The sequence below is a fragment of the Benincasa hispida genome, chromosome 7 (genome assembly GCF_027475165.1).
Source record: "Benincasa hispida cultivar pf3 chromosome 7, pf3_genome.v1.1, whole genome shotgun sequence".
NCBI classification, from domain to species: domain Eukaryota; kingdom Viridiplantae; phylum Streptophyta; class Magnoliopsida; order Cucurbitales; family Cucurbitaceae; genus Benincasa; species Benincasa hispida.
In genome coordinates, this window is record NC_143484.1 from 50,724,801 (window position 1) to 50,796,889 (window position 72,089).

General features: G+C 33.5%; 5 protein-coding genes across 7 annotated transcripts in view; 2 read left to right on the top strand and 3 right to left on the bottom strand.

Annotated features, from left to right (window-relative positions):
• LOC120080917 (ATP-dependent Clp protease adapter protein CLPS1, chloroplastic-like) overlaps positions 1-1,377 on the bottom strand; it is a 2,743-nt gene extending 1,366 nt beyond the window's left edge. Inside the window, exons 1-2 of one of the 2 annotated variants that reach the window (XM_039035597.2) lie at positions 1,064-1,377; positions 1-122 (exon numbers count right to left, since the gene is read on the bottom strand). The exon at positions 1-122 is cut by the window's left edge and continues 29 nt beyond it. In XM_039035597.2, coding sequence (XP_038891525.1) covers positions 1-122; positions 1,064-1,127 — 186 coding nt within the window. In that variant the 5' untranslated portion in view covers positions 1,128-1,377. Of the gene's footprint in view, positions 123-333; positions 625-1,063 lie in introns of those variants that run through there. The other variant, XM_039035596.2, reaches the window with a different exon arrangement.
• A 6,780-nt stretch (positions 1,378-8,157) lies between these two features.
• LOC120081784 (Transmembrane amino acid transporter family protein) lies at positions 8,158-15,113 on the bottom strand. Its single transcript, XM_039036945.2, has 9 exons — positions 14,962-15,113; positions 14,690-14,832; positions 14,261-14,475; positions 14,003-14,171; positions 10,771-11,164; positions 9,844-9,949; positions 8,924-9,015; positions 8,546-8,614; positions 8,158-8,432 (listed from the first exon to the last, which is right to left on the bottom strand). Exons 1-9 carry the CDS (start codon positions 14,986-14,988, stop codon positions 8,334-8,336), a joined length of 1,314 nt encoding a protein of 437 aa, XP_038892873.1. The 5' UTR covers positions 14,989-15,113; the 3' UTR covers positions 8,158-8,333.
• Positions 15,114-16,972: 1,859 nt separating this feature from the next.
• On the bottom strand, positions 16,973-36,966 carry PFT1 (phytochrome and flowering time regulatory protein (PFT1)). 2 transcript variants are annotated; one of them, XM_039036215.2, is made up of 15 exons: positions 36,604-36,966; positions 35,001-35,031; positions 33,723-33,786; positions 33,070-33,200; positions 31,806-32,009; positions 31,639-31,704; positions 31,132-31,342; positions 30,388-30,455; positions 29,462-30,289; positions 28,732-28,785; positions 28,436-28,464; positions 28,078-28,146; positions 27,902-27,986; positions 19,246-19,332; positions 16,973-17,692 (listed from the first exon to the last, which is right to left on the bottom strand). In XM_039036215.2, exons 1-15 carry the CDS (start codon positions 36,699-36,701, stop codon positions 17,240-17,242), a joined length of 2,478 nt encoding a protein of 825 aa, XP_038892143.1. In that variant the 5' UTR covers positions 36,702-36,966; the 3' UTR covers positions 16,973-17,239. The 2 variants fall into 2 exon arrangements, with proteins under 2 accessions (XP_038892143.1, XP_038892144.1); XM_039036216.2 differs by having other exon boundaries at positions 31,806-31,994; positions 36,604-36,964.
• Positions 36,967-58,262: 21,296 nt separating this feature from the next.
• On the top strand, positions 58,263-61,566 carry LOC120080925 (Endosomal targeting BRO1-like domain-containing protein). Its single transcript, XM_039035606.2, has 6 exons — positions 58,263-58,656; positions 59,370-59,537; positions 59,987-60,248; positions 60,329-60,495; positions 60,703-60,852; positions 60,954-61,566. Exons 1-6 carry the CDS (start codon positions 58,612-58,614, stop codon positions 61,299-61,301), a joined length of 1,140 nt encoding a protein of 379 aa, XP_038891534.1. The 5' UTR covers positions 58,263-58,611; the 3' UTR covers positions 61,302-61,566.
• A 1,871-nt stretch (positions 61,567-63,437) lies between these two features.
• Positions 63,438-66,602, top strand: LOC120082155 (Metallo-hydrolase/oxidoreductase superfamily protein). The gene is made up of 8 exons (XM_039037403.2): positions 63,438-63,719; positions 63,796-63,889; positions 63,992-64,117; positions 64,213-64,371; positions 64,992-65,110; positions 65,235-65,426; positions 65,738-65,828; positions 66,380-66,602. The coding sequence occupies exons 1-8, from the start codon at positions 63,574-63,576 to the stop codon at positions 66,470-66,472; spliced, it is 1,020 nt and encodes a 339-aa protein (XP_038893331.1). The 5' UTR covers positions 63,438-63,573; the 3' UTR covers positions 66,473-66,602.
• The last annotated feature ends 5,487 nt before the right edge of the window (positions 66,603-72,089 follow it).

Sequence of the window (72,089 nt, forward strand, 5' to 3'; positions counted from 1 at the left end):
AGTTGCTTTCTCAATAACAGGTCTCTCCAACAACCCTCCTCCTCTTCCTGCCGTTGGTGCTGATTTAACAACCGATGCGCCAAAGTTAGAGCATAGCCCTTTACATACAGAGCTTCTGTCCCCTGAAATTAAACTTTTATAAGAAGTTAATATTATAAATTGCTAATCCAATCATAGTGTTGCACTTAAACAATAAGATAAAGTTGCAAAACGGGAAGGAAGAATCTAATGATATAAATATAACAAAGCAAATAAAGCAAAGGAATCAATAAAGTAAAAAAAAAAAAAAAAAAAGGTAATCTCAATCTTCAAAAGAATAGAAAGTAGATTAACCCATTGATAGCCAGAAACAATGGAGCTTCCAACGTGATTGACAACTAAGCCATATGCAAAAGAGAATATGGAACCCCCACAAAACAAAGCATATAAAGCAAAGTACAAACGCGGGGGGGGAAGGGGAAGTGGAGTGGAAGGAAATTAAAGAAAAATGGCTACAAGATGATAAATTGAAGTGGGATAACATATGCTAGGAAGCTTATAGTCCACACTAGGACCAAAAAAGGAGATAGATTCTTCTATAAATCTAGCATAAGGAAAATGCCACACAATAGAAGATTCTGGAACAATGGGATATGATCCATTCAAGATATCTGCAACAAAGAGAAAATCCTTTTTCCACCAAAAATATTGCACGTTTTGGTCTCAAGGTACATGCTATACAAATGCTGGCCCCTCGCTATCAAATTATTCCAATTAGCCCAATGGACAGATAAGCATGACAGAAGGGCACAAGCATAACAACTTCAGAGATCATTTGGGATCATGGATCATCAAATATCTTAGTAAAAGCTATTAAACTTATTCAGACGTCAATTTTAGTCCAGAATAAAAGATTCCAACACAGAATTAAAGTCAAACCGAATCGAAAAATGAAAGAGATGAGAAAGATGATGTATATGGGCTTTCTCAAGGAATCGGCAATGGCGGATCAAAATCAGCAAAACCCCAGATGATTTAACGATTATTAATGAAGAAAAATAATGAATAAAAGTAGTAGTATTACCTGGTTTGGGGTTGAAGACATGATTGGGTGAGAGAGCTAATTTCCCACAAATCGCAATCTCCATGACTGCTCTTCCTTTCTATCTGGAAGGGAAAATCAATTCCGATGGAAAATAATTTGTCTGATTCTTCTAAAGATTTAAAATTTCAATTGGAAAAGCGAAGTGGAGTGATTGGTTTTTACTGGGAATAGCGGAGGACTTAGGGACAGAGGAGGAAGACGAAATGGAGATTTTAAGAAAGATGTCGTTTTGATAATCAAAAGAACTGGGCCTCGAAACTTCTTCGGTATTACAGCCCATAAAACATGGGCCTTTGTGCCACTGACAATTTTCGAGGATTTATAGAGTTTGAGAAGAGAGAGCAAAATATTTTGAAATATGGCAAAAACTTATTAAATTGAAATGTGCTAACAAGAGAAATACCAAATTTTAAAGTTTTAATAGAAAAATGAAAGAAAATATTTCAAAATTATAAAAATAGCAAAACGGATTTAGATAATAGAAAATACTACTGAGTAAATGACAAAACTACCCTAAAACAACAAAATTAAGTACAAACGAGAATGCAAACATCACTGCTTCAAAAACAACACGAATACACAAATACACCCTACCTAAATATTCTAGAATCACAAATAAACAATAGCTAAATATTTAAGAAGCAAAAATAAAAAAATTACTTAATATGGTTCTTAATGCTTCCAGCTACCTATAGAATGTGTGTATGCGAGGGAAGATGACGGCCAGACCATGGGGTAATTAGAAACTTATAGATGTTTACAACGATGGACTTCCACAAAGGTGAGAAAGAGCAAAGTTGATTGTGTTGTTGGTAGGGGAGTATTTGGAGGAATTGCAACTTCAATGCGACTTTTGGAAATATGATTACGTTTGGCATCAAACTAGTTGTATGGAGTTTCATTGTCTTAATTCCATGTGACCATTTTGCTTATAGGATCTTGAAAGCCAACTACACTGACTTTATAACTCCATCAACCACCAAATCTACGAAAGAATCCCTAACTCGTTGAAGAGACATAGCAAAAATAGCAAGATTGCAAAAGTGAATACTTATTTATTTGTTAAAAAGACAAATTAATGGTATAATAATATAATAAAATGATAATGAAGAAAAGGTGATTATAAACTACAAAAATTATAAAATTTAATTTTTGTCAAAAATACAAATTAATGATATAATAATATAATAAGATGATAATTAACAAAATGTGATTAAAAAATACAAAAAAATGATAAAATAAATAAAATATACAGTTTGTTAGATGATAATACGTATAAAATATTAAGTAACATCCTAATTATGATAAAAAAAATTAATCCAAATTTAAAATAATAAAAAACGAATAAAATAATGTAAAATCTAAAAATGTATTTCAAATTAAAATCAATGATGACAAACAAATTAAAGATTGATTAATTATGAATAGTTTCAAAAAGTAGTTAAATCAAATTAAAATAGATAGCTAATTTGAATTGGAGAAAAATAAGAAAGAAATTAGTTTATTTTAAATCAATTTGTGAAGTAGTTATCAAAATCTAATTTGAATATTTAAAATAAATTTAAATTCCAAAAGATGACAAAAATTACGGAATGACGTTCATTTTCAGTTTTGAAATCGGACATGTTAGATTATAATATGATTAATTTGGTTATTAATTAAGCTCCCAATTATATTATATATATATCCAGGTTATTAATCAAGCTCTCATTACACTGCATTTGTATCTTGATTTTTAATGAAGCTCTACACTTAATATTTTGAACATATGAACCAACTAAGGAAAAGTAAGATACTATCAAATTGTCCGCTAAAATAGTAAATTTGAAATATGTACAATTGAATCTAATAACACATACAAAAAAATTTAAACCTTAAAAAATATAGAAAAGTATCCGATTAATTTATTAAAAATATGTATAAAATAATAAAAAATAATTCAAACATTTGAAACAATTTAAAATTTGATTAGATAAATGAAATTTGATAATATATGGATATTTAAAATATGAAAAATGTATATATTTAATTCATGTGAGATTAAATCGAAAAGTGGTCAACAAAATCTAAATTAATTATAAGATCTCATTGAAACATTAACTACTTGAGGAAAATTGGAAAGGGGGATTATTTTGAGTAAGGTAGTTATTTTTAGTTTTTCAAATGAATAGATTAGATGGAAAGTAGAGAATTAAGACATCGACAATTACTTGTATACAAAACTCATTATTGTTTATGATTCTATATTTACCATGTATTTGTAGTTTCATCAATAATAAAAGCTGCAAACTAGACAAGGGTAAAATTTGGGATTTGAAAATTCATGGTCATGTGCATGCCATGTGAGTTGCCATAAATCTTATTATTTGTCGGTTTTGCCATTTTTCAAAACCAAACTCTAAAATCCATCATACACTTTAATTCCCCAATAAAAAATTTGGCAAAATATATTTTTTTAAGATTATTGCATGTAGGAGTGTATCTAGGTTGGGTTGGATTGAATTTAGCATTTTTTTTGGATCAATCCAAAAATTCGGATGGCCAACTTTGACCCAAATATGATCTTCAACCCAACCCAACCCAATGGGATTGTCGGGTTATTATTATTACTTTTTCTTCTTAATTTAAAATAATTAAATTTATTTACAAGACATATCTAATAATTAAAATCTCATAAAACTAAATTTTTACATATCAAATAACTATAAAATCTATTACATTGAATTCACAAATTCATCCATTCTAAAAGAATTATACATATATATAATTCGGATTGGGCTGGGTCGACTCAAATTTTTTTATTCAATCCTAGATCTAACCCAATTCAAGAAAAATAGAAAAATTCAACCCAACCCAACTTAATTCTTATAGTTTGAGTTGAATAATTTGAATTTGTCGAATTGTCTAATTATTTGAACACTTCTGATTGCATATTCTTTTTGATGAATTCATTAAGTGGTTTAATTTATTCGTCTCTCAGGCTCTTATTCTCTTTTCAGTTTTTGAATACTTAAATCCCTTCAAGCCATTATTTGGATAAAATATACTGGTATTGCACTTTCGTCCCACTTGATCTCCCAACTACTTGGAGTTTCTCTTGTTCAAGTGAACATAAGATTTTGTGACCTTTGGAGAGTCATTTGAGTGGAAGATTTTCTGGATGTGAATTGACACAAATATGTTAAATCCATGTTCAATACACAATTTTTAATACTATGTCTAAGAATAAGTTATTCAATACACAATTTTCAATATTATGCTTAAGAATAAGTTATTTGTAAATGTCTTTTTCTTGACAAGAGTTTTTTTATCCATCTAAAATTATGGGTTTTATTTTTTTTTCCTGTTTTTAATATTATATACAATTTTATTTTGAATATTGTTAGTCAATTAAATTGATGTTAATTTAACAAAATTAATATAATTATTTGTTTTAATAAATCAATAATAATCTATTAAAAATTAGGTGTATCTAATACAGAACGTTACAGGTCACACACTGTGTTATAACAAGATGCATAACAAACTTACAAAATAAACAATAAACAAAAGTAAAGAGACATAGAAATTGACAATCCAGTTTGATGCAATATCACCTACGTTTGAGGAACTATATGCTCGAAGAAAAGATACTTCACCAATATAAATTTAAGCAATTACAAAGTAGTATTTATTTGATAAGCAACTTCTATAGAGACTCACACACAGCCAATCTTTTACTTAATAATAACTTAGACTCCAAGTATGAGACTCTCTCTTAATTATAATTACTATTTTTTTTGTATATTTCAAATAGATGTCTTGAACTTTTTCTATATGTGAGAATCCTCGTCAGTTCCACGTCAAGATAGTTTTTTTTTTTTTTTTAAAAAAATCTCAATACAAACATAAACGAAGTTTGCTAAACTCACACAACACTTTCTTTTAGTAAATTATTACTAAAGAAAAGGTATAATATATGTAGAAGTGGGGAATGGGATTGAAATCCAAAATGTAATGAGTACTTTAGTTTAAACTAATTCTTAGTTTCATCAGCACAATCGAGTATTAATAATTAAAGTAAAATGTGCATTATCTCTTTATCATGAGCTATTTTAGCACTAAGTAATCCACTAATGAAATATTCTAATTAATTGATTACATGCCCACTTATTAGGACCAATTGTTATAATCATAAAATAAATAGTGACATGATGACATAATCTTAGCCAATTTTAAAGTCTTATGACATAATGACATAATCTTACCCACTTACAAAACTTTCTAGTACTACTGAAAATTTTTTAGTACCATAGAAATATCACATTATTTTTTATTAATGTTATGGTTTCATCTTTATAAATATATATTTTAAAAATATTAGTGAATTATACATCACGAGACAATTAAAAGTCCATTTATATTAACTTGAGAAAAAAAATTTCAAAAAATTCATTTTTATTTAAATACTTTTGACAAAAATTATTAAAAATAGACTTAAAAAATTATTGATTTTTTTTTTAAAAAAAAATTAAACACTTGAAAATGCATTCTAAACACACTCTAAATAGATTAGTAAATGTAGTACTCGAAAGTTTTCCTAAAATGATATTTTCTTGATGAGATTTTAATTAATTGGTCGGTGTTTTGCAATTCAATTATTAAGAAATATCTCATAGTTATCAGATTAATTGGATATTAGAACTTGTTGGCTTCCCTTTTAAATTTTTAAAATTGTTTAAAAAAAAGTCTTTAGAGGAAAAAACATAACATGCTTTGTGAATAATCTTTTGGTGGGACAACATATATCACAAATATTAATATTATTTACAAGTTATTTAGTTGAATGAACTAAATGATCTTTAATAGTGGAAACAACAAACTTCAGTTGAATAATATGAATGACTTAGTGGAATAGGTACACAAATTCTTACCATTTATAGTCAAAATCTTATCGAATTTATTAACCTTTTTATAATATTATATTATAAATGAAAGAATTTGTTAAAAACTTTATCTAAAGAACTTTTGACTAATGTACCATTTTCAATATATGAAATTAATTAAATACATAGAAATAGCATTTTCTTTTCTTTTTCCTCAATATATATATATATATATATATATTCTTTTCTTTTTCTTTTAATCTCTATAAAAGTTTTCTTCGGAATCTCATCTTTTAGTTGAAGACATTTCATAAAATACCAATCAAGTTCATACGTGGAGTTTGTCAAAAAGTTTAATAGATTTATACTTTTAGTAAGAAGTCTCTTTTTTCTATAAGATAAAATTAGAAATATTTATATATTTTAAATTTATACACGTTTAGATAATTTTATAACAAAATATACTCACGATCATATGTAGAGTGTGTCGAAGTTTTTAATAGATTTCTACTTTTAGTAAGAATTCTCCTTTTTCTATAAGATAAATTTAGGAATATTTATATATTTTAAATTTGTACGCATTTTGATAATTTTATAATAAAATATACTCATGATCATACACGAAGCGTGTCAAAGTTTTTAACAGATTTCTACTTTCAGTAAGAACTCTCTTTTTTCGATAAGATAAAATTAGGAATATTATATATTTTTAATTTGTACGCATTTTGATAATTTTATAACAAAATATACTCATGATTAAATGTGGAACAGATTTCTACTTTTAGTAAGAACTCTATTTTTTCGATAAGATAAAATTAGGAACATTTATATATTTTAAATTTATTCATATTTTGATAATTTTATCACAAAATATACTCATGATCATAGGCGGAGTGTGTCAAAGTTTTTAACACATTTCTACTTTTAGTAAGAACTCTCTTTTTTCGATAAGATAAAATTAGGAATATTTATATATCTTAAATTTGTACACATTTTGATAAATTTATAACAAAATATACTCATTATCATATGTGGAGTGTGTCAAAATTTCTATCAGTATCTATCATATATGTGTCTATCGCAACCTATCAAAGATAAACTATGATATTTGTAAATATTTTGGTTTATTTTCCAATATTTGAAAACAACTCTTATTTATATTTATTAAAAGATCGGAAAAATTAAATCTTCATATATATGGAATTCCCTACGATTAATTATTTTTATGGAAGATTTTTTTAGTGACATTGAAACCATATATATTTTAGGATAAATATCAATTTATACCCCTGAATTTTGGATGTTGTATCAATTTAAACTCTAAACAAATCATTGTATCAATTTAAATCCTAAACTTTGGAGACTATATCAATTTATACCTTAAACTAATAATTGTATCAATTTAAATCCTGAATTTTTATAAATGTATCAATTTAAACTTTGCACTTTCATAATTGTATCAACTTAAACCCTATATTATGTTTTATTTGGATACACTTAAGAATGTTTAGGATTTAAATTGATACAATTATAAAAATTCAGGATTTAAATCGATACACTTATGAAAGTTTGAGTTTAAATTGATATAATTATTAATTTGGGGATTAAATTGATACAAATCTCAAAGTTCAGTTTATATTGATACAATCTCGAAAGTTTAAAATTTAAATTAATTTAATCTTAAATTTAAAATTTAAATAGATAGAACCTAAAAATTTAGGGATCTAAATCGATATTTATCCTATATGGTAAATTTTAAAAATCTCGGTCGAATGTTTTGTTTTTAAAACAAAACAAAATTTCTCAAACATAAATAAGCTTATTTAAGGAAAACAAAATAAAAACAAGTACAAGTACAGTTTATGTAATAAAAAACATTCCACTCACTGACAAATAAAAGTAAAGTGGTAAAATGCAACACATAAACACAATAAAATTACAATAAGTTGGAAACAAAAGAAAAAGTATGAGGGAAATTTATTTTTTAATTCCTATCAACATATGTGTTGGCCCCTGATATTTTAAAATATATTCTTTTAATCTTTGAATTTTTAGGAATAGATTTAAAAAATTTATGAATACTTTCATCTATTTAAATATAGATATAATATTTAAAATTAAAATATAGTAATTAAATAAGATGGAAGAAAGAAGGTGGAGGGAGGAGAGCGAAAAATAAAATTTTTAATTTAAAATATCACACCAATATTTAAAATAACAATAGAAAATTACTTATTGATCTTTTAAATCAATCCTTCAAAATTTTGGAATTAAAGTATTACATTTTGAAATTTAAGAGACTAAACACACATACTAAAAAAAAAAAAAAAAGAAAAGAAAAGAAAAGAAAAGAAGAATGTAATTTTCCTACATTTTACTATATTTTATGTATAGAAAGTGTAAGTGGAAGCATCGGTTATTATATTGCGGAGGCCTCCCACAGTGGAAGCCAACATTATGAAGACTCCGATAAATATGCTGACCTGTGTAACAAATAACAATAGCCACATATATTAATTACTACATCATTAATCAATAATGATACTCTAATTAGGATGGAGAATTTTGACAAAGAAATATATATATATATATATACCCAATTGATGAACCAATTGCAACTGTATCGCTGTGGCTTCTTGATGACTAGCCACATTATACTTGGAAGCTGCAATTAATTAACTTATCAATTATAAGTTTTAAATTAAAAAATATATATGAAAAATTTAGAGAGTGATTTATAATTGTAAAATGACATGTTTGATTTTAAAATTAATTGAGAGTGAGATGAGGAAGTCATATAACTTTTGTCTTCGAATTCACAATTCTTGGGTTAGTTTTTTTTTCTTTTCTAATCGAATATTTATTTAAATTTTATAGATTTTAATACTAAACATAAAATTTCATTTCAAAATTAAATGAGAATCTACGGTAAAATGTCGGATAATAATTAAAGAGAGAGAGTGAGAAATGTTACAAAGTATGAAGTGGGAGCAAAACCAAAACCACCAAAGAATCCAAGCAAATCACCGAAAAATGGGAAGGTCACACCAACAAATATAGTAAATGCTGAAAAAAAAAACAGACTTGTTAATTAATACAGTGAATTAAAGATTTCAACTTTGGTCAATTTAATAATTTGGTCATCAATATCATATTGATGAATTAGAAAAATCCACCATTTATTTCGGGTATTTTTTTTAGTATAGCTAGAGAGATAGAGGTGTTCAAAAAATTCGATGAGTCGAAAAAACCGATCAATCCAATTTATTCCATGCAGTTTGGATTAAGTTATTAATTCATTTTGGTTGGGTCATGTTCAAATACATAAAAAAAAAATTATGGGTTAAATTAGTTCATGGTTCACCTAATATAACCCAAATCAATCCGAAATTATTATTAATTTTAAAATAGATAATACAATTATTTATACATTTATTGATTTTAATATTATTTAATTTCATTATTTTTTAATAATTTATTCTTCAGTTTCTTAATACTTTAAAAAGAAAATTCCAATATATAAAATGAAATTGAGGTATTAATCTTAATTCAATTTATGAAAATAATTCAATCATATTTTTATGAACCAACTCAACCCAAATATTTTATGATTGAGTTAGGTTGGGTTCATTTTTTAATAAAGGTTATTTAGATGGAAGAAATTTAATAATTGGGTTGGGACTAAAAAGTCATTCAACCCAAAGAAATTTAACCCATGAATAGTCTTAGAGAAAGATCCAAATCACAAATCTTATGGTTAATAATACTTATATGATAATCGAAGCTATGGTCGATTTGAAAGCTAAGATGTTGTTTGATAAATATTTAATTTTTTAAAATCTAAGTCAACAAACATTTTGTAAGGGGTCTTTGTTTTATTTAGGAGTAACTCACCAACGTAAGCCGATCGAGTGATAAATCTGAGGCAAAATCCATCTTGAAAGTTGAATCTCTTCCTTATCAACCTCTCCAACATATCAAATACAGGCATGGCATACACCTAAATTCATACACAATTAAAATTAAAATTAATATACCTGATTACGTCCATCTCGTTTGATAATTATTTTATTTTTTGTTATTTATTTTTTAAAATTACGTTTATAAACACTGCTTGTACTTCTAATTTCTTTTTTCGTTATCTATTTTTATTAATAGTTTAAAAAATCAATTCAAATTTTGAAAACTAAAAAAATAACTTTTAAAAATTTGTTTTTTTATCTAAATTTGACTAAAAATTCAATCATTATACTTAAAAAAAGATAAGAAATTATGAAGAAATAGACTTAATTTCAAGAATCAAAAACAAAAAAAATGAAATGGTTAACAAACGGATCATAATTATTTTCACCTACACAATTAAATATTTTAAAAACAAATATTATAACCAATTTCTATAAATAAATAAATAATTAATTAAACAGTACACATGCATCTTTGGTAATGCATTCATTTTTAGTTTTCTATTTTTAAAATTTATGTTTGTTTTTTTAAAATTTCATTATATCTTTAGTAAGTAAAGATGTTTAAATTTGACTAAAAAATATAAACAGGTTTTTTAGAGTTTACTTTTCTTTTAGTTTTCTAAACTTACCTTTAATTTTTTAAAATGTTGATAAAAAGTTGAATAACTAAAATAGTATTTACAAACTTAAATTAAAAAAATTTAAAGGCATGTTTTTTTAGTTTACCGAACTTAACGGGACATCAATTTTGAAAACATCTTAACAAAAGAAAGATAGAATTACAGATACATACGTTTATAAATTTAATTTTCAAAAATCAAATTATCGAGTGTGAGTTTAGTAATTGTTTTCGAACCTGATAGCTGCCAATTACATGAACCACAACCATAAGATTAGCAGAGGCTATGAGCCATGCAGGTCTCTTGAGATTCAAAAGAACATTGTCTTCAACGTCTTGGCCAAAAGCCCAATATCCGATCAAAGCCACCGGAAAATAACAGATCGCATTGATGATATAAGCTCCGATCGCCCCTTTCCACATCGGAACTTTCGACGGCTTCTCCGGCGTTGACGGTATGGTGGCTTGAATCTCCAGAACAACAGCATGCCCGGCAAATGCAAAGGAGATCTGGCCTAAGGCGTTGAAGACTCTAAACATTGAATCTTGGATACTGGTTTCCTTGTAGGCATAGCTTACATTTTCTATTCGACCTCGGCTCAGGCACCCGACCCATGCAATGGTCGAGTAGCTGAAACCAATTAATCGATATCGTGAGAAAAAAATTATTCAATATGACTGTCACTAGCAAATTAAACTTGAACTAAACTTTAACTTTTTGTAATAATAGTTTTTATGACGAGGTTGATAGTTATTTTATTAATTTTTTTAAAAAATTTAAATCCTATTTTAATCCTTGAGCCTTATTCTATTTTGGTCCCTAAACTTTCAAAAACATATGTTTTAGTGCCCGAACTTTTAAAAAACGTTTATTTCGTTCTCTACTATTAAGATTATGTTAATTTTTTAAAGATTAAATCTAACTAGTGAGAAGTAGAATATCAACAACTAATGTGCTAAAATAGTGAACGATTAAAATATTGGACACAAAATGACTTTTAAGATCTCTTATATAAAATGCTAGATTTTTAGTATGCTTACTTATTTGGCAGCCTAATCATCCAAAAATACAAATCATTTTACCATTATATTTAAGACTTAATATGAATCTTAATAGCAGAGACTTAAAAGTAAACATTTTTTTAAAGTCCAAAAACTAAAATTGACGTTTTTCAAAATTTAAGGACCAAAATAGAATAAGATTCAAAGTTTAGGGACCAAACTAGGACTAAAACCTAATTTTTTTTTTTATTAAACTATCTAGTTGCATATATTTTGAAAATTATTTGGGTTCAATGATAAAACATATATATGGTAAAAAAATGATAAGATTTCAGAAGAAAAAAAAATGAGGGCTATACTTTTTTTTGTTAAAATTATTAAGTATACAAATATTTACATTAAGATTGATTTAAATAAGTCTAACGGTATAGATATGATGAGAAAATTGATTTTTTCAGAAAAGAAAAAAAAAATCGTATTCGAGCTTTGAGAAATCTACCAAAGAAGTCATTTAAAAAAAAGGACAATGATTAGAGGCTGAACCTAACTCTTATACTCCCACATCTCTAGTAAAAAAAAATAAATTAGAAAAAAAAATATTTTTAAAAGATGTAGTATATTTTTTTAAAAAAATAAAAAATATTATAATGGGGTATATTTTCTCATTATAATAAATATTCTAAGAAAAAGAAATTTCCCCTAATTGATTAACCTAATCCTTTGGGCAAAGTTACTTTAATCTAATCTACTAGTGGGGTTTATTGCAATCTATATCAAAATTAAATGAGCTAATTAACTAAAGTTTGCATTTTTACTTGTCTTTATTGCTTTGGTTGCTTTTAATATGGGAAAAGGACCTTCCATCCTTCACTTTATTTGTTCTATTCAAAAGAAAGGACATGTCTTCTTTTATGAGCCATTGAATGAAAAAGGGGAGCAATATTTAGCTCCTCATTCTATCTTAAAGTCAACAGCTTTTCCTCTAATTTTTCTTTGCTAAAATTTTAGTTCAAAACTTATATATATAAATAGTTATGTTATAAAATTTATCCTTTTCAGTGAATTAAAAATTTCTCTTATCATAGCTTATATGAAAAACAAAATATTTACTTCTATATTGATATTGATGTCCACATTGTATAGCTGACAATTTTATGTCATTGAATGTATAGGAGAGATATGTCAAAAATATATAGAATTTGTATTGTGATTGTTAAGAGTATGCAAGTTTTCTAATCTACGTCTAATAGTTATATATTAAGAGGCACCTACACTGTATTGTAGTGGTCTCGCTAAATATATTTCTTTTTTCACAAATAAACTTTTTACTAATAAAAAGAGAAACAAACCGAGATCATATACGAGATTTTTTTTAAAACAACAATTAAAAACTCAGTGGTTGGTAGCGTAAAATTCATGTAGCAATTCTTTAAAAAAATAAAAATAAAAATAAAAATAAAAATCATTTTTAGTTTCTCAACTTTCACAAACGTAACGGTTTCGTCTATATGAACTTTGATATATGAAGATTTAGTTCTAGTACTTTTAAATTTGTAATAATTTAGTCCTCAAACTTTAGCATGTAATAATTTAGGTCTTATACTTTCAAATTTGTAACAATTTAGTCATTACCATAAAAAATCTCATCAAACTTAATCAATGAATTTTGATTATATAACGACGTAGTCTTTATAGTTTATAAATGAACTTAATTATCAAAAGATAGATGATTAATTTCTTTTTAATATCTTTATTGATTTGCATTATTGTAGAGCAAAGTTTTTGTTCTTTTTTTTTTTTTTTTCCTTCCCTCATGATCTTTACTTTAATGTTGTTCTATCAAAAGATACTCCTTGTCTTTTCTCTTCTCTCTCCTTCAACCTTTTTACTTCAAAGGGTATCAGAAATTTTTTTGCTTTTAATGTATGAGGAATTCTTATACCACAACTCATGCTTAAAAGAAATAAGAATAAAGTAGCAGATATCAAACAGAGATTTAAGAACATTTTGAAACAATCTTCCTTCTAATAAAAAACTAGATTTTATAGATCTATAAATGTAGAATTAATGGAACATATTCTTTCAAATAAAGTGAGCTCTTTTCTCTGGTTAAGTTTCTTGCTTTTGGTCTTAAAACAAACCTACTTAATTAGATTAATTGGAATGTCTTGAATCTATTATCTGACGGTCCGAATGACCAAACATAGGATCTCGAAACCGAACTTTTATTTATTTTTATGTTTAGACTCTAGGTTTAGAGTGCGCTATATAAACTCTCTGTAACTCTGCTAACGTCTCTAAATTTGTAATATAATATTTTTTCTATAATAAAAACGTAGCTAGCACATTGTTAGTGAATCACATAAGTCCCTGTATCGATTTTCTATTGTTTATGGTTTTTATTTATCTTTATCTATCGATTTCATAACAAGATTTTTTTTAAAAAAAAAAAAAAAAAAAAAGTTACCTTAGAGACATGATGGCAGCTGCAAGAGAAACACCAGCAACAGAATTGAAATTGGGAAGTTGAGAAAGAAAGAAATGAATTGAACCAAATATCAAAATCCAATAGGATTGTTTCACTTCAAAGCAGTTCACACAAGCCATCTCCATGAACTTCTTCATGCACTTCCCTCCTATTATTTCGAACAAGTCAGATATTTTCATCAATATTTTCTTTTTCTAACTAAAATATTTTTGTTGACATTGGCATTTAAAAACTTGCCTGTAACCATATAAACTATGTCGCAGCCGATTTGGACGATGAGTTGCTGCGGCAGCACAATCCAAGGGCCAAGTTTTTCACCGAAAGCGTATCGGCCAAGGTCTATATATCGATCGAAACGAGTCCCCGAGACACATTCATGGAGCTGAATCATCTGCCACATGGTGTTTAGAGTCATGCACCATGATATAAACAAGATCATTGTTCCTGGACCCCTGATCAATCCACAAAGAAACCGAAAAAAAAAAAAGGTGAGGAAGGATAATTTATTAACTTAAACTTTGAAGTTTTTTATACGTCATTTTCAAGCCCACAAGCTAGGAAAGATCATATATGTATATATTAATTTAAGCTTTCAAGACTATTAAGATTCATATGAAAGACTAACATTAACAAAAGGTTTCGAGTTTAGTAGTGATTTAACGTTACCAGCCCAAATAAGCCATAGCATAGGGCAGACTGAGAACGCCTGCACCTATCATGGCAGTGACGGAATGGAAGGTGGCATACCACCACTTGGCGCGCCGGGTCGGGTCCTCCCCGTTCCATTTTTGGTCACCATCAAGAATTTCCTATGAAAATGAGAGAGTTAAAATGAAAACAGAATGTATAATAACAATAACAAAAAAAGAAGAAAAAAACAGAGAAATTAAGGCCAAATAGCCATAACCATTAGACATGGTAATTGTTGAAGGCCTTACCTTGGGAGGTTGAGAAGTAGAAACCATGTTTGAAATAAATATTAAGAGATGGAACCCAAAAGACAAAGACAAAGTTGAAAGGGCTTTGAATTTGTTGTGTGTGTCTCAAAACAATGGAAACCCAAATATAAATAGAGGGTGAGGAGTCAATTGTTGGGTGGAATAGACAATAAAATAATTAATTAAAGTTAACCCAACACTTTAACCTTACTTTATACTTGATTCCTTGTTTTAAGGCCATTTTAAGAGGAGGAAGAAAACAAAGGAAATCAGTAGTACATAGAATGTGGAAAGAGGGGAAGTAAATTGGAGTTGACTTTATATTAGATTTAATGAATGTATTTCTGTTTTATTAGTTAGTTTTCATTCTTCTTACACTTGTACTACATGTGGCTAGTTATATGCATTTGTTGTCAAGCTAATAGAAATAAGCAAGTTTATTTACTCTCTGAAGTCTTAAGATTAATAGCGATAACATATTCTTTTACATGTCTTTATATTAGTATGATATTGTTTATTTCGAGAATAAATTCTCGTGGAGGAATAATAGTTTTTAAGAATATGTTTTTATTTTTGGTATCTTCGTTTTGTTATCTACTTTATGGATGTTATATGATACGGTTTAGAATAATTGGAGTGATGTAAAGTGGTGAAAGCTACATGTGGCTCCTCTTTAATTATGCAATTATTAATCATATTATATGAAGAATTCCCTCTACCTCTCTTTTTGAGTTTTTTCAAAGAACAAAGTGAGAGGGTCCTAGAAAATGAGAACAAAGAATCTAAATGCAGTTAATGAATCGAGTGATGAGGAATTTCATTCTCATCCTCCTTGGTCTTTCTCAAACACTTAGAAACACCCAACTTAATAGATAGGGTTGGCAAAATTCTCCGATTGGGGCGGAGAATCCCCAATTTGACTGGGGATGGGATCAAATCAAAGACTTTTTTAGGGTTCTCGAATCGGGAATGGGGAGGATATCCCTGTCCCTATTAGATTTTTAAATATTTTTCTATATATATATATATTAGGTATTTAATTTTTTGAAGTGTAGTTTTTAATTTAGCCCAATCTAAACACAACTAAAGTGGCCAAGTCCAAACCAAAGAGAATTTTAGGAAAAGAAAATTAAAAAAAAAAATCCCCATGAGAAACAAAAGAAAAAACGGAGAATGAGTCCCTGTTGCCGCCCCCATTTCAGATTCTACTATTAAGCTCTCTTTTTTCTCTTTCTCGATAATCCGTGAGAGTATTGATTCTATCAGTCAATATTTGAAAGAAAAATTTAATTTCATATTGATTGTCAGATATCAAATTGTTATTAAAAAGCAATCACATTGAATAATTTTTCTTCTACGTGGGATGAAGTACAAATGATGAAAAAACAAGGGTGGTTTATGATTGTTGAAAATTGTTAATCCTCGTGACAATAATTGCATTTTTTTTTTTAAAAAAAAAAAAAAAAAAAAAGGGTGGGAAGCCATTAGTGAAAGAGAGTATGATTAAAGTTGGAACATGGTGGCTGGTTTGAAGTTTTAAGTGGGGTATCAAATTTCCCATTTTAATGTATTCTCAAAAGGCTTGAGGCAGAAACATGACTGCTTGAAGACTTCTCACCACAAAAATATAAACCTATTTCTTCATGTTGTCAGTAATTTTTGTGATTATGAGCATGTAATTACGTACACATTACAGAAATGGTAACTAAAAAGGAAAATTATAATGGTTAAAGTTAAAAACAAAATGTAAATATTTCAATTATAATTAACCAATGACATATAGAAGATCTGACGTCAATGTCCATAGTTACTATTCAATATCAATTGTTAACTTAAAACTAATAATTGATTAACAGCATCATATTATAATTTTAATTTTTGAACTGTTTGTTAATCATGAACCTTCTAATTTAGTCACAATCAACAATAGAATAAATCTCGTGTGTTTATCGCTGTTATAACTTATGAATTGAAATCAATGGCCCAAACAAGATTTTGAATATGTCCAAAATAGGGATCAAAAAACATCAATTTTATACCTTATTAACATTCTTACACGGGGTCCTAAGAGTTCAGACTTCATAACTCTACAAAGTTTATAACTCCCCCCTTGCCCCAAACATCCCCAAATTTAAGTTTCACTGGAACCAACGTGGCATATATACATAAATTCACTATTACAAAACAGGATTAAACTAAATCGGTTAAAAAATCGTCTATTATTCCCACGATCCCAACAAAATAAATAGAGACTTGGAAGTACATTAGAATGCTCCAATCAACCCATAAAGCTTCCACCAGGCATGTTAGATTGACCCTGAGAAGAGACTTGTCCCTGTGAAACTAATTGTGATCGCCCTCCTTGGACATAAGATTGACCGATTCCACCCGTGACCATTTGTTGTTGCTGTTGCTGTTGCTGCATCTGCTGGCTTTGAAGCTGTGATAATTGTGGTTGCTGCTGCTGCTGCTGCTGTATTTGAGGAAGTTGCTGCTGCTGTTGCTGTTGTTGCAGCTGAGGAAGTGGTTGCTGCTGCTGCTGCTGCTGCTGTTGTTGCAGCTGAGAAAGCTGCGGCTGTTGTTGTTGCATCTGTGGAAGTTGATGTTGCAACTGAGAAAGCTGGTGTTGTTGCAGCTGAGGATGTTGTTGAAGCTGTTGTTGCATTTGTTGTTGCATTTGATGCTGTTGTTGCTGTTGACTGGGTATTTGAGGCTTAAACACAACCATATCCTGATTGATTCAGAAAGTTCCAAAAATATCAAATATCAATAATCCATAATTAATAGCATTTGATGAATTTGGAAACCCAAAAAGATGGCAACCTCATCGAGAACAAAAGGTTAAATCTACAATTCTTGATTTTTTTGGTCAAACGGACATATTCGAACATATTCAAGCAACTTAATGGATAACAAACAAATTAAATAAGAGAGAGAGAAGAAAAGAAAAAGAAAGGAAAGAGTATCAAAAGAAAAACTACAATTACAGGCTATTGGACAAAAAGAAAGGGCCTGGAGTGTCAGAAAACGATAGAAATTTAAGAAGTTACCTAATGGGGAAAATAAATAATTAATTTAAAGAGAAAGAACTAGAGATGTTTTTTGTTTACAGTTCCAAGAAATTTCAACATACTGAATCGAAATTATGAACATGGACCTAAATGCGGATTGAATTATAAACAAAAAGGTTTTTTTGCATATGGCCAAATACACAAGGGGTGAGCATGATAGACTGAAAAACCAAGCCGACCGGCCGAACCAAAGTTGGTCCGTCGGAGAAAGAGAGAGGTCAGTCTGTGTCAGTTTGAGAAAATTCCAAAAATAAAAGAAAGAAGAAAACCAACCAAAACCGACCGACCGACCAATTTTGACTCGTGAACGGCCGAGGTCGGTTTGAACACTTGCTAAACCGACAATAGTCGGTTCGGTGGCAGTGACAGTTTGGTCGGATGCTGTTGTTGCTCCAACCTACCGATGCTCACCCGTAACGCTTGGCTATATCGTTCGTTGTTCTAACATGTTACGTGCCACTGTGTATTCCCATGTCATTTGAGTTTTAGGGAGAAAAAAAAAAAGGACATCAAGTATAAAAGTTGTAACTCAATATTGTTTTCACTTTCAAAAGCGACAAAATGAACGCTAGAATAAACAAATAAAGTACGAGATTCCAAGCCTTCTGTTAGAATCCTTTTTGGCCTAGGGATTTCTCCCCCCTATCACCCCTTTCGTTTATTTTGTTCATTCTTTCGTTCGGGATGGTTTTAGAACATTCGGTTTTCTCTTATCCCAAAAAAGAGAATAAATAAATAAATGAGCCTCTCAATAATTAGAAATATATAATAATAAGATTTCTAAATTTGTGAGTCCTTCCCGTCTTTCATGTCCTTCATATGTGTGACTATGTTTGCATCTACCATTTCCTCAAGGTCAACAACTATCGTTAAAAATGATTAACTGAACTTTTAGATTCCATGTAACTGGCATTTAATACATATCATGATATGCTGCACCCTACAATTGCAACACAAGAACTCTAGTAATCAACTGCTGCGGTTTAATATATGATTGCAGAACACAGAAATGAGCATCAAACTTTCAGTTTAATATAGATGATTGCAAAAAGTAGCAGTCAAATATTGAATTATACTTCTCAAAGGACATCTGAGATTTGTTGGTAATGTATTTACATTGAAATGAAGAATTCTCACCGTTTATTTAAAGCAAACAAAAGAAAGAATACTAATACTAATACTAAGTAATCTTTGTAGCTCAAAAATATCTTACCCCAGGAAAAAGCATCCCTATCAAGCGGCAAGCTTTATCAGAAACAGATAGCAGTAAAGTCTGGGATGGCAACTGGATGACTGCACACTGGAACAGAACAAGAAGTGACTCAACATAAGAAAAGAAACCACTCAAGGAAATGAATTATGATGTGGGTTCACTTGAAATACAGATTACTAATCCAAGGAACAGAAAATGCTGCAAGCACAAAGTAAAGTTTGCATGTAGTACTAGAACCATCTATCATCATGCTTGGTAGTACAAATTCAATATATATGCAAAAAATGCTTAAAGAAACAGTTTCCCATTGCATGCTTAATTGGCATAACTTAAATGTAGGGAACTGGTATCCGTTATTACTAGTTTCAGAAACTGAGGAAGTTAATTCTCTTGAAAGCAGGTACTTGATAATTCAGTAAGGTAAACTCCAATTTTTTATATGATCTTTGGAGTGGTGAAGCTCCTCTGTATATCCTTTCCAACGATCTATGCTTTGGTTATGCACAATACCTATTCATTTTGAACTCATGGAAGTCCAGTTCCCTAGCATAGTACCTTAGCCTTGCAAGGAACCTTTTGGATGATGAGATTTGAGAATGGATCTGATGTAAGGCTGAAAGGCCATTTTTTGTAATTACATAAAAAGTTGTTAGTTGTTATAGTTAGTTAATCATTTTGATAAACTTCTAGAGTTTGATTTGGCACCAAAGTGGTATAGAGCAGTCCAAGACTCCTCAAACCGATGGCCGGAAAAAGAAACCAGCCAGTGGGTGGAAACACTCACCAAGAACAACAGGTGGAGGAGTTCCCCACCCTCTCACCAAGATCCTCCTCGAGACACTTGCTGTTCGTTGAGGCCTCTGTGGGAGATTTACAAAATATGATGAGCACGGTGCAAGAAACATTGGAAGCTTTGTCGAGGAAGATCGAGATGATGACAGCACCACAAAACCAAGAAAATGCCCAACCATTCATTCAAGAATGGGGAAGGAGAGGAAGAAGGGGTCTTGGGCATCCATGGGGGCTGCGAGCTTGCCAAGAAAATCATAAAAAAAGGGAGCAAGATAATCTTTTCCGATAGAGATACCCTCCGGATCATCAAGAACCTCGGCCACATTATCAAGAACCTCGACCACACTATCAAGAATGCAACCAAGAGTTCCAAGATTGGAGTTCTTCTAGTGGGGAGGAGCAAAACGTTGAGTTTGATGAGTTTAGGAGCGGAGCAAATGGCTATTATGCAGGAAGAAGGAACCTCAAGACTTCAAGATGAAAATTGACTTAACAAGCTATGATGGGAAGCATAATATTGAGTTGTTCTTGGATTACATCAAGAATACTGAGAATTTCCTTCAATTACATGAACACCCCTGAGCATAAGAAAGTCCACTGAGTAGCGTTGAAGTTAAAAGATGGTGCCTCAGCATGGTGGGATCAACTTGAAGGAAATTGACAAAGAAGGGGCAAGGGACCAATTTGGTCACAGGAGAAGATGAAGAAGTTGATGAAGGAACGTTTCCTACCTCTTAATTATGAGCAAACCTTGTACAGCCACTACCAAAATTGTAGACAAGGGGCTCGGTCTTTGGCCGATTATATCAAAGAGTTTCACCATCTGGGTGCAAGAACAATCTAATGGGACAATGAACAACATCTAATTGCTCGGTTTGTTGGAGGTCTACGGTTGGAAATCAAAGAAAAGGTGAAGCTCCAACCTTTTCACTCTCTTGCTGAAGCAATTTCTTTTGCTGAAAGAGTAGAAGAATTAAATGAGTCACACTCCAAGAGAATTACAAGAAAAGGGCCATGGGAGACTGCCTTAAGCAAGACAAGTGGCCTATCGAATACATCCCACAATCAGCCATCATCCTCGAAGGAGAAGGAGCAAGATAAACCCGATGATAAGAATGAAAAGAAAGAAGATCTTGAACTCAAGAAGAAAGCCCGGAATCCATACAATCTTCCCTCACTTGGCAAATGCTTTCCACATGGCCAAAGTGGGCACCTTTCCGATGCTTGCCCTCGATGAAAAACAGTTGCACTTGTAGAAGAAGAAGATGATTCTTGTGGAGATGATGAGGGATTAGAGGAAGAGGAGGCAGAATTTCTGAGGGGGGTCGACTATCATGCGCTCTTCAAAGAATTTGATTGCACCAAAGGGAAAATCTCACCCACAAAGGCATTGCCTTTTCAAAACCCATTGTACAATCCATGCCAAGGTATGTAATGTCATCATTGACAGTGGCAACAGTGAAAACTGTGTTGAAGAAGCTCATGACAACACTAAATCTCAAAGTGGAACCTCATCCTAGTCCATACAAAATCAAGTGGATTAAGAAGGGAGGTGAAACACAGGTTAGTGAGATTTGTTCAATCCCACTTTCAATTGGTAGCTACAAAGATCAAGTAGTGTGCGACGTGCTAGAAATGGATGTATGCCATGTCTTGTTGGGGCGTCCGTGGCAATGTGACACTTGGGCTACACACAAAGGGAGGGAAAATACTTACAAGTTTCAATGGATAGACAAGAAAGTAGTATTGTTCCCTTTAAACAAGAAGAATGAAGATGGAATCAACTCCGAGAAGAGTGAGAGCAACCATCTCTTCATCACGATCCGTGGGAAGAAATTTGCTAGAGAAAAGGAAGCTAACATCTTGGGGTTGGTAGTAGGGGTGGTCATTCAAACCGCAAAAACCGAACCGTTTTTAAAAACTAAACAAAAAACTCAGTGAAACCGAAAAATGTGGTTCGATCCGGTTTGAAGAAATTTTGAAACCAAATTAATTCGGTTCGATTCAGTTTCAATTTCGAAAACCGAACCGAACCGTTTTTAACTAATATATATATATATATATATATATTAAAAAAAAAAAGAGTAAAACCAAATCTAAAACCGAACTGTTTTTAATTTAAAGTACAAAACCGAATTTTAAACTGAACCGAACCGAACCGTTTTTAATTAAAAAAATATAACATAGATTTTTTAAAAATGTCAAAATCGAATTTGAAACCGAACCGAACCGCATATATGTGGTTTGGTTCGGTTCGGTTTGACCACCAAACAACCGAACCAAACCGTTTCCATGCCTAGTTGGTAGTTTCTGACAGTAAAATGGAAGAAACAATCTACAAAATTTCTCCACAAGTACAAGCCTCATTTGAAAAAATTTAGAAAATTAAAGAAGATCCTATAAATTCACCTCCTATACGTGAGATTCAACACAACATCGACCTAATTCCTGGAGCTTCACTTCCTCATTTACCACATTATCGAATGAGCCCAAAGGAGCGTGAGATTCTACACCAACACATTGAAGAACTCCTCAAGAAAGGTCACATCCAACCAAGCTTGAGTCCATGTGCAGTGCTCGCCCTTCTTACTCCAAAGAATGATGGAAGTTGGAAGATGTGTGTGGATAGCCGAGTAATCAACCGAATAACCGTGAAATACCACTTCCCAATCCCAAGAATCAGTGACTTACTCGATCAACTTGGAGGGGCATTGATCTTCTCAAAGGTTGATTTGAAGAGTGGCTACCATCAAATCAGAACAAGGTTGGGCGATGAGGGGAGGCTTTCAAGACTAATGAGGGACTCTCTTTGAATGGCTTGTCATGCCAATGCCCCTAGCACATTTATGAGGCTCATGAACCAAGTACTATTTCCTTTCCTTAATAAATTCATTGGTGTTTATTTTGATGACATTTTGGTGTATAGCAGGAATGAAGAACATTTGCAGCACCTACATGATCTTTTACAAGCCTTGTCTGAGAATGAATTGTATGTCAACCTCAAGAAATACATTTTCCTTGTTCAAGAAATTTCATTTCTTGGCTTCCTCATTGGCAGAGATCAAATAAGGATGGATGAGAAGAAAATTGAAGCAATGAAATGCTGGCCGGTTCCTACATCAATCAAGAATATCCAAGCCTTCCTTGACTTGGCATCCTTCTATAGAAAGTTCATTAAGAACTTCAGCTCAATCACAACCCCTATAATGGGTCGTTTGGTTTGAGGGAACAGAGGGTAGGAATAGACATGGATATATAAAATCCTTGTTTGGTTAGGAGAAATTTGAGGTATTTATCTAGAAAAACATTTTTCCCAAGCATCAATGATGCCTCTCTTTCCATGTTTTTTATTCCCACCATAATTGGTAAGTTTTTAATAAACCCCCACTTTTGCTTTTCTTTTTTTTTCCCCTCCATTTTTTCCCCTTTTTCCTTCATCTGTTTTTTTCTCTTTTTTTATTCATTACTTTTCTCTTCTTTTTATATTTATTATTTCAAATTATTTAATATTTTTTCTGCTTTATGTGATATTTTTACATATTTTCTTTTCTATTTTTTCTTTAATATATTTATTTTCTTTATTTTTCCCTTCTTCATTCTATTTATTATTCATCTTTTTCTATTTTTATTTTTTCTTTTAATTTTATTATTTTATTTCCTTTCATTCTTATTATTTTATTCTCATGCTTTTCCGTTCTATGAATGAAGATTAAATTAAATTTTTTTTTTGTTTCGAATTATTATGGTATAAATTAATTAATGAAAGGTAAATTTGGTTTAATTTAATACTTCATAATTGCTCATTATTCTAGTAACTTTAATTATAAATTACTCATTTTACAAATACTTGTAATTAATAATTTTATTATTATTATTATTTAATTGTTAAATAATTGTTTTTCTCAAAATTTTGAATTGAATTTATTGTTTATCAATAAATCTATAAAATTTTTAGAATTATCACAACTAATTTTATAAATTAAATACAAAGATAATTCGTTCCCATAAAATTCATTTCCATGCACAAGCAAACACAGTCATCCTTGATTCTCATTAATCTTATTCCCAGGCTTATAATTCCTGGTCATCCTTAATTCTTAGGCATCTAGAAACCTTAAAATAAACGGTCCTTAAGAGATTGCTTGAAGAAAGGAAACTTCTTTTGGGGCCAAAAACAGCAAAACAACTTTGAAAATATCAAAGAAAGACTTAGTACCAGTTCGGTCTTAAAGCTTCCAGACTTCTTAAACCCTTTTGAAGTAGTAGTGGACGCCTGTGGTGTGGGAATTGGGGCTGTCTTATCTCAACAAGGGCATCCAGTTGAATATTTTAGTGAAAAGCTTAGTCCTTCAAGGCAAGCTTGGAGCACTTATGAACAAGAGTTATATGCTCTTGTCCGAGCATTAAAGTAGTGGGAGCACTACCTAATATCGAAGGAATTCCTTTTATTAACCGATCACTTCTCATTGAAATACTTACAAGCTCAAAAGAACATAAGCAGGATGCATGCAAGATGGATTTCATACATCCAACGATTTGATTTTATTATTAAACATCAAGCCGGCAAAGAGAACAAGATGGTCAATGCCTTGAGTCGTAAGAATTCATTGCTAACCATTCTCTCTACCGAAGTGATTGCATTCAACCATCTCCCAAAATTATATGAAGAAGATATAGACTTTGGAAAAGCATGGTACAATTGCACTAATCACATAGTTTCAACAGATTTTCATATTGTAGATGGCTTCCTATTCAAAGGTGAATAATGATGTATCCCACATACCTCTCTTCGAGAGGCTTTAATAAAGGAAGCTCACTCAGGGGGGTTGGCAAGACATTTTGATCCAGACAAGACTTTTGAATTAGTCTCTATAAAATTCTATTGGCCACAAATTCGAAGAGACACTAATAACTTTGTTAAAAGATGTGTCATTTGCCAAAGAGCCAAAGGAACTTCCACAAATGCCAGCTTTATACACACCTTTACCGATTCCCACAACCATTTGGGAAGACTTATCAGTTGATTTTGTACTTGGTCTTCCTGAAACACGACGGGGATATGATGCAATTATGGTAGTTGTTGATCGATTCAACAAGATGCCTCATTTTTTTAGCTTGTGCAAGAAAACAAATGATATGGTTTACATTGCTAACCTCTTCTTTAGGGAAGTTGTTAGACTCCATGGAGTGCTTAAATCCATTGTGTCAAACAGAGATGTCAAGTTTCTTAGCCATTTTTTGTGTTATATGGAAGAAATTTGACACTACATTGAAATTTAGTACCACATCTCATCTTGAAACTAAGGTCAAGCGGAGATAACCAACCAAACTTTGGGGGATCTCATACGTTGTTTAAATGGTTCGAAACCTAAACAATGGGACTTAACACTTGCACAACCCGAGTTTGCTTTCAATAACATGAGAAACAAATCAACCGGAAGATGCCCATTTGAAATAGTCTACACTCGAGTTCCAAGACTCACATTTGACCTTGCCAACTTACCATCCTTCATGGATGTAAGTATGGAAGCTGAAAATATGGTGGAGAGAATTCAATATTACACAAGGAAGTCCATGATCATTTAGAAAAAAACAACTTTATCCTACAAAGAAGCTAAGGATAAGTCAAAAAGAAAAGTAACATTTGAAGAAGGAGATCTTGTAATTGTTTATTTACGCAAAAATAGATTTCCTACTAGAACTTATAATAAATTGAAAGATAGACAACTTGGACCATGTAAAGTGTCAGCAAAATATGGTACCAATGCTTATCGAATTGAACTTCCAGAAGATCTACATATCAACCCTGTCTTCAATGTTGCTGATTTGAAGCCATACCATGCACCGGAAGATTTTCATTTAGCTTCCTAGTTCACTCGAGGGCGAGTTTAATTTGGGGTTGGGTGGATTTGATGTAAGGCCGAAAGGCCCTTGTTTGTAATTACGTAAGAAGTTGTTAGTTGTTATAGTTAGTTAATCATTTTGTAACTAACCTCTTCTGAAAAAGCGTTAGGATGACTCATCACTCAATATGTGATTGTTAAGTTGAAAGCACCAACAATAGTTGTAACAACAAAAATTCCAACAATAATAAAACAAGCAAAGACACACAGCAGTTGGTAACCCACTTCGGTGACAAACACCTATATCTGGGGGGCTGAACGCCCAGGAAAGATAGTCTATTAATATTAAAGAGTTAAGCAGTTTACAACGTAGTACTTATCTATAATACCCCAACTACTACAGTGGCTCACGTAGAGCTTAACTCACACGTCATCTACTCTCTCTAGATGTGAGACTCCCGTTAAACTAAACTTAGGTTCTCCCTAAGTGTGTTAATATAAGCAACGAACACTTCGACACCCGACAGTTTATGAGACTCCCTCTCACGACAATATCTTTTCCAATGTCAGTGAACTCCCTTAATTGATGATTCTTAGGAGCTCCTTAAGATGAAGAACTCCCTTATTCTAAGTTGAGTCTTAGGCTCCCCCTAAGATTGAGAATCCCTTCTCTAACAACTAAGGCTTAGGCTCCCCCTAAGCTGTAATAACCTTCAAAGTCTGTATTCGACGGAAGAAGAACTTGCTTAGTGGAATAAAGTGAGCAATGAGCAAGATCACAATGTAGGACAGTTCGGTCGAAAGCTGCAAATGTCTTGCTCTCAAAAACCCAAATCGGCGTAATCAAAATTGCTCATCGAAAGCATACCAGAACACTCCTTTTATAGACAAATCCAGAAAATGAAATATCTCCCAAATAGGAGAAAATAAATTGTGCTGCAATAAAGGAAAAAATATCATACTATATCAATCGGCCAGATATTTCCAGATTAGGAAAGTATTTCGCAGGAAAATATTTTGATGACAAAACCTGACATTAGTACTTTATTTGAGATATCTATAGAGCCAGTGCCTTAGAGAAAATTATAACGCCAAAAAACCAAATCTCCAACGTCTTCTACAAATAAGACTCTCCTCTCTCATTTTGAAGAGAGATTCATTTTGATAAAATTCTAGAGTTTTGTTTGACACCAGGATCTCCCTAAGTTTACTACTCTCTTCATTCTTCAGATAGATGGCTTTGGTTGGTAGATAAATGCGGGAGTTTCACTTACTACTCTCTCCCTTTATGGACATGTTCAACAAAAGCATCCATATTCGTTTAGGCCAGTCTTACACTTGCTAATTGACCGTGCTACCGGTGGAGCCCATAATCAAATAATTTAAACTAAAGAGGGAGTAACTCAGAGACAGTACTAAATAAACAACAAACAATGTTCAACTTATTAATCCAGTTTTCCAATTTCTGGATGTGCAGTAGAGGAATACTTTTAATAAATTTGTATTTGTAAGTTTCGGCCAACAAGGATACCTTTATGGTTTTTTCAACGTTGGATGCTATTGGGACTTGAAATGAGCCTATTGGGAACTGCTTTTGACTCAGTGTCCGCAAAGAGAAACAGAAAAGAGTGGGGGGGGGGGGGGGGGGGGGGGGGGGGGGGGTGTGTGTGTGGAGGAGAACCCATAGCATCTTGTTGATCCCACAACACCACCTTACCATTGTTCCCCTTATAATCCACAAGACAAAGCAAAGAAAATTCTCCACTCAGCCCTTTCCACATCATTTAACTACTGACATATAAAGAATGAAAAAATAATCAGATTAAGATTGTATTTCGATGTATGCTGTAGATCTGAATATTTTGAGATGAAAAGGTTCCTTCTCAATTTGAACAATGATTATATTGGAGGTGGAAACAAGAATCACAACGTTCTAAAAGAAAGCACATAAACTTATTCGGGTTTTTCTATTTAGAAGAAGAAAAAAAAAAAAAAAGTCAGCACAAACGTAGACAACTTACAAGTTTCTTTTCTTGAAGCTGACCAAGAAATCCATGCTGATTCATAGCTCGGAAAACAAGGAAATCAGCTTTTCCAATATATTGCCTAAATTCAAATACAACAAACTTGAGCTACTTCTAATTAAGCTAACAGATGACGAGAGAAATTAGTATTATCCTACTGAGCAAAAAATTACTTGTTATTCATGTGATCTTGTGAGATAAGCCGAACTATTTGCATTGTCTGCGGCCAGTTTGCTGCAAGCCTATAAACATAGAAGATAGATAAATGATTCCACTGCAACGAAAAAATTTGAACTGATCACACATTTAAATGTGAAGTAGAGAAAGTCTACAAAATCCCAAGAGGGTGGGAGGTAAAAAGTATGCAGAAATGGCTCATAAATTTCTAAAAAATGTACAATTTTAAAGTGCCTTAATCAGTTAAATATAAATGGATCATAATTTTTTCTAAAAAGAATCTCATATATATTACTAAAAAATGCCAAATATATGAAAGAAGAAGTATAAAACTCAGAACCATAGTCCACTTACTTATCAGAAGCTGAAGCACTCCTGTAACCCTGACAGAAACAACTTAATCGGTTAAATATAAATGTAAAACTTCATATGGTGGTAAGAGAAAACGTAATTTTTTAATCACTACAAAAGCTTCCAATGTATAATCCACTGATATAACCGGACTGATAAAAAAAAGATATAGCTATAACATTAGCTCACGCTTTTTTCAACCATGGGAAAAATAAATAGAAAAGACGTGTAAAAATATGGTACTAAAAAAATAAATATCGATTTTTACTAGAATTACTAGTGGATGATCAGAAACATACTTCCATTCTGGTAATAAAAACAGGCTGGCCTTGTCTCTGACCAGATAGATTTCCCTGCATTGCCATGCACAAACAATGTTTGAGATAATTATCATTCCACTTAATTAAACTTCTAATTTCTACTTACAAGAATAGTTCTATCTAATTATTCAAAGTAATCAATTTCTTTTAAAACAAATTGATGCAAGGAAGATGGTGGAACATCATCATCAGAAGAAAACATACAACTCTAGAAGTAATCCTATCTAGTATGAAAATTAGGAATAAACAAAAATTCTATGTAACTTACATTTTTACTCTGACCTTATTTCTAACAAGTAACACAAAACATCAACGTGCCTTCAAAAAAATATTACCAAGTAATGAAGAAACTAGAAGAAGCACATTGGGGAAACCAAGTGATCATAGACTCAAAATAAAATTTGAATTGTTTGACAAAATTTATGTTTCATATGTTCAATTAAATGGTAAGTGGTAACTCATATTTAACCTTCAAATCTTAATAGCACACTTCCATATCCAATAACATAATAAAACAAAACACACCCACCCACAATATGATTTTTCGCATTGACTTTTTATACAAGGGTGATACAATATCTTGATTACACAATTGAAAGAGGAGAGATTTTTTACACGCATAGAACTTAGAAGACGGAACATTGAAGTTTTTAATGGATACACTATCATGGCTATCACGTAAACACACACGGGCACATTCGCAACATACCTCCCAAAATTTCACGTATTTGGATTGTGCTTGTTGCAAAGCACCTGCGGAATGCTGTGGTAATGGCATGTTAGCTGCTGCATTGTTCACACCAATTGAATGCATCCCATTTTGAACTTGTTGAGGCATTCCTGGAGTAGGAATCATCGTACCATTTCCAGAAGAAACACCAGGTTGGGTTAGGTTGCTCATAACATTTTGGCTCACGCCAATTCCACTTTGCACCACTTGTGTCCCTGCAAGATTTCCTTGGCTAATCCCAGGTACTGATTGACTCACACTAACACCACCTTGGAGATTTCCTACTGCTTGTGAAGTGACAATATTTGAATTCCCAGAAATATTGTTATTTCCTGAAGTAAGTGAGCTTATACCAGAGTTTGGTGCAACCTGTGTAAGAGTTGAAGACCCATTTATTGATGTCATACCAGACTGACCAGATGAAAACACATTTTGTGCAGCAGGAACAGATGATCCCATTCCACTGGATATCATATTGGATACATGCATGGCCATTGGGGTTTGACCCATAGACGGGAGTCCTATGGAAGTTCCTCCATTTAAAGCAGCAGTGCTCATCACTCGTGCTTGAGAAATATTATTCAGAATGCTAACATTAGCAGGACCCACGGGTCGTACAGGCTGTGGAACACCATTCACTAGAGGTTTAAGATCTTGTGTGTTCTCATTATTTGTGATCATCTCCTGAGAAGAAAGTGGTGAAGAAGTCTGCATGCTCGGGACTCCCTGTGATGCCGCACGAACAACTGATGGCATATGTGGTGGATATCCAGATCCATTTGTCATAGATGTAACGGTATTTGGTTCCTGAACAAAAACATAGTATAGCATGATTCAAGTTGGAAGGATATCCTAAAAGCTGAGTTTCTTCATAGAAATTAAGAAGAAAAGGAGATAACTCTTACAACTTTCACAGTAGCGGGAGGGACATTAGCAACAGAAACTGGCTGCCGGTTAATAATAGGTCCATTTACTGGGGTAGACAAAAGAAAAACGCAAGTGTCAAATATTCTTGCAAACGTACATATGAATTTTTTATATAGCCAGAGATCTCCCAACTCAACAAGAGTTGGAGTGGATAACTTTTTCAAACCTTTCTATTAAGAAGAATGAAAGAACTAAAGAATCAGCAAAAAAATTCAGTCACACCAAATACTGGGCAACCACAGACAACAAACATTTACACAAAAGAACTCTGATTTTAACTATCCACTTTAATCTACTTTGATTGCCTATATGGATAAAACCAAACTATAATCCTATATCTTTCACTCCTTCTCAGAGTTGGTATCTTTAAGCGTTAGTCTCTTTTCATTTATTCAATGATAAATTTTGTTACTAGTTCAAAAAAAAAATCTCACATCTTTCATAAGAATATAAATCCACCTGGTTCAAATTATACTTCAAATACCATATCTATATGCCAATTAGTATAATTCAGTGTTGCAAGTCGCATGGCATGACCATATCACTATCATGAAGATCCGTTGGAGACTGGCAAGACATCTCAAATTAACTGTTCAGGAATATGATATTTGTTTCCAAAGCTTAGGCATCTAATGATCGGGATCAAGCAAGGATAAATACATTCCATAAGCAAGTGCATGCAATGAACAGGATCAGACAAAGATAAGCTAACGAGTGGGGACCTGATGGAGTAGTGGTTGTAGGTGGTCCAGTAACAGGCACAACAGGAGATATGTCCATTTTCACAGGACTCTGGTTTGCAGGTAAACTAGTAATTCCAGGACGACTTAAAGCTGCACGGGCTTCCACAAAATTTTCAGAGATCAAAACAAGGTATGAGGGGGTTTTAACATTATCAATAGGTGGATCTGCTGCCCGGGGGTTGCGCTTTCCCTGCATTAAACAGAGAAGCAGTCATACACATATTTACAAATGAGACCATTAATGCTGTTAATAATCCCAAGTATAATGCCACATTACATTTATAACATGCTGAAAATTTCACTGAATAACTCCTCAAAATTTGCAATCCATAATATTTGAGGGATTAGAAATTGAACCAGCAATGACAGAATCCCAGAGTAAATCCAGACTTCACCATTATAAAATTAATAGAAGATATTTGGAATGACTTGACTCAAGAAATATGTATCTAAATGGTGGAATCTCGAGTAGACAATCGTACTTACAGCAGTGTAAATGGCTCTTAGCTTTGGAAGCTGCTTCGGACAAATAACTGACAGAGATATGAAGCACTGCATGAAAGATGGTCTAGTTACCTTATTATCTGCAACACTCGCGGGAAAGAAAAAATAACTTTTTTCTTCTTGAAAAAATTAAATAATGTGATGGGAACCTGAGAAAATGATTTAGCAACTGTTTCAGCATATGATTGAGAACTCCCGGGTTCACCATTGTCATGTTGCTCCAAATTTTGCACTGCTGGTCTATATACAGGCGTTGGCAGGGGATAAGGATTACTTGCAGCAACAAGAATACAGTGCTTCTGCATATCCATAGTTTGTTGATTTTGGCCACCATTTGGCTGAGTTGAGAACATCTAGATAGAAATTATCATGCAAGAGAAATCATAAGGGATATAAGTGCAGTCAATTGGTTATAAAGTCATGCTCTATTTCTTTCATGAGAACAAAAAATTATAAATAGCAAAAGAATATTACGACAGAAAGACAAACTTAATTGATTGCGAAGTCAATGCACTTTCACAAAGGTACAAGCCTCATTTGCGAGAGGCGTAGCCTCTTATGGTTCAACAGAAGGCGTAAGTCTCGAGGCTTAAACTTAGAGCCTTGCCTCGAGGTGAGCCTTGCCTCGAGGCATAAGCCTCAATAGCTTTTTAAAACATTGGACTTGCATGGTCCTGTATGCCATTTCCAAGCCTGGCCTTTCTTGACATGATAAACAAAACAATTCCATAAATTTATTTATTTATTTACTTATTAAAAAAATAAAAAAATAAAAAAAAACCCATGCACAGTGCTCAGAAAATAGTTACATCCCGTCCCAAGCTAATTAAAGTTCATATACAAACCTTAAACTGAATACCAACTAACTCAAATCAAACATAGATAAAAACAAGACTTGTGATTATAAAAATACATAGAAATGCTCAGGTATAACAAAAAAAAGCTTCCAATTTTAGTTATGGAGAGAGAAACTTAATATAGTTATGTCATCAAACTCCTTGAACAACAACTATGAATTTGGAGCTTCTAAAGCTCTTCATAATTGGCCTTAGCTTATATTTCCGAAGTTAATTAGTTTTGCTTGTTCTGAAGAATTCCATAACTATTTCTGTGTCCATAACTATTCATGTGTCCTCAAATAATCTCATTGCATTATTACAATATGAAGAGTTAAATTCGTGACATGGTGAGGGAAGAGAGAAAAAGGTCAAACCGTCTGGAACAACATCAGAATTCTAGAAAGAAGATGGGGACCCTCTAGTCTTTAGTATAGAAATATTTATTCAAAAGAAGATGAGAAGTTAAGGGATGAAAATGAACCATACAAGTCATACAACTATCGGAAGAAATGATGAGGAGATAAAGCACCATAAAATAGTTAGAGTAACAATCAGAAAGCAAGAAAACACATACCATAAGTGCTTCAGCAAGCCCTTCAGCTATTGCACCATCACTGAAACCACCACCAGAAAAGGGAATAGCAGAAAGCCATTGTGTGAAAATATCAACATCTCTTGTCCACCCAGTCCGCTGTACTAGACATCCTGGAAAAGGAAAAGTCAAAATAAAAGAGAATGGACATATTCAGCATCGAGTCACATGTTAAAATTCCAAAGAAAACTAACCAAGATTCCACATGACACTTTGTCTACTGAAAGTGACTAGTTTCATTCCCGAAACAATGTGTGTGCATCATGCATGTGTATGCATATATATCCACTACTTCGGTGTCAGAGGTTTGGAAGGGAATAAGTGTTAGAAGAACACTCTCCAATTGAACTCTACTTTAGCTAGTACTATTTTTTTTTTTTTTTTTTTTTTGAAGTCTGGGAGCTACTTTAACTAATACATAATACCTATGCAAAGGTCTAGACAAACTTCCAACTTTGAGAGTATAAAACATGGGACAAGATGATATCATGCCCAAAATCTATCATTAACCATTTCGTTATCACATTTAGCTACACTATGGAATAACACTGACAAACACAGGATGTGCTGGAAAATAAATACTCAACATCAGAGCATAAGCATAATGAATCAGGAAAAATAAGCTCCTTACGAACCACAATACGATCCATGAGTATGAAACGTGACCAGAGAGAACTCAACATTAGAGGTTGGTGGTTTCTGCATTCCAGAAGTAGAGTATATCACTACATGGTCAGGTTGAATGAAAGTAATTACCAAGTTTACATATTAGAACATTAATAAGAGCACACTCTGTTCAGAATCAAGCATAAGAAATGATTATAAAATAACGGGACTATAAGAACTAGATATGATTTCATATATCTAATTAAATTTGGAATGAGAAAGATTTTAAATGGATGTGATCATATAATCTGTCTTGATGTTGCCTAGAAATGGGGGGGAAAAGAGTAAATATTTCACTTATACTTTTAATCAATGAAAATGTATAAAATCGATAATATTTCACTTATAAAGTCGATAAGATTTGTAAGCTTGAAAATTGAAATGGCTAGTTAAGCGAAAAAAATCACAAGGCTAGATTTATAACCTTTGAAATTGAATTAACTAATTCTAAAATGTTGAAAGGGATAGATTTATGTGGAAAACTGTTTGTTTTTATTTTCAAAACTGTTTTTGAAAATTATGAATCACTGATTCGTAAAAGTTCATATTACTGAACAGCTAGAAACCACTATTCTTGAGGATGTGATTTGGAAAGGAAACATCCACATTTTTTTAATAGAAACAACCACGTTCATTGAGAAAAAAAATGAAAAAATACACAAGCTCACAAAAAAACCAAGCCCACAAAAAAGAAACCTCTCTCTATGGGGAGGGACTCCAGCTATGGAAAGGAAACAACCACATTATTTTTCTCTCGGAAGTAGGCCATTAACAAGCACCCTCTAAAATGAAACAAGAGAAGGGGCCAAAAAAACTTTTAAACCCCAATTATCCAAATGCATTTTTACAGAGATGTAATAACAGAAAACTAAAATCTTTTACCTACATTTTCGCCAACTGACTAAACATAATATTATCAAATTATCTTGTCTCAATAGAAACATCAGCTTTAACTATAAATCCTACAAATGATAAAGGCCTCATTTTTTAACTCTTCAAAAAAGACCAAGAGTTTCATCCAGTATCAACATGAAGGTATCATGTATCGATCTAAATGGAAGGACCAATATCACTTCCAGTATTCCTACAGCAGTATCCTCCGTTATGAAGTCGGATTGAGAACTGAATTCAATAGACAATAGGTATTGGGATAGTCTCTATATTTTGAATCCTGAAAAATAGAACTATTCCATACATGAAATGATGGGGATAAATATTTTAGTCTTCTCAAAAAGAAGGAGGCGTACCTGCCCAGTTAATTCATTTCCACAGAATGATCTGCATAAATAGAAAGAATTTTTCATATACTTATTATCATCAATATTATCCATGAGTTATTTCTGGCATAAAAAACAACAATAGAAGTTGTAAACAGTTATGAATTTTCACATGAAACAGTAAAGATAAAATCTTCAGCCCCGTTTGGGTCAATTGTTGGAGTCTGATGGTACATATTCTATAACATCCTCCCTGCTTTATTTCATTGTACAAATCACACAAAAGTTTATTCCACAGAATGCTAAAATAACTCAAGTAGTCTTGTTCAGTTTTTTTCTGAAAATCTCATTTAAGACTTGCAAACCTTTGAGTTGAAATGCAGGAATTATTTTACAATGTGGAATATGTATTCTCCCTGTTACATTTATTTGATATCAGCTAGGTTGTTTGTGGCTAAGGACCCTCCTAAAAATACAAAACAAGAGAGGTGGAGGTCTACACAAGAGAGGTGAATTGCCTAACCCATTCAGGATAGCAAAGATTGAAAGGAGACCTAACCAGAGAAAACTAATGTCCATAACTTCCAATCTTCAACTCAACAGCTAGTAATGAAGAAACAAGCAATAGCAGGTGTTCTCATGCCCACCAACTCCCAGCATGCTGGACCGACAACTCCATAACACTAATTATAAAAAGAATCCTGGTACTATGCTATATACAAAATATAAAGAATAACATGCAGTTCGATTACAGGGAGGAAGGAGAGACTGCCAATAGAAAGGGGAAGGGATAATCTTTTGAACTAAAAAATTGCATTCCAATTATGAAACAGATAGATGTTGTAGTTAATAAACTAAAACAACGTGATATCTCCATAAACTTCCAATGTCAAGAATGGAACTTTTTTTTATATATCCATGTGTGTTCAGACCAGCTTACGCACACCACGAGTAATCTCACGGAATACCCCGTCTGTTCCTACAATATTTGGGTATCAAGAAAACTCGTAGGATATTAAATCCTAGATAGATGACCACCATGGATCGAACCCATGACCTCCTAATCATTTATGAAGGAGATGTTGCTTATTTACCATTAGGCCAACCTATGATGGTTGTCAAGAATGGAACTTCACTCCTAGCTCTAATTCTGAAGTATTGAAAGAAAGAACAATTATGTCAACTAAAATCAGTTCGTATGCAAAATCCAAGATGAGAACTAACAAGCCTCCAAATCAGGTAATATAATAACAAATAATGAGTTCTACTTCTACGTATGAGGTATGATAGGGTTTCGGTTCAGAAAAGGAGACTGGGGCAAGTACTCAATTTGGGCTCTTTAAGTGTGATTCTCAAATTGGGGTGAAAATCAACACAATGATTATGATCGTTCACATAATAGCCCCATGCACTATCACCATTATAAACTGTTGACGAATCGATAAACAGAAAGCTTTGTCAGACAATCCAGAAAATCCTTTAAAAAAAAAAAGAAAAAAACAAAACAAAACAAAACAATAGCATAAGAAAAACGCATAGTTACGCAAATTTACTACCCTTTGCCATTCGAACAAGAAATTAGAAAAAGAACAACTAGGAAGGAGATGATAGAAGTGATGGGTAATAGGAATACCTGACGATCTTTTCAATGTAATCCGATACGATAGTTTGCCAGAAGGGACCCATGGCTGCGGTACCTTCAACGACCACTATCAACTGCTTTTCTGCCATGGAATGACTCAGTAACTATGTCTTCAACGCTTAGAAGAAGAAGAAAGCAGTCGAATGTGGAGTTTTCTGGTTTATCAATCTACGATTTCTGGTTTCGTGATGAATTTCGGGAACATGAAAGAGTATTCGCAGATGGTAAAATTGGAAGCTGATGCGACGAAATTCCTAAACTGGCTTCCTTAGCCCACACTGCTACGACCGTGTTAATGGTTTTAACTTCTTTTTTCTTTTGCCTCGCTACCGGTATGGAGCATCCTGGGCATATAAGGAAGGAAAAAACTCTCTACTATTATACCCAATTAAAAATTATTATTTGGAAATTTGTTTTTTTTTTTAAAAGTAATTATTAAAAAAATTGCGTAGAATAATGCAGAAAATGTGATTTAGATGTAATCTAGACGGTACATAAGTATGATTCTACATAGAAGTCAGAGAGATCTAGTTAATTTATATATATATATATATATATATAGTTGGTCTTGGTTCTTGGAACAATTTTTATTTGTTCTCAGTATCAAAATGTTAAATTTTGAGTTTGGTTTCATTTAATATACAAGTTTCAAATATTAAATTCCACTATTGAGATTTGAGTTTTACTTCAATTTGGTTCATAAATTTCAAAATTAAGAGTTTAACCTTAATTTTTTACTATATAATTATTTTGCATCTTTAGTGCTAATGTCTATTAGTTAATTTAGAATAATTATAATTAATTAAGTTTCATTGTTTTTCATCACAATTATAATTGAATTTAAATTTTTTCTTCGTAATTATTTTAAATTGATTAATAAACATTAATACCAAAGATTGAGACTGAAAATTTGATGTCAAAAATTTAAATCTTAAAAATCTAGAAACCAAATTGAAACAAAACTCAAACATGAATAATAAAATTATTACATTTTGAAATTTGAAAATTAAATGAAAACCAAACCCCATATTTAAGAACTAAAAAGTGATACATTTAGAAGTTTATAAACTAGGGGGAATGTGTATTTTTCCCCCTTTATAAATTAAGAATACTTAAATGGTAATTCCATTTTTTTATAAAACAAAAAATGTAAGGCAGTAATCATTTTATTTTTTGTTTTTGTTTTTGAAAATTTAGACACTATTTTCACCTCCAAATTTCTCCTTTTGTTATCTGTTTTTTTATTGATGTTTTAAAAAATTAAGTCAAAATTTGAAAACTAAAAAAAAATCTACTTTTAAAAAGTTGTGTTTGTTTTTTAAAATTTAATTAAGAATTCAACTATTATACTTAATAAAAGATACTCATCATTGTAATAAATGAAAGAGAAAATAGATTTAATTTTTAAAAGTAAAAATAAAAACAATATGGTTACCGTGTTTAAACTTTTTCCAATCTTAGCTATTAAATTATGTTTATATCGTCCGAAATTTCAAAATTTTTTGGGTTGACTATCGTAAAATTTCGACTTCTGAGGTACATTCCAAATAGTTGAGATTGGGATATATATGTGTGTGTGTGTCTTGATGTGATTTACTTATTATTTTATGGTTCACCATATAAATATTTATTTAAGGAGCCCTTTGTATATTTTATATTTTATAAATACATTGTACGTTGACTTCTTTTCTTTTAAGAATCAAATTTTTTTATTAGAAAAAACAAATATTTTTCCTTCAACAAAAATACGTGTAACACTTCTAAGAAGTAACATGGGAAATTTCAATCTCCGCAACTACACCGTGAAGCGTGAACGGAAGAAAAAACAAAGTCTAAACCTAATAAAGTATGACATTTGAAGGGTAATGGTCGGTGAAAATGGAGTTTGAAAAGAAAGTTGGTTTTTGAAAATCTCACATTGGTTACGTTGGGAATGTACTCTCCTTTTTATACTCATAAGTTGGATATTGGATTTAGGTCCGAGGGTATTCATATTTTAGAGTAATGGAGATAGACCACACGCGCACTTTGCTCGTGGTGGGTGTGTGTATTTAATAAAAAACTATCTTTTTTTATAATTATTATTTTTTTAATTATTTATAAAAAAAAGTTCCTAATTAAAGCGGAGTTGGGTCTTCTGCACACATGGCTGGACGTGCTTCCCTCCCCCAACAGTTTAGCACCAAATCTCGGCTCTTTTTTCATCAGATCACACATTTTCTTCTCTTCTCTTCAGCAATGAAATCTCTCTCGATCTTCTTCCATTTTATTTTTTCATTTCTTCGAGCAAATCAGTTTGAAAGGTGTGAGTTCCCGATCGGTAACAGAACATTTTCAATCGAGATTTATTTTTGGGGCTATTTTATTTTTGGGACGACATGGCAGTATCATTGATCTGCTTGCACACTTGGGCAGGGTCGCGAAATGTCTTAAAGAGAGCGAGATTCGCGATTCAGCCTGTAACGAGCTTCTGTTTTGCAGGTTTCGTTCTTTGCCTGATCGTCGTTTCCTGACCATTCGCTGCTATCCCGTTTCACCGTCAGAGGGTTGCCATTTTCAACAGTTTTAAGACGATTTCATTTGCCAATTATGTAATGACCCTCACTAGCAACAACAACATTATGACATTCGAACTCAACTGTCTTATTGGTGAGGTGAAATCATCCTCACCGTGTGTCCTAAATAGAATCCCAAAGTCTAAAAACACAACTTCACCCTACGAAATACTCAAGAATAAAAAAACTAAACTTGTCATATTTTAGAACATAGGGTTGTTTAGCCTATGTAAAGATTCCACACCCTAAATGAAGAAAGCTGGCTAGTAGAGCCTACGAGTGCGTTTTTATAGGTTATGCTATAAATAGTAAAGCCTATAGGTTTTATGATCTAGTAAACCAAGTTATCATTAAATCAAATGATGTCGACTTCTTTGAGGATAGATTTCCTTTTAAATCAAGGAATAGTGGGGACTCAGGATCCAGTAGTCTAACCCTAATTAGAAATCCTACCTCTACAGAGGAAACCAACCCAAAACCTAGAAGAAGCAAAAGAGCTAGAACCGCCAAGGATTTCGGGGATGACTTCCAGACCTATAATGTAGAAGAATATCCCAAAGATCTAAAAGTTGTCATGTTCTCAATAGACACCAACTTATGGCAAGAAGTCATAAATGATGAGATGGACTCTCTTGAGTCAAATAGGATTTGGCACTTAGTAGATCTACCCCCAGGTTGCAAGGCAATAGAATGCAAATGGATCTTAAGGAAGAAACTTAGACTTGATGGAACAATTGACAAGTTTAAAACCAGGTTAGTGCCAAAGAGCTTTAGACAAAGAGAAAACATACACTTCTTTGTTGCCTTCTCTCTTGTCACTAGAATTACCTCAATTTGTGTCATGTTCTTTCCCGCTACTCTTTATAACCTCATAGTACATCAGATGGATGTAAAGACTGCCTTCCTAAATGGTGAACTTGGAGAAGAGATTTACATGGAACAACCAGAGGGTTTTGTAGTCCATGGTCAAGAAAATAAGATTTGTAAACTAGACAAATCTATGGTTTGAAACAAGCTCTTAAGCAATCGCATGAAAAGTTTGATAATCTAATCCTATCTGAAGGTTTCAAGATTAATGAAAGTGACAAATGTATCTACCATAAAAATAATATTTACACTATCTTATGTCTGTATGTAGTTGATTTGTTAATCTTGGGGTCGAACTTGTATGTCATAAATGATGTGAAATCTACATTGAGTGCAAACTTCGACATGAAATACTTAGGAGGAGCAAGTGTAAACTTTGGCATAAAAGTGACTAGTTTTAAAAAGGGAATTTATTTGGATCAGTCTCACTATGTAGAAAAAGTTTTAAAGAAATATAATTATTTTGAATGTAAACCAACTTATACTCCTTATGACCCTAGTGTTAAGTTGTTCAAGAACACTGATGACAATGTTAATCAACCTGAGTATGCGAACATCATAGGCAACCTTAATACCTTGTTGACTGCTATAGGCTCGACATAAATGTTGTAGGATTACTTTGTAGGTTTACAAGCAGACCTAATAAAGAGCATTAGAATTCTACATAAAGGGTTATGAGGTACTTGAAGAAAACACAAAACCTAGAATTACATTATCAGAAGTTTCTCGCTATCCTGAAAGGGTTTAGCGATAATGACTGGAACTCCCTCTTGAATGATTCAAAGGCTACAAGTGGCTATATCTTTAATATAACAGGTGGAGTTGTCTCTTGGAAGTCCAAGAAATAGACTATTTTAGCCCAATCTATGATGGAATAAAAAATGATAGCACTAGCGATAGCTAGTGAAAAAACAGGTTGGCTTAGAAGTATGCTATCAGAGATTCCCTTATGAAAAAAGTCGATACCAGCCATATTGATCCATTGCGATAATACTGCAACAATCGCAAAAGTTCAGTTATTACAACAGAAATAGGCGACAAATACGTAGTAAGCACATTACCATTAGAGAGTTTCTCACTATTGGTGTGGTGAGAGCAGATCATATACGGATTGATAAAAATTTGGTAGATGCTTTGACGAAAGGACTGGCCAGAGAGAAAGTTTTCAGAACCTCGTAAAGGATGAGACTCATGCCTAGAGAAACATGAATCACCGTGAGGAAAACCCAACCTATAAACTAGAGATCCCAAGAAATAGGTTCAATAGGTAATAATTGATCACAGGTGATATATAGTGAATCATGCCAATGAAGGATCTCTTAACGAAGAGCATCCATAAGCACATTCGGATCTTTCCGATTTCACCATGACCGAAATACAACATATGCATTCTAACATATAGTTATGCAAATAAATAGTAATTAAAGGCATGCTTTGAACATTAAAGTATATGGGAAAGAGTTCTCATACCAGTTGAAGACCCTCTTCAAGCTTTGGAACTCAATGCAGCAGAAAACCTCTACACGATCTCTATCGCCCAGCAAACGCGTCGGCTGCAGCAACACGAATGTCTACACGAACAAGTGAACGCAGCGCAGACGACACAACCAAAAGAAGCCCTTGGTATTCTGAGAGTGAGAATCCAAAGTGTGGTCTTTGGTGAGTTTGGTAGAAGTTAGAGAATGAATTAATCGTGTAGACGATAAGCAAGTAGGAGAGAAAAGGAAGTTGTCGTATAGCTAAATGCTTATCATTTAGAAGAAGCTACACGATCGTGTAGGTTTTACTAAACGATTGTTTAGTAAAAAGTAGACAGTCATTTAGAAAACACGACACACTATACGATCGTTTAGGAAAGCTACTCGATCGTTTAGGAACTAGCGTGCAATCGTTTAGGCGCTAAGCAATTATCATATAGGCTCTCGACTTATGCAATCGTTTAAGTTTCCACACTGATGCCAAATTTTTTCAAACTTTTGTAAAATGAAACCAATTTTCATTTCATCTTTTGGTTACCATAACCGAAGCGGCTGCTCCCACTAACACACGTCCGAGAGAAATTTTAGGCCAATTATCATATAATTAACCAATTAAATAATTAATAAATATAATCATATTATATTCTTACCCTATAGTTTGATATCACATATCTACTGTAGTAATTTCTCCTCTACTTGATATAAATCATATTTATATATAATTTATTCTAAAATAAAGTATCTCATATATTTAGCCAATTAAATCATATATAATTAACTAGTCCAATTATATCATATATAATCGAACTTTCTCTTGTCAATATGAACATTTCAAATTAACCAAAATACTAATTCTCGACTTTATTCAAGCCCTGGAATTGAACTTCCTCTTGTCAATTTGAACATTTCAAATTAATCCAAATACGGATTCTCGACTTTATCCAAGCTACCCAGGGGACCTGATGGATCTGTGGCTTGAAGCTCTAACGGTACGTGAATAGTTGACTAAACTCTTTAGCCACGAGATCCACCATCCGTTAACTGTCAGGCATTCCACTAAAGACCAATAACTGAACTCTTCTTACCACAGATATATTTATGTGTCCGTTGGATATAACCAATCATGAGTACGATGACCCTTCATAGATGCTCGTAAGTATAGCTGAACCAATTTACCGTTTTGTCCCTGTAGTTACATCTCACTCATTAAGTACTAGTGATTCCTCTAATGAACAATACAACATACTCCAACTATGTGTGTACACCTCTCGGGCCAATAGAAGTGTGTGGAGCCACATCGTTCAAGTCCTGGAATCAGCCCTTAAGGGAGTTATATATCTACTTACCCCTGCCTCAGGGAAGGAGTGAATTCCATCTTGTGTAGTTGAGTTCCTAGCTCCCAAATTAGACGAATCCCCAAAATGGTAGGTTTGAATCGGCGACCTGGCCACTCGCACCCATACAAATCAGAAGACCACCCTTATTGGCAGGAGTTCCCAACTCACTCAGGATTGAGGTCATGTTACCTATGGTCATCCTAGTGAAGTGAAGTCTCTGTCATGAACGGTGTTATATAACGAGACGTTAATACTTCATGGACAGGTCTTATACAAACTCTTTGTATAGGACGCCCCCGCTCGCATGTCCCCAACATAAATGATCAGGATCAGACCATCTGTGAAAAGTCGCAACATTAGTGACCATTCCACAAAGTGGGCCGCATCCGTAATGTTATTAGGGTAAGGTTTCCCTCCTATATCCATAAATTACAGACCATTTTGGTTATCACTCAAGATATGATCCACTTGTATGTCACCACATACATGCTTAAGTTACATACAGATAACAAGGGATTTTAAGTTTATTGGTTTGTGGTAAAGCAAATAAAACATACAACTGAGAAAATACAAGATGTGAAGTAAAATATCATATATTATACAACACAAGTGTTCGTACAAATTCTTTACAAACTACAGGATACGAGACTTTAGGGAATCAACCCCAACAATCTCCCACTTATCCTCAAGCGAAGTGGGGTGTATAGAAAACTAGTACAAAATAATAAACTAGGGCATAAAAGCCCAGTACAAAAAAATCTCCCACTTGCCCTAGTCCAGCCGCGGGTGATCCTGTAGACCCATGCTCCATAGGTGACCCTCAGACACTGTAGTTGATGCGTTATTTTATGTAGTGAAATAATTAAAGGAATTTGCGATGATGGAAAATGCGTTGTGCAACAAGTTTTCTCAGCATGACCCAAGTATAAATCTTACTGAGTTTCCTGGTAAGCCCAGGATTGAACTCGGGGACTAAGGAAAACAATATGCGGCAATAATTTTTAGATTACTTTGCGGTAACAAATAAATCAAATAGTTATTGGGTTGTTGTTGTTTACAGTATAAAATGTATGCGGCGGAGTTAATAAAATAGTTAATATTACGAAAGATGTGATGAATATGCGGGGGAACGGGTTGAGAAGGGGTTCAGCTAACACTTCCTAAGATTGCGTTCATGTTATGCGATCATGTTACACATATACAATAGCAAATCATCTCTCAATACAAATGCTACGGCTTCTAGTTTTAGAACGCATGCGATATATGCGATGATGTCTATAGGACTTACACATAAGCCTTTATTTTTGTCTGTGCGATGACGATTGACACACACATATATAAGTCGACCGCATAATACCATAACCTATCTCTAGGGTGCATGCGATGCATGTTGACAAACAGAGCTTATCTCTAAGTCTCTATCTCTTGCTTATGCAGATCTAATCTTGCTCTCTCGAGTCTAGATTCTAACCTAGCTCTCTTAAGTCTTAGGTTCTTTCTTTAGACTCTCTCTCGAGTAGCTCTAAAGGGGTGATGGGCGCAACATAAAACAAGATGATTGCATGCGATAAAAATCCTAGATCATCTTAACTAAGTTCTTCTCAACCCATTTGATAGATTTAGCTACTCATGCGTGCTTTTAAGAGAATGAACAGATGTAGATAAGCAAGTTCCATTTTACAGATATATAATCGAAATACAAAATGACAATGCGGAATAAGAATAAAGAACCTGGTAGCAATCTCTTGCTTCCTAAGGCTTTTACACTGTTCTTCTCTACTTTGCTCAAAAGATAATCTTGCTCTCGCAAGAGTCGGCCTTCTCTCTATTTTTCCACGCCTCCTGGGTTCTCTCTCGAGTTGACCAGGGCGATCTTCCGGCGTCTCTTCCCTTCTCATGCTCTGCCTTCTAAGTATAAGAAAACTATGAACAAGGCTACTTCTATCTATGGAGAAAATTATCTAACTGAACGAACTCCTTCATTGAAGGTGACCTTTGGTATTTATAGAGCTTTGAGGTGAAAGGATTCTTCTCTTTTATGATTGCATTGATGGGATGACATTAATTATCTGTTTGATGCGCCGAATATTTGTCACCGAAAAGTTGAGTGTACTTGGTACAGTAGATTGTTAACGGTTTTTCAACTTAATTCGGAATCGACCGTCATCAGCTTTCTGTCCCATCGTGATTTATTACACTTTTCACCTAGATGCGCCCACCATGATGCACCGACTCTATGAGGCAACCTTCTTGAGCAGATATTCGTGAGCGCAATTTGATCGCATAGCCTTGTGTCAATGCAATCTCTTAATGCGCTCGGACGTTAATTTCTGTGGATTGCATTTCCGCCTTACGTCAACGCATTTTCTGCACAAACATACACAAGTTAGTTGTTTTAATACGATGGACGCATGCGACCATAATATTTTGAACTTAAAATTTTTGGACGCAATATTGTATATTTTTTATCATCGCAATCCTGCATTTTTTTGTGAATTTGCGCTGTAGTAACGTGCATTTCTGCCCGTTATCAGTAGTCGTGAGAGCCTTTTAAACGAGTCAGCAACATTGTGCTCCGAAGCAATCTTCCTGACGATCACATCCCCTCGATGCACTATCTCGCGAATCAGACGATACTTTCACTCTATGTGTTTGTCGCGCCTGTGACTCCTCAGCTCCTTGGAGTTTGCCCCTGGCCCACTATTATCACAATAAAGGGTAATGGGCCTAGACATATTTGGAACAACTTCCAGTTATGTCAAGAACTTCCTAAGCCAGACGGCCTCTTTAGCAGCTTCGCAAGCCGCTACGTACTCCACCTCCATAGTGGAGTCGGCGATGCACCCTTGCTTAGTGCTTCGTCACACCACAGCTCCTCTGTTAAGAGTAAAGACTGACCCTGATGTGAACTTGCGAGAGTCCTTATCAGTCGAAAGTCAGAATCTGTGTATCCAATAAGGATCAAATCCCTAGAACCATACACGAGCATGTAGTCCCTCGTTCTCTGAAGATACTTAAGGATGTTGTTCACTGTGGTCTAGTGACCCTGGCCTGGGTTAGACTGATACTTACTGACTATGCCCACAATGTAGCATATGTCTGGATGAGTATAGAGCATCACGTACATCAAACTGCCAACGACAGACGCATATGGGACCCGTCTCATCTCCTCAACCTCTTGAGGTGTCTTAGGACACATGTCCTTAGACAAAGTGATTCCGTGACTGAACGGCAGTAGGCCCCTCTTGGAGTCATGCATCGAGTACTTGAGCAACATCTTGTCAACGTACAATGCCTGAGACTGTGCTAACACTTTATTATGATCCCGAAAGATCTGTATACCAAGAAAAAGTTGAGCCTCTCCCAAATCTTTCATTTAGAATTGGGTCGCTAGCCAGTTCTTAACTGCAGTCAGTTGACCTACATTATTCCCAATGAGTAGTATATCGTCTACGTACAACGCTAATAAGATTACTGAATCGTTGATGATCTTCTTGTAGACACAAGGTTCATCAATGTTTTAGTCAAAGCCATACGACTTGATCGCAGTATCAAACCGTATGTTCCAAGATCAAGACGCCTGTATCAGCCCATAAATGGACCGATTTAGTTTGCAAACTTTTTGCTCCTGACCTTGGGCTATGAATCCCTCGGGCTGCACCATGTAAATGGTATCCTTAAGATTGCCATTCAAAAAGGTCGTCTTGACGTCCATTTTCCAAATCTCATAATTATAATAAGTCGCAATGGACAAGTGGATGCAGATCGACTTTAACATGGCAATAGATGAGAAAGTATCCTCATAGTCGACTCCCTCTGTTTGGGTATAACCCTTTGTTAGCCTTGAAGGTCTGTACCTTCCCATCAGCACCCCGTTTGCGCTTGTAGATCCATTTACAACCTATAGGTCTTACCCCATCAGGCTGATCTACAAGATCCCATACCGAGTTGAAGTACATTGACTCCATCTCGAGATCCATGGCCTTGACCCATTCATCCCAGTCAACATCCTCTATTGCCTTCTGATAAGACAACAGATCTTCAACGTTGCCATCTGCTACCATAGTAAGGATTTTCGTGAAACCCAAATAGCAAAAGGGAAAGTTCACGACCCTCTCACTACGTCGAGGTTCCCTCAACTCTTGAGGTGGAATCGACCTACTAGATGAACTCCCATCAACAACTCTTGCTGATGTAGCAGGTTCTTCAACAACTCTTGTTGAAGTTTCAGTAGTTTCATTGGGAAGCTCACGCAACACGACTTTGCTTCGTAGATTGTGCTCCCTTACACGATCCTCCTCCATGAAAGTAGCGTTTATTGAAACAAACACCCTATTTTCCATCGGATCATAAAAATAACCCCTTCGTGTACCTTTGGGGTAGCCTACAAAGAGGCATAGCCTCAACCGTGGTTCCAACTTCTTGGGATTAGCCTCAAGCACATGTGCTGGGCAACCCCAAATGTGAAGTGACGTAAACTAGCTTTACGCTCGTTCCACAACTCCAGAGGTATTCTCGCAACACTCTTGGAGGGAACACAGTTGAGTATATATACCGTAGTCTCCACTATGAAACCCCAAAACGAGTCTAATAAGGAAGCGTAACTCATCATCGAGCGAACCATGTCTAACAAGGTCCTATTTCTCCTCTCCGCTATACCATTCTGCTAAGGTGTACCCGGCGCTGAGAGTTGGAAAACGATTCCATGTTCTATCAAATAGCCCTGAAATGTCGAGTCCAAAAACTCTCCACCTTGATCCGATCGAAATGTTTTAATCCATCTATCAAATGCGTTTTCAACTTCAGCCTTGAACTCTTTGAACTTTTCAAAGGATTCAGACTCTCGTTGCATAAGATAAACATACCCGTACCTGGAGTAATCATTAGTAAAACTGATAAAATACTGATAGCCACATCAGGCTCGCACATTCATAGGACCACAAAGGTCATAATGAACTAACTCAAGAGGCTCTTTGGCTCTATAACCTTTTCCAGTAAAAGGTCGTTTAGTCATCTTACCTTCAAGGCAAGACTCGCACACTGATAAAGGATTTTCTTCTAACTCACTTAGAAGTCCATTCTTCACCAATCTCTCAATCCTATTGAGATTGATGTGCCCTAAACGTAAATGTCAAAGTTGGACATTTTCTTTTGGAGAAATTCGTCGATGTTTTGATTGAGTTATGACAGTTCTAAACAATTCAGTATTATGGAGGGAATTTATGGCTAACGGCCTTAGCACATATAAATTAGATTCCAGATTTGCTGTCCAAATAAAAACACCATTTTTATGAATAAATGTTTTATCCACATTAAAAGAGACAATATATTTACATTGCAATAAACACTTTACAAAAATTATGTTCCTTTTTAGTTCGAAAACAATATATGCATCATTCAAAACAAGAAACTTATTCTATAAAGCTAACTGGAGCCCTTCCACTACCACAGCTGAGGCGATGTGCCCGGTGCCTACTTACTTCGTCATCTCACCAGCCTCCAGCTGTCGCCAAGATCTAATCCCCTGAAAAGAAGAACAAACATGGTTAGTGGTGCCCGAATAAATTATCCAGGCAGAATTATCATTCTCCACTAAACAGGATTCAAGAACTAGTAAATCATATTTACCTTTATCAGCCTTGGCCTTAGCCTTTGCTGCTTTCTTCTCTTTCAGATAGCGAGGACAATTCCTCTTCCAATGTCCATCATTGTTATAGTGGAAACACTTTCCTTTTTCAACCAGTGGACGCTTCATTGGGTCGACAGATGGTGGGTTAGCAAGCGCCTACCCTTTTCCCTTACCACCCTTCTTCTTCTTCCCCTTTGCAGAGTTAGAAGTAGAAGGTGCAAACTTCGTTCATGAGGTCGAACCTCTATGGAACATCCTGGAGGATGAAGCAACATTTGCCTCACTCTTCTTTCTCTCCTTACTTTTTAATAAAGATTGGTAGGTCTGCAGCTCGTTGAGGAGAGTTGTAAGGTTATATTTCACTTTGTTAAGAATCACATTGCTAACAAAGTGCAGGAAGCTCTCCGGCAAAGAATGCAGGATTATACTAACCTGGCTGCCGTCATCGATGGTAGACCCATTCAACTCCGCCACATTGAAGTGGACCATCATGTTAAGCACATGTTCACGAACAGAGGTGCCTTCTTCCATTTTGGAGTTGAATATGTATTTAAGAGCCTCATACAAAAGTTGTTCATACGGTTGTCCAAACATCCCCCGCAGGGACTCCATGATCTCACGCGCTGAGACCATAGGCTCATGTTTCTTGGCCAAGACTTCAGAAAGACTTGCCAAGATATAGGCTCGGACCTTCTCATTTGCCCTTGTCCATCACTCGTATGCCTCCCGAACATTTCGAGCGGCATTTGGAGTTGAAATAGAAGGACATGCCTCCGTGAGAGCGAATATGAGATCCTCGATGAATAGGATCTTCATGATCATGTGTTTTCATGTTGCGAAATTATCGCCAGTTAATTTTTCGATGCTTAATAAAGCTATCGTGGCAATTGCCATTTTAAAAAATGTTGCTGAAAATACGAACATAACTTTATTAGATTTTGTTAAACCACTTTTAAACCAATCAGTTTTGCAAAATAGTTTCAAGTACCTTAAGTTATAGACTTCTATTTTGCAATGATGCCTTAGTGAGGCAGGAAAAATGTCACCGGTGGGGTGATCAGTTGCCCGTTCACTGGGATGTAACATTCTCAAAACCAACTCTTGGAACTGAACCTAACAGCCACCATTTTTTGGTCCAGAACTGTTAACCTTTAATAATTCCATGTAAGTGTGACCCCTCGCTTTCGGTGCCAGAGTCCCGCTCTAATGAGCCCACCGTAGGGAAGAAGCAGATTAGGACAAGAGACTAAGTTACCTTATCCTCTTACAGGAGATCAAATAAAGAGATGCGCAAAACTGCCATCCTTTAGGGGGATACTCCCAGGGTGCCTCGAGCCGATGCGCAGTAACTTTATTCAACCTAATGAGGGAGACCAAGGGATATGCTGTCGCACTTTCTGTTCCCACTTATTATGAACACTCTCTCCATCCACCTTGATATTGACCTACCCAAACACCATCCGTTAGTGGGACACGCCAAAGATGCCTCGAGGCCGAGGGTAGATCTCACGGTGTGGACTATTTAGGAGAAACGTGATAGGTTTAAGTGAAGCATCTTATGCCCCAAGTGCCTCCCACTGAATGTTCTACCTAGGGTTCATTAACCTAGACAATCCGGCTACTGATTTTAGTCTAAGTTGTCTTTTTAAACTCTGATCATAAACAATGTTTGTCTATGAAATATGAACAAGTTCAAGTCGTCACGTTTAAACACTTTAATGGACTGTCCTTAACTTGCATGCATGCATCAAATCTATCTAATTCACCTTTCCAGATAAGTTTTTAGGTAGGGGTGTTACGTTTCCGTCAACTTAAACACCCCAGCCTAGACAGAACCCGCCTTATACAAAAGGTCCCTTATAGATAGATTTATTACACTTTAACCTTTTATTAGCCAATTTAATCCTATTAAACTAATTAAAAGATTAAAGCCTTAGGGTTGCTAATCATATTAGAACCGTGATCTTAGGTCTATGTGATCCAAGTTTTAAACACTTTAAAACCATGAATTAAACCTATGTGATGCATGTCTTTCTTATTTCTTTTAGTTCTAATTTCTCTTTAACTTTTAAAAAGAAACAACTAAAAAACCATTGTGCACAACGAGGTATTTATAATGCTTATAAAGAAACCTATGTGTCATGCTTCATACAATGTTCGATCATTACTATATATAACTTTTATATAATGCGTAATAACCAAGCAAACATGCTATCATTCACCCTTATACTATAACAATTATAATATAAAGATGATGCATGTCAATGCTTTTTATGCATGCATAAATATAACTCTTATATTATATGATGCATGAGTATGCACTTACATAATTAAATCATGTTTTTCTAAATTATAACAATTACAATAAAAGGATGATGCATGATCATTGCACAATCTAAGGTGGGATTCACTATATGTGCATACCATATGACATATAAAAAACATACATCGCATGTATTAAACTAAGGATTAATGGACCAAGATGAGCCTTTATAAAAATCGTAATGAAATAACCCTATCTATTACATTTTTCATCGAGTAAACCGGTTCACAGGCGAACCAGGTCTTGAACCACCAGGAGGACTCCATCGTGTAGTAAACGTCATAGGTAGACGATCGTCCAACACGCACAAGACGATAGACGCAAAATCTAAACCATCGCGTAGACGACAACGAAGTTGCGAAGCCTGATCATCTAGGCGATCGCTTAACGTGGCGATAGGTAAATGATTTACCTTGCGTTACAAAGCGATCATTTAGTCAGTTACTAAGCGATGAAGCTTGCTGACAACGATCGTCTAGTGCACGTACGCATTAAACGATATGCGAGCATTCCATTGTCTACACGACCCAATACTCAGCGATTGCGTACCCCATCGTCTACACGATGCGATCAACCCTTGATCGTCTCTTTTCTTGAAGAACTATTACGTTTGCTCCGATCTTCTTCACGAACGACTCAAAACTCAAATAGACTTTGAATTACAGACTCGATAACAATTATTAATGCCCAAAAACACAAGAGCCTTTACAAATAACCTCAAATGTAAAAGAATTAAATCAAACCGAGGCTAACATCCACGAAAACATCCATTAATCCATACATCCACAGCAATTTAACAAATTTAAACAGAGTAGACATGCACCCACCTTGAATGTATATGTAATTCATTGCAACAATGAAATTGGAGTATCAGAACCTGGCTCTAATACCAATTGAAGGATCTCTTAATGAAGAGCATCCATGAGTGTATTTGGATCTTTCCGATTTCACCATGATTGAAATACATCATATACATTCTAACATACAGTTATGCAAATAACAGTAATTAAAGGCATGCTTTGAACATTAAAGTATAAGGGAAAGAGTTCTCATACCACTTGAAGACCCTCTTCAAGCTTTGGAATTTAATGCAGCGGAAGACCTCTACGCGATCTCTATCGCCTAGCAAACGCGTCGGCTGCAGCAGCATGAACGTCTACACGAACGGCAGCAACACGAACTATCACGAACAAGTGAATGCAGCAGGGATGACATCACCAAAAGAAGCCATTGATATTCTCGGAGTGAGAATTCAAAGTGCGGTCTTTGGTGAGTTTGGTAGAGGTTGGAGAATGAATTAATCGTGTAGACGATAAGCAAATGGGAGAGAAAAGAAAGCTATCGTATAGCTAAATGCTTATCGTTTATAAGAAGCTACACGATCGTGTAGGTTTACTAAACGATTGTTTAGTAAAAGGTAGACAATCATTTAGAAAACATGGCACACTATACAATCGTTTAGGAAAGCTTCCGATCGTTTAGGAGCTAGCGTGCTATCCTTTAGGCGCTGAGCGACTATTGTATAGGCTTTCAACTTATGCGATCGTTTACGTTTCCACACTGATGCCAAATTTTTTCGAACTTTTGTAAAATGAAACCAATTTTCATTTTATCCTTCGATTACCATAACCGAAGCGGCTGCTCCCACTAACGCACATCCGAGAGAAATTTTAGGTCAATTATCATATAATTAACCAATTCAATAATTAATAAATATAATCATATTATATTCTTACCCTATAGTTTGATATCACATATCTACTATAGTAATTTCTCCTCTACTTGATATAAATCATATTTATATATAATTTACTCCAAAATCATGTATCTCATACATTTAACCAATTATATCATATATAATTAACCAGTCCAATTATATCATATATAATCAAACTTTCTCTTGTCAATTTGAACATTTCAAATTAACCTAAATACCGATTCTTGACTTTATCCAAGCTATCTAGGGGACCTGATGGACTTGTGGCTCGAATCTCCAACGGTACGTGAATAGCTGACTAAACTTTTTAGCCACAAGAACCACCATCCGTTAACTATCAGGCATTCTACTAAAGACCAACAGCTGAACTCTTCTTACCATAGATATATTTCTGTGTCCATCGGATATAACCAATTATGAGTACGATGACCCTTCATAGATGCTTGTAAGTACAACTGGACCAATTTACCGTTTTGCCCCTGTAATTACATCTCACTCTTTAAGTACCAGTGATTCCTCTAATGAACAATACAACATACTCCAACTATGTGTGAACACCTCTCATGTCAAGAGAAGGTGTGTGGCGCCACATCGTTCAAGCCCTGGAATCAGCCTTTAAGGGAGCTATCTATCTACTTACCCCTGTCTCGGGGAAGGAGTGAATTCCATCTTGTGTAGTTGAGTTCCCAGCTCCCAAATCAGATGAATCCTCAAAATGATAGGTTTGAATCGACGACCTGGCCACTCGCACCCATACAAATCAGAGGACCGCCCTCATTGGCAGGAATTCCCAACTCACTCAGTATTAAGGTCATGTTACCTATGGTCGTCCTAGTGAAGTGAAGTCTCTGTCATGAATGGTGTTATATAACGAGACGTTAACACTTCGTGGTCGGGTCTTATACAAACTATTTGTATAGGACGCCTCCGCTCGCATGTCCCCAACACGAATGATCAGGATCAGACTATCTGTGATAAGTCACAACACTTGTCACCATTCCATAAAGCGGGCCGCATTCGTAGCATTACCGAGATAAGGTTTCCCTCCTATATCCATATACTACAGACCATTTTGGTTATCACTCAAGACATGATCCACTTATATGTCACCACATACATGCTTAAGTTACATACAGATAACTAGGGATTTTAAGTTTATTGGTTTGTGGTAAAGCAGATAAAACATACAACTGAGCAAAATACAAGATGTGAAGTAAAATATCATACATTATATAACACAAGCGTTCATACAAACTGTTTACAAACTACAGGACACGAGACTTTAGGGAGTTCTATATTTGAGGTAAAGTGGGGTACCTGGCTACAGGAGTACTCTTGATAGACTTACCAATGTGAATGTGGAAGTGTGGGTCACTTCCTATGGAGTTTTTTAGGTAAACTATCTAGAGCGTTCACTAAATCGAGATACTCGTGTTAGGCTTTAAAGCACGGGCTTTCGAACTGCACCCTAATGATCTGTGTGTGAGATGTTGTTAGATATATAGTTCAAAACCAAGATTTACTCTAGTATATTATGAATCATCTACAATAGTAAAGATTCGAGTTGTAAGACATCTTTGCTTACGCACAATGTTGTATAGATTGAAACTGCTCAATGGAAAATGTTTTTCTTATGTTTTTTAAATTTTCAAGTGGGGAATTGTTGGTGAAAATTGAGTTTAAGAAAGTTGGCTTTTGAGAATCCCACATTGGTTAAGTTGGGGAACTATTTTTTATATTCCCAAGTTGGACCTTGAGTTTGGGCCCCAAGGGTACCCATGTTTTATAGGGAATGAGGAGATAGACCAATGTGGGTACAATGAAAATCCCACGTGTGCGGCCATCCGATCAGTCATGGCAAGGCGGACGAGCGTGTGTGTGTCTTTTTCATAAAAAATTAACTTTTTATTATTATTTTGATTATTTTTAAAAAAAAATTGTCCTAATTAAAGTGGAGTTGGTCTCAGCCATTGGTTTTCCGCCTGCGTTGACTTCCGCACGCACGTTATGTGGCTGGACGCGCTTCCCTCCCCCCACAGTTTAGTGCCGCAGTTGGGTTTGAGGCTTATAAAAGGCGCAACTCTCAGCTCTTTTTTCATCAAATCACACATTTTCTTCTCTTCTCTCCAGCAACGAAATCTCTCTCGATCCCCTTCCATTTCATTTTTTCGTTTCATCGAGCAAATCAGTTTGAAGGTGTGAGTTCCTGATCGATAACGGTGCATTTCTGATCGAGATTTCTTTTTTGGGCTGTTTTATCTTGGGGGACGACATGGCAGTATCATTTATCTGCTTGCACACTTGAGCAGAGCTGCTAAAGATCTTAAAGAAAGCGAGATCCACGACTCAACCTGTAACAAGTTTCTGTTTTGTAGATTTCGTTCTTTGCTCGACCTCCATTTCCCAACTGTTTGTTGCTCTGTCGTTTCTGTTGGAGTATATTAACATGCAACGGTAAAAATTAGAATCAATAAGCATTCTAATTATACTTAATTTGAGTTTGAGTTTAAAACATGCTTTAAAGTAACTATTATAGAAGAGAGTTTGCTGAACACAATACTTTTGATGAATCCTCTTCAACACCAGCTGAGTTCCACGTAAAAGTGCTTCAATCTACAAGTAAACGACCACGAAGATCTTCTCTACTATTCTCTTGCAAGGATTGTGTGGTGGAAACGCTAAATTGAGTTGGGTTTTATGAAGATATGAAGAGGGTTTTGGTTTCTGCACGGTTCTTGAAGAAATTCTTGAGAGCTTCATTCATCATTCACTCCAATACTTCAATTTATAAAGCTTTCATCATGCAAATTCATAGCTTGCATGAAGGCCAGCTTCTACTTCATGGAGAAAATGGAATTGGGTGAATAAGGTATCTTGCATCATATTGGAGATCTCCAACTTTTGGAAATCTCCACTTTGAGTTTTCATTTTCAAATTAGTTTTCTAAAAATTGATTTATAGAACCAATTTTTTAAATAAACTAATTTAATTTTATTTATTAGTTTTGTAGATATATATATATATATATATATATATATATATATATATATATATATATTAATTTAATTAATTAATTTTTAAATAAAACTAATTAATTAAATATTTTAATTAATTTTGTTAATTTAATATATAATATTAAATTAATAAAAGACCAATTCCACGATAACGAAATTAATTTTATACAATTAATATTTAAATCATATTTTAAACATTAATCGATTCTCCAATTTTGTTCGATTTCAATAAAATTAAACTTTCAATTGTATCGAATACAATGAATAGAAACCCTAATTGAATTTGAACATTTCAAATTTTAAACCCTAATTTCAAATCTCATCAAGATTACTCAATTTACAATTCCAAATTATGAGCTAGTAGAGAGACCTCATGGACCTACAGATCATGAGCTCTAACGACTTGTAATTAATTGGTTAAACTCTTCAAACCGAATTAATTACTATTCGTTAACTACCAAGACATTCCACTATAACTTGATAGTTGTACTCACCTCACCGTAGATATATTTATATCCATTTTAACCATAATCAGTAAGTCAATCATTCGCAGGTCGTTCGTATTTACAGCTAGGTCAATGATTATCGTTTTAGCCCTGTAAATTCATCGTGCTCCTTAAGCTCCCACTGATCCTTCATTGAACAATTGATTTATAGTCCAACTTATAAATCACAACTCTCTTTTTCATGAGAGGTAGAGCCCTGTTGTTCAAGACAATGCATTAGCACTTAAGAGAACGACCCATCTGTTAACCCTAAATCGGGTATGAGTGAATTCCATATTGCAAAACTATGTCCCAGCTATCTATCCGGTCTTATCCCCAAAATGGGAGGCTTATTGAGTAGTGCTATTGGACTACTCACACCTATGCAGATCAAATGATAATCTCGAATAAACAGGAATTCATAATTAACTCAGGATAAGATTGAGATATCCTAGGTCATTGAATTTGAGACAGTCAGTTTTAATAGTAAACAACTGTTATAAAGAAAATTGACTATTTCGAGGTCCGGTCTTATGTAAACTCGTTGTACAAGATGTCCCCACTCATATGTCTTTACATGAATGATTTTTGGATCACATCATTTGTATCAGTATACAAAATGAGCCGCATCCAATAGTGTCACTAGGATGAGGTACCCAATCTCATCCTTATACTTATAGACCATTTTGGCTACGTACTAAAACTTGATCCATTTTTATGTCACCACATAAAGTTAAAATATTCATGTTACAGCTGTGGATTCATTGATTGGATTTTCACAAAATGATGCAATATCAATAATATTTTATTGAATAAAAAACTCAACGACATTTTTATCGATAAATAAAATATGTTAACTACATTTACGAACTGCGAGTTTAGGACATTCCCAACAATCTCCTACTTGGACTAACACTCCAATAAGATAGACATATAAATATGTAATGTTTACAATGTTAAGAAACAAAGAGAGAGAAATATAATAAACTGGCATCCAAAATACCCTTTAACATTCTCCCACTTGCCCTATATTATGTTACTCGCAATTCTAGTCCAACCAGGTGGCCCTCGAACACTTTAGCCGATCGAGCCTTCATAAATGGATCAACAAGGTTATCTTCTAAGGCTATCTGTGTGACTATCACGTCTCTTTGGTGTACAATCTCTCTGATGAGATGATACTCACGTCTCATCCATTAAGAGTGAAAACTGATTATCAAACATATCCTTCGGGATTTATGGAACATAAAATTTATAGGCTTGAAGATATATTAAACATACATTAACTTTGACTATAAAATGAGGCTTGAACCTGAGTATGGAGGGGGCTAAAAGATAGATTTACCACTAAATTAGCTAATGATTTTGGTACTGTAACGACCCGAGTTCAGGAGGGGTACATGAATGAACCGATATCACATCCGAATGAGAGGGATCCTGAGGACATGAAAGTATGGTTAAGAAAGGCTTTAAAAGAATTGAAAGTTACTACCTATACCAACAAGGTGCACCTTCCTTTTCGGTGGCTCAATCATAAGAACTCCAAAGTTAAGCGTGTTTAGCTTTGAGCAATCCGAATTTTCCTAGGATGCATGTGAGTGAGGACAAAGCATGCTGAAAGGACCCGTATTGGTTTGTGGGGACAACTTTTACTTCTAGAAGTAAAGTTGAGGGGGGCTTGAGCTCCCTACGCTCATACTAAATCCATCATTGCGTGTGAAACTTGTATTTTAAGTCAATTAAACTCTTAAATTTTCATAAGACAATCAATTTAGATCTTTCATTACAATTAGTTTTGAAAATTATATATGCATTAATTTTCAAGTATGTGCAGACTTCTTCAAATGTCAGTTTTAGAAAATAGACAACTAGAGTAAATGTATTGACGAATTTCAAAAGAAAATTTGTCTGAAAATCTAAATTGATTTTTTTTTTTTTTTTTATAAAAATTTAGAGATTTAATTGATACAATTAAAAATTTCACATGAGATTTTTCTAAAGAGATCATAATAAATGGCGATAGTTAATTTAGTATTTAAATTAATACAACCCTAAATTTTTCGGTATAAATTGATATATTTCCAATCTTTTCTGTAAACCTATTTGACACCAACATTTTTCCGTATCAATAAATGCCGTTATAAGGCCCGTTATGGCCCAGGAAGATAAATAGCCCATTGGCCCACCAAAGTTGTGTTGTTGATCATCAATTCATCTTCCTATGGACTTCTAAACTCGTAATCTTGGCAGCGAAGGAAACGAGGAGTAAAAACCAGAGGGCGACCACTAACAAACAATAACGAGATATCGACCCACCAATAATAAGCCGATACTATAAGTAAAATTACCCACAAACTTCACCGACTGTATAAATCGAGCTGTGTCCACTTCGGGGTTCTTCGTTAAGGATTGCCCGAGCGAGGTGTGTCATTGGTTTGTTGATCTTCCTTTGAGTCGTTGAATTTCCTTCTTGGAGCCGAATTGAATGCAGATTAGTATTGAAAGAGTCCACTGATTAAACTCGCCTTCACCCTATTTGCTGTTTTCCTTACTCGAAACAGTTGCCCGGTGATTGAGTTTTGATTTTGTCAAAGATGCTGCTGCAATTTTCAGACCCAGCCAAGCTTAAAACCAAGATGGTATGTTTCTTTTCTTCTGGGTTTATTTGAATTGTCATTAGAGTGTGGGATAGTGATATACTGAAGGTTTCAAGTGCTAAATCCATAGGTGTAATCTAGTTTTTCAAGCTAAACAGAGGATAGAAGATAAGATGTATCTGCAATTATAGTGAAAGTTCTGGAAGAAGTTCTACAACTATTAGTAAAATAAGACTTGGAGCAAATAAAATAGGAAATACCCAACAAGAGAGCATTGAAAGAAATATTAGGTAGAGAGCATAGTAGTATTTGTTATATTATTAATGAATTGGTTTGCATTCAGTAAATAACGTGGTTTTATAAACAATTGACCTGTATAATGCAACATTAGATCTATTAATTACTAAGCTATCGGAATGAAAGTATGTTGACCTGGATTAAACTGTAGTTCGTTGGATTAAATACTAGTTTTTCAAGCTAGAGAAGAGTGATTTCTGATGCAACATTCCTTAACGAGAATGATTTTTGGCTGAAGCTTCATTTGATCATTAAACTACTTTGGTCTTTGGCTGAACCTGTTGGCTAAGTCCTATGGTCTTTGAGCAACATCTATCTAAATATCGCGTGTTTGAATCTTTGGATGATCTTAATAAGGAAGACCATTGATGTTTGGGTTTTGGGCAAATACAGACATTTTTTTTTTAAAATTAATAAGTATATCAATGAGATTAGTGATTAATTGTCAATATGCACAGTGTGTGTTTGAGGATAAATTCCTTGCCCGCGATTCTGGTACACTTGAACAACTGAAGGAGATGACTTCTAGGCGTAGAGTTATTGAGGAGTCCATTAATGAAACGAGCTCTATCACAGATGCCATTGCAAGAGAAATGTCAGGCGGGTTGTCTTCTCACACTCAACAGGTAATAATATGTGAACATAGTTAAAAAAAGTAATAAATACCATTAACCTTCCTTGTCATTATCTCCTTTGTGATTCAACAAATACATGGATTTCTTTTATAATTGCAATGCCTCTTTGTTAGATGAGAATGGATGTGGCTGGATTATTTCTTTCAATTTCTGCCCATTTACTTATATGCTTAGTTTAAACCACGGACTGCTCCTGCTCTTGTTCCTTTTTTATTTGAAAGGAAGTCGTTTTTTCCTCCTTCACTCTCCTGTCACTCCCCACCCCCCACACCACACACACACGCAAGCCCGAAGTTGCAGCGAAGTTATACGGAGATTTTTTTTTGAACTACTGGTTTTATTCTCTCTTTCTTCATAACCTACAACATTTTAGAAAATGTTACTATTGCTGTGTGCTCATTCAATTACGTTCGGTCTTCTGTGCTTAAAAAATTTTGCAGGTCCTTCACAAACTACAGAAGTATCTGCCCTTGTTGGAAAATTTTGTTTCCCAAGTTGATATGATCGATTATAACCTCAGGATTGTTCAGTGGACTTCAGACCTAAAGATACGATGGTCAAGTGCACTGAGCTCATCTTCATTATTTCATCTTAGGGGTCCAAAATTTTTCCAAATAGATAACTTGAGGTTTGAGGTAGGGATGACTCTTTCTCTATATGGCGCTGTTCTTAGGCAGAGGGCATCGGAAGTTATATCAGAAGGTGGGTACTAATGATGAACTAGTTTGCTGTAGAAGTCATGAATTTATACCTATTTGATCACTTACTCTTCACTTATACAGATCAAGTGCAATCTGCGACCTTTTTCAGGGAAGCTGCTGGGATCTATCAATATCTAGCTAAGGAGATTCTTCCATCCATCCAACACTGCTTGCCTTCTGAAAGGCCTCCAGAAGTTATTCCATCTACTTCTGCTGCCATGAGTCTTATTTGTTTAGCTGAGGCTCAGGTTAGTTTGCTCGCCTTCACATAACACCTTGAATCTTCTATTAAAAAAAATGGCCTTTAAGATGAAAGTGCAATTTGTGAGACCGTTTAGTCTAGTTGGTTTTTGATCAGAGTGTGGAATTTGGGATGTTCACGTTTCTCTTTTTTTTAATTTTGTTCCCAATGACGATGATCTATATTGAATCTTCTGCCATAAAAAATTTAACAGGCTGTCACATCGATGAGAGCTGAAGAAAAGGGAACTATTCCTAGTCTTTTGGCAAAGCTACACTATGGTATTGTTGAATTACTCAATGAATCAGTGAATCATTTACGAATAATTTCTGGAGAATGGAAAGATATGTCCTCAAACTTTTTGGTTAGAATTCTCTTCTTACACATTCATGGTGGTTTTATGGTGTGTAATCTAGTGTTTAGCCACGTGACCAGTACAATCTTTGTCGTGTTTCGTTGGTATAGGAATTTCTATCAGCTTTCAGAGCTCTACATGAGTTGAAGAGTCGGAAAAATCTTGCAAAAGAACTGATGTCTGGTGGCCAAGCTGGAGTTGCTATAGGAGTTCTTAGATATGCATTAACTGATGTCAAAAAGGAAATGCCAAGAGAAAATTCATGGAAAATTGTTTTCGGAATAGAAATAGATATTGTAGCCGAAATGCTCAGGAAGTTCGAACGCGAGAACGAAATCGTATGGCATAACAAAATTCCTTCAAGAGATGAGTTGCCAACGCCTAAGGGTACCCAAATCGTCAAATCCATACCTTATCATCCCAAAAAATGGGAGAGAGAGCTAGCATTTAAAATATGAATTGAAGCTCCAAGTAAATATGGTCATTTGTTCTTGTCGGGGTCAATGTTATGGAGCTGCTTTTTTGTCCCCAATCTCATTCTATCAAAGCAAAAGAGAATCTGGTGCTTTTTTGCGTTCATCTTTTTGAAATATCTCTTAGCTGGTTGAGTGACTTTTTGGTGAAAATGTGAAGCATTTGTATAGAAATTGACATTGATTATAGTGGTTTCTATTTCTTACATTTTATTGATTTGGAATGGTCATAAAGTAGAGGTTGATATCACTATGTTTCTAGATATTCATTCCATCAACTCATTTCTTATCTAAGTATACTTGTTAAATGAGATTAAAATTGATTTGATGTGAAAGTCTTAATCGTAATTCGTGTTTTTTAAAGAAAATAAAGTTAATTTTTACTTAAAACTTGTCAAACAGTAACGATTTTCATCATAAAATTTTAATTTCATTAATTTGATTCTATACTTAAATAAATGTTATACCCCTTTTTTTATGAGAAAATTTATTTAACACCAGCAGAACTAGAAACCATACTAAACTTAAAAATAGCTAAGGAGAACCACTTTAGGCACAAAAGGACACAACCCTCCAAAATTTTCAGAGAGAGAACGGGTACAACCAAAATCAAATACAAAGAGGTGGTTATTGTAGTTGGATTATGATAGTTTGTGTTTGGGTATAGATTATTTTAGTTTGGGTTAGAATAGTATGTGTTTGAGGTGTAAACTATTTTAATTTGAGAAAGAAATAGTAAATATGGTAACAAATAATAAAAAAAAATGATGAATGTAAAATAGCAAAAATTGTAGTAAATAAATAGTAAACACGAAAGTAGTTTTTATTGCAGCAAGAAATTATTATATTTTGATGATAACCCTTGTCCTACATGTCCCCAAAATTTTCAAATACAATAATTGTGCGAGCAAGGCCATATCAACCCCATTTGACTTTGGATCAAATGTTCCAATTTTAGCCTCTGTTTACTAACTAACTACAACAAGAAGAAATTTCAAAAAGCTCATTAGGTGTACTTGAAATTATATTAAACTCGATCATTTGATCAATCCAAAAAATTGACAATTGAATATCAAAACTTACAAATTGCATAAACCCTAACACTCTAAATTTAAGGCTCATTGACATATAACCAAACTTTTAATTCAACATTATAAATAGAAGGTTGAAATACTACCAATTTTAAATACTACTTTGGTCCATGTACTTTCATAAAAGGTTCATTTTGGTCCCTTCTTGTATTTTAAAAGGTTCATTTTAGTTATTTTTTGAATTTTAAAAGGTTCATTTTGGTGCTTGTACTTTTAAAAAAGGTTCATTTTGATTACTCTATTTTAAAAAAAATGTTCATAATACAATTATGAGGTAACAAACATTTTTTATGAGAGGATTAGACGTGCATGGTCATTTTAAGTTTCAAATAAACCGGCTCATGTCAGATCCCATTAAATCCAATTAAATTTGCATTGATTAGGTTTATTATTCGTTCTCGGTTTCAATCGTAGGTGGTTGGTTTTTTATTTTCCATCTCAATCCTCTGTGTTTGTTTGTTTGTTTTTTCTTTAAAAAAGAGAGAGAAAAGATAAAGGAGAAGAGGCTTACCTAGATTTTGAATGCGAAGTCTAACTCGTTGTGAAAAGATTTCAAATGAATGTAGAAGATTGAGATGGAAAATTTTAAAAAAACCAAATTATTGAGATGAAAAATAAAAAACCAAAAGATCGAGATGGAAAATAAAGAAGATTGAGATGGAAAATAAAAAAAAACAAATCAGAAGATTGAGTTGGAAAATAAAAAATCTGGGAACTGCAATTGAAACCATGAAGAAGATGGGCACAAAATAAAACGACCACGTGGTGCCTAATTTTCTCATAAAAAATGCCACCTCATAAATCTGTTAAATCAATATATTAATATCAAGGATCAAAATGAACATTTTTCAAAAGTAAAAATATTGAATTGAAATGAATCCTTTTAAAGTACAGAACTAAAATGAAAATTACCGATACTAAAAGAGTATTTAAACCAAAATATAGTATGTATAATATTTAAGAAACAGTTGATCCAAAGTATGAGGGCAACGGCCACCGTGCACGTGGCAAGTGGCCAAATCAGGAACACAAAATTTTGATGGAACTGTTCATAATTTTGAAGAACATTGTGGAAACCCGTACAAATAAAGAGAGAGATTACTACTCGTCTTCTTGATTTCGCGCGAAAGGCAGGGAGAAGCTGAGGGAGTGGTCGAGAAGCAGCCATGGCCGCTGTACAGTGCACAAGCTTCTGCAAACCATTTGGCACCACAAGGGTTTTCTCCCCTTCTTCATTTGCCCTTTCCATTTCTCGTACGAATTATCCCACTGTCAAAGCTTCCAGCTCATTGCCGAACGTATCGATTTCCAGGTCTTCTATTCTGCATCTCTACATTTTTCTTTAGTTGGAGATTACAAGCTATGGTTGCCCTAAAGCTTCGTTACAGGTCGAATAGGGTTGTTCCGGCTGTCATTGCCGAAGAGAATGCCGATGGGCCAACTGTTTCTGCCATTGATGCGTTTAATCTAACTTATCTGGAGGCGGGTTCTTAGTACTTTTATGACTTGAGACCGATAATTATTCGTTGATTTTGAATTACATGCTTAGAATTAATCTTCCCCCTTTCCCCCTTTTTGTTTTAGGGAAATAGTTGGTTGTGGGAAGTAGGCGGATTGACCATCTTGGTAGATCCTATTTTGGTTGGTAATCTTGATTTTGGTATCCCATGGCTTTATGAGGCGTCCAAGAAGATATTGAAGAGTTTTCAGGTAATTTCCTAATAGCTATAAGCACTTTTTTGGTGTTTGGTTTCTCTGATGTAGTCTAATAAACGAATTTTGATGCTTGAGCAAATTTAGTGCAGTTGAGTGAACTTCCTGAAGTTGACTGCTTACTCATTACACAAAGTCTTGATGATCACTGCCATTTGAAGACCCTGAGACCTCTCTCTAAGAAGTCCCCAAATATAAAGGTTATAGCAACTCCAAATGCAAAGACATTGTTGGATCCACTTTTCAGCAATGTAAGTAGGTTCTGCTATGGATTCTCTCTTTGTTTCTTTCTGCTGTCATTCAAGGTTATAGCAACTCCAAATACAAAGACATGTTTGATAGTGATTCTAAAATTGTTAAAATTACTTTTCAAATTTTCAAAATCTCTCTAAAAGTGATTTTAATCATTCAAAATCAATTTTAATAGTAAGAAAAATATCTTTAAAAGTATAAAATTAAACATTAAATGGATTTCGAGGGATTAAAGATATGTTTCAGCATGATTTTAATCATTTTAAAATCACTCTTAAACATATACTAACATGCCGTTGTTATAAATAGAGATAGAGAGAGAGATGTTACCGTAGTTAGAAGGCATTTTTTAAATCAGCCCCATTTCCCATCTTTTTTGTTCATTGCTTGTGGTTTGGATAGACTATCAACGTACAACTGTACAAGGCAGGAAGACATAAAGATCAAGAGTGATTAAAGATAACAGAGGAGCATCTCCCTCCTCTCGGCCAAAATAATTTTAAAAACCGAAGCTTTCCTACATGCAGAGGCGCTATACTTTCTTATTCTTTGTTAAAGGAGCATATACCACATTGTGCTCATATGTGAATGTTCTAAGGCTAGTTTTAGTTATATCCAGGTCACTTATCTAGAACCTGGTCAGAGTTCAGTTATTGAAGCAAAAAATAGTTCTCAAGTACTCATTAGAGCCACTGCCGGACCAGTTCTAGGTCCTCCGTGGCAGCGTCCTGAGAACGGGTAAAGTTGTTGATCTTCTACATTGCTAATCCCACTGCATAGTATGATACTTTACATGATGAACATCGTATTTAGTAACCTGGTTATTTAGTTTCCATCTCTCTCTATCTCTTATTAAATCCAGGTATCTCGTTATTTCTCCCCAAGGCCAGCTGACTCTTTATTATGAACCTCATTGCTCTTACGACAAGGAATTTTTGGGGAAAGAAAGGGCTGATATTGTCATCACACCTGTGATAAAGCAGCTTCTGCCTAATTTTACTCTCGTTTCTGGACAAGAAGATGCAGTCCAACTTGCAAAGCTGCTGCATGCAAAGTATGAATGCTTCCAGAACCTTAAATTCGCTACTTGGTGGAGACATCTCTCTCTCTATATATTTAAGTTAGAAACCCGACCTTAAGATTAAAAATCAAGAAAATTGGTGATGAAATGTATTGCGATATCAAAGAAAATTACATACTCTTTCAGGATCAATCCTATAATATGACTAACCTAGTTACCTTGAACCTTTGCAATCTACTTTATTCATAAGTTCATAACCGTTATTCTTATACACTCCCTAGCTAATATATAATATGCCCATGGTATCTTATCCTATCAAATTATCCTTCCTTGTCGTCTTTCAGGTTCATCGTGCCAATGAATAATGGAGATATGGATAGCAAAGGGCTTCTTGCAAGCTTAATCAGAGGGGAAGGGACAATTGGATCTTTCAAGGTTAATATCTACTTTAACCACAGCCATTATGAAACGTGTGTCCGAACTGATATATTATCATATTCATACAGGCATACTTGAACTTTGCATGATGGTTTGTAGGTTTCCAGTCAACTTTGGTTTATTTATTTCTTTCTATCATGTATACATTATTAAGTATAGAAGCTGATGAAGTTGAATGAAAATCAAGTAGTGTCTAGTACAGAATGACCTGGTCACTAATTTATAATTAGAATGTTGATTTTAGAATCTTATAACACATGATCAAATAACCATTACCGGTTGGCTTAACGGTCAATAAGGGTCATAGGTATAGTAAAGGGTTTAGAGGGAAACTGTGTTAATGGTGGCCACCATAACATGTGAGTTGTCTGGTGAGATTAGTAGAGATGTGTCAAGCTGGTCTGTACTGGTCTGTACACTTACACATGGTCAAATGAGTGACCAAGGTTGAAATGCTTCCCTCCATTTTGGATGAACTTTCTACTTTGATACTGCACAACAAACGTTAGAAAGCTCTGTTAAATTCTTACTAATTCAATGTAATGCAGGAATTGTTGTCAAAGGAGCTTCCAGAGGCAGTTGTCTTGGAGCCTACTCCTGGCGTACCACTTAACATTTCCCCACCTTCAGATCAAGCGTGAGTGCCTGGTTTTTCAATAATGAAAACTCACCTTTTGAAGTTTCAGAATATATTGATGATGGAATCTAGTGAAGCTTGTGTTTTTTCAGCATCATTTGGTTTCATAATGAAGGAAAGATCGTTACTTTTTACTTTTCTGAATTATCATCTAACTCCCTGGCATATCTTACTGTTAGGAACTGAGGTAGTATGGGCTACCTTTGTCTCAGCCACTTAAGTACCACGTTGGTCATCCCATTCTAACCGATGTGGGACAAAGATAGTCCATACTACCTTGGTTCCTCACACTTACATGTAGAAAATTCAACGATCTTCTCATCCATGGATCCCAAGACTGATCTCTAAAAGATAATTTAAAGATGGTCTTAGAGTGTTCTTTTCAAGTGCCTGAAAAGTCGTTTTTTAAGCACTTAAAAAACTCATTTCAAACAATCCCTTAGCCTAAGTTTGAATACTAGTTTGTGTCAAATGGACCTTCTCAGTCTTTCAGGATTCATGAAGTGAGATTTCTTCCTCTACACTGGATCCTAATACCTACCCTTTTGGTGAAAGAAGAGTGTTTGAGCAAGGAATGCCCAATGGCCCATGGGCTCCCTTATAGTCATGCCTAGAGGACTTCTGGCCCATAGTATTGAAAACGTAGTCCAAATCAAACTCTGCCCATCTTTTTCTACATGTCCAAACTCCTCCAACATGTCTTCAAGGACAACCTACACTCACCATCTACATTGATCATGATTGTTCCAATATTAATTTAGTCCCAAAAATCTGCTGGTGGGTGGGAAGAGATTCAGATTCAGATTCAGATTCTGTCCTTTTTTTCCCATTCTTTAGAAGGAAAATGCAGATTAATTTATTTACTGTGGAATGGAAAGTCTACTTGTCTTGCGCATTATCTTTGAGATTACAACCAATTGGTATTCTTAGCAAACCAAAGAATAGTTTTGGAATGAACTTGGACGAGATAATGGCCACTAGAGGAAAAAAAATTCAAGCAAATATATGTTATCATCTGTTTCAATGTCTTTCAAAGAGATAGTGTAGTTATGTGAGAATGGCGTAGTACATGGCTTTTAGGATATAAACAAAATGTTTTTCTGCTTGCTCAATTTGATAATCGGCTCAAGGAAGGTTTAGTTAATTTATTTTTAATTAATGTCACTAATGAAGTTTGAAGAATCTTTGTTTAATGGCCATGGACGACCTAAGAAGTCCAAAAATGAAAAGGTGGATGTACTTGGACAGGTTTGTGAATGTAATTAGCTCTCATCCTCAACCAAATTCATCCAAGGAAGTGATGTCTTTTAGCCTTTGGGTGATTAAAATATCAATGTTATAACGATGGATTGAAGTGGGTTTGTTATATGATATTGAATATTGACAAACAGTAAAAACCACCATTGAAGTATGATAGTAGTTGCAACTATACCTTCAAACTTTCTATTATAAGAATTGAGCTCTCAAACTTCTACCAGTGTTAAAATTGGATCTCCAAACTGAAAGTAGTTTTAGAAATTAGACCCCCGTATAATAAAAATTAAACCCTCAAACTTATGCAATTGTTACAATTTCTATAATTACGTGAGTTTGAGAGTCTAATTTTAACACCTATATAAGTTTGAGGGTTTGAGCACCATACTTTATGGTGATTTTTGCAATTTGCTCTTAAATTTTCATCATATCAATACTTTCATCATGTCAATACTTTCATCGATATTTTCACGTGTCATGACTAGTATAGCATCAACATAATAGATGAATCGATTTTTCCATTATATCATAACAAATATGTTAAACACAGACAATAAACATTTTTAACTTGTCTAAAAATGTAAAATATTTTTTTTAAACTTAAATATTTTATGGAACTTTCATTTTTATAATTTTTCAAAAATATCTATCTACATCTATATTTTAGTGATATTTTCATGCATAAAATTGACTTGACGGTATTTATGTTGACAACATTTTAAACTTTGGTAGTCTCACCAATTAATCGGATGTAGCGAAATCAGATTCAATATTGATCAACCACTCTCTCAATGAATTTCATTAATACTTTGTCGTTTATCCTAAAGTATTTTAGGAGATGTTTGCCCTTCTGATTTTGGAAAGCCTAAAAATCCAGTGTGTTGGGGCCGCATGTGTTTGAACTTATATTGGTAGGATGAATTTGAGATGATCGGGTCGCTAAGAAAATTATATAAGATATCTTGTCTTTATATAGTGTATACTTTCACTATAGAAGATTTATAATAAAAAAATATATGGTTTAAATACTATTTTGATTCCTATACTTTTTGTTTGGGCTGTTTTGGTCGAAAATGTTCGTTTTAGTTCATTTTAGTCCATGTACTTTTAAAATGTTTATTTTTGTCCTTATATTTTCAACTTTGGTTCATTTTAATCATCGAATTTTTTGAAAAATTATCATTTTGATCTTTTAAAAATGAAATGAAAATGAAAATGAAGGATCAAAAGTATCACTTTTTAAAGATATAATGATCAAAATGAACAAAAGTTAGGACCAAACTTAAAATTGAAGGGCAATATGAGAAGGTAAAGATTCTTCCATATGCCTCCATTTAATATAGTATAGATATAGATTATTATTGTTTTTCTTTGGATAAATAATTTTGTTATTTATTTCATTTTTGTGAGATACATGTGAATTTTTTTTATACCATATGAGGTGAGGAATCAAATCTCTAAATTCGATAATTGTGTTATGTTTATTTCAAGTTAAAACTTATTATTATTATTATTATTTTAATTAAAACGTGAGTATATAATGTTCCGTGCGGGTATGTATAGTAGCCAAGTAACTTAAATTTATTTTTATGTCCCAAAGATAAAATAAGAACTAAATTTTAACTTTGCTTAAAAGAACTTAAATTTATTTAATAAAAATATACACGTGTGTATGGATATTAGACGAAAAAGAGCATGTACTTGAAATAAAACCGCGGCTTATATGCTATATTGATCATGCCTAAATACATATATTTATAGGATAGCTCGTAATAGTAATGAATCTAGAATTTTAAGTGAAGATATAAGATCATATAAATATAATTTTAGATACATTGATATAATATTCGAGAATATAACTATATATAAAGTTAAAGTTTTAGCTCATTAACGTCTCCATTTGTATCATATATAGTTATTGAAATTTAAAAGATAGATATTAGATCATTGACATTTCGATTGTGTGTCTAATATATAATATTAGACATTTAAAAAAAATAATGTAATCACTGACTACAAAATTAAAAATTTGGTGTTCAATAAGAAATAATTACCATTTTTTGTCTAATATAACCATTAATTTTTAAGCATTTTATTTTATTTTATGAGATTTTTAGATACTATATTGTGAGTTTATAAATCTATTAGACATTTTTAAGGGGCTTATTTGAATTAAAATTGAAAATTTAGATATTTATTAGTCATAATTCTAAAAATTAAAAGTTAAACTTGTACGAACTTGAATGTAATTTTAAAAATAATGGGAAAGAAATTACAAAAAAGAATTTAAATGTGAAAATATTATTTATATGCCTTAATTTTAAAAAACTGTAAATCAATAATAAAATACTAATTTCTAAAAATTAAAAAATATTTATATATAAACATAAATATAAATGTGAAGTTTTTTTTTTGGAATTTAGTTATATATTTGAAATTTTCAGTAAATAAAAATTAGTTAAAATAAAAAAGAATAAAAACTACCTCCACCACAGTCTAGTAGAGTTCTACCACACTAAAGCTAACTCCTTTGATGTCATAATATTTTTTAATATTTAATAAAAAACCAATATATTTATATATAAAACGATAGGAGACACACGTCTCCAACCCTTTCATAGATCCGTCCTAACTCGTAAATATAACACCCCAAATAATAATAATAATGATAATTAATAATAAAAGTCGATCCAAATTTGAATGACATTAACGATTTCTCATTAATTTTTCTTCAAATATTTTCTTTTAATTTATAATCCACCATTTTAATCAATCATATCATACAATAATGTCATTTCGTGAGATGATGTTTAAGTAATCGTTTCCATGACATATGGACAGTGTTGTTCACAATTGAACTCTTCTTCTTTATACATTATGCAAATTGTTTGTCTTTTCTATTCAAAACTCATAATTGTTTTATTGAACATCTAATCTTATGTTTCTTAATATTAAAAATAAATCAAACAAATTAATAACAGTAATTAGGTTGGGTACTCTTAGAGGGTGATGATTTCAATAAAACCCCCTTCTTTTTCATATATTATTCATATATAAAAACAGTGTGGAACTTAAAATTTGAGAATCCAATAACATGAAATGAATAAGATGAAACATTATAACATTAATTACATAAATGATTGCATTTTTATATTTTCTTTGGAAGTTCGGCCACCACCAAATATATAAGAAAAGAATATTCCTTGGAATTTTTTTCCCAAATTCAAAATCTCGTAAAGAAACAGCATGCAACGTCGTCGTTTTGTAAATGTATGTATCTACATTCTTTTACAAATTTTCAATATTTAAATTTTCGAATATAGAAAAATAAGAAAAATTATTTATGCAAGATAGTAAAATTTTAACTTTTCTTATAGAGGTGATAGAAGTAATAATAGAAACGGATAAAAGTATTATACATGGTAGAACTATCTGAATTTTTTTTTTTAATAGATAAAAAAAAAAAAAAAAAAAAGTCTCTAGGCAAAGGCCCCTTCAAAAGTCATTTGGCCTTTTATGTCCCTCAAGGGTCACTATCTACTCTCGAACTTATCCATAAGGGGGGGAGGGATCCTCTGTGTTTGAGCATTTATTTAAATCATGGTCGTGTTATTGTGACCGTTAGATTAAGAATCTAGATTAGATGGAATTGGTGGTTCTAGATTCGTAAAATGTAGAAGAAAGGGCCCATGGATTTTAATGGATCTGATTATGGGGAATCTTAGACAATGCAAGATTCTTGAGGTTGTTGTGGGCCAGGTCAAAATTTAAAAAGATAATGTAATAAATTTGAGAGAGAGAATATTCTAAATTAATTAAATTAATTAATGAAAAAAGGATATTATGAAAACAATATGGAATATTCGGACCAGGGTGCCATCACATCATTAACAAAACCACTAAGATGCTGTTTTGGAAATTTAATCTTTATTTTCTTTATTTATCTTTTTCTTGGTTGAAAGATACCTTTTTAAGAATTATTTTAGATGCCAATATAATTATAAATAAACAATAATGTTAATGCAAGGTAATATATGTCGAGTACCAAAATTAGTACCATTTCTTTTTGGCTGTAAACAACAATTTTCACCTTAAATTAACAATAAGAGATTACATTTCTAGTCAAAATTATTTAAAATTGGTCTAGACAAGGTCAATTAGTGGAAACTAATAAATATTGGTTTTATTATTAATTTTCAATGAAGTATATTATTGAATAAAAATTTGTTATGATATTTTGGATGGAAAAAGTAATATAGATACTTAAATAATAATAATAATAGAAAAAAATATATTTATACGAATAAATTATATATTTATCCTTATTTTTATTTTTATACAAAATATATTGTCGATTATTTCATAAA

Excerpts from the sequence above, each read along its gene's own strand:
- LOC120081784 (XM_039036945.2), bottom strand. The coding sequence starts at position 14,988 with ATGGTTTCTACTTCTCAACCTCCCAAG. Across the intron at positions 14,476-14,689 it reads GCTATGGCTTATTTGGGCTG|GGGTCCAGGAACAATGATCT; the intron begins GTAACGTTAAAT and ends TGGATTGATCAG. Across the intron at positions 14,172-14,260 it reads CATAGTTTATATGGTTACAG|GAGGGAAGTGCATGAAGAAG; the intron begins GCAAGTTTTTAA and ends TCGAAATAATAG.
- PFT1 (XM_039036215.2), bottom strand. The coding sequence starts at position 36,701 with ATGGCAGAAAAGCAGTTGATAGTGGTCGTTGAAGGTACCGCAGCCATG. Across the intron at positions 32,010-33,069 it reads GGCTTGCTGAAGCACTTATG|ATGTTCTCAACTCAGCCAAA; the intron begins GTATGTGTTTTC and ends ATTTCTATCTAG. Across the intron at positions 17,693-19,245 it reads TAGGGATGCTTTTTCCTGGG|GATATGGTTGTGTTTAAGCC; the intron begins GTAAGATATTTT and ends TGAATCAATCAG.
- LOC120082155 (XM_039037403.2), top strand. The coding sequence starts at position 63,574 with ATGGCCGCTGTACAGTGCACAAGCTTCTGCAAACCATTTGGCACCACA. Across the intron at positions 64,118-64,212 it reads AGATATTGAAGAGTTTTCAG|TTGAGTGAACTTCCTGAAGT; the intron begins GTAATTTCCTAA and ends AATTTAGTGCAG. Across the intron at positions 64,372-64,991 it reads TGGATCCACTTTTCAGCAAT|GTCACTTATCTAGAACCTGG; the intron begins GTAAGTAGGTTC and ends AGTTATATCCAG.
- LOC120080925 (XM_039035606.2), top strand. The coding sequence starts at position 58,612 with ATGCTGCTGCAATTTTCAGACCCAGCCAAGCTTAAAACCAAGATG. Across the intron at positions 58,657-59,369 it reads CCAAGCTTAAAACCAAGATG|TGTGTGTTTGAGGATAAATT; the intron begins GTATGTTTCTTT and ends CAATATGCACAG. Across the intron at positions 60,496-60,702 it reads TTTGTTTAGCTGAGGCTCAG|GCTGTCACATCGATGAGAGC; the intron begins GTTAGTTTGCTC and ends AAAATTTAACAG.